Raw genomic sequence first — 58606 nt, 5'->3', positions numbered from 1 at the left:
CCCAGCGGGGTCGGAGGCGCCCGGGCGTCGCTCCGCTCGCGGCCTGCCGCGGTCGTCCGAGCGCGCCGCAGCTTCTTGGGCCCCCTGTGCCCTTCGGCGGTGGGGAGGCACCGGGGGGAACGGGCGCCGCCGCGGGCTGCGCGGGGGGCGCGCGGGCTGGCCGGCTGCCGCGCGCACGTGGGCAGCGCTCGGGAGGCGAAGCGCCCGCTTGATTTCGCGTCCAAAGCGGCGCAAGCAGCATGGCGATGAATTTGCACCCCACTGAACTAGTGGGAAGGAGTCCTGCGGGGAGAGGTGTGTTGGAAACCGCCAGGAGCACTTCACCTCTTGAGCAGTGTAAAAGGTAAAGGTTTCCCCTGGACGTTACGTCCAGGCATGCCTGACTCGAGCTGGCGGTGCTCACCTCCGTTTCCTGGCCGAGGGAGCCAGCGTTGGTCCGCAGACGGTCTCCGTGGTCATGTGGCCGGCATGACTAAACACCGAAGTGCACCTTCGCTGTTACCTGCCCACCGAAGTGGCACCTTTTTACCTACTTGCATTTGCAGGCTTTCGAACTGTAAGGTTGGCAGGAGCTGGGACGGAGCAATGGGAGCTCACCCCGCTGTGCAGATTCAAACCCGCGACCTTTCGATCTGCCAGCCCAGCAGTTTAAACCACTTCGCCACCTGCAGTCTTGAGCAGTATAGGCAATAGATAAATAATGGGGGGGGGCACAGCATGTGGACAGGTGACAATTAACACTTTGCTTCCCAGATGCAATTCCCCTTGAAATTTCACCCTGCAGCGCATTTAAGCCGAGGGGGGAAATGCATGCGCTGACAAGAATGGGCACCCAAGGCTCTGAAGAACAGGTCTGGGGCCCTGGAAGACAGCTTTCTCCCCCTCCCCCTGCGTGGGCCCACCTTAGCAATGCTGGAGAACACCCTGTCTATGTCTGGGGATAGCCAAGCTTTTATGCTTCTTTCGGGACTGAAGTGTGGGGTTCAAAGTAAGCTCTGCACCCTGCCCAGGGTTCCAGCCCAGCGGTGGGGCGGTGCAGAGAACGCCGCACCCGTCACATGCAGCCGCTGCTCTGAATCCTTGGAGTTCTGGAGCAACTCCTCCAGTGTTGCTCGCCATCCTGCTCTGCCCTCCTCTTGGGGGGGGGGGGGGGGAGGGATTGCGTTGGGGAAAGAGCAGGTGGGGAAGGGGGGAAGCTTGTGGTGGGGGGAGGGGAGCTGCAAGCCAGGTCTGCGCCTGGCCGCTCACTTGCAAAGGGGAAGGCGGCAGGGAGCCACCGGCATCGTGGCAGAACCTCTGCAGCCTTCCTGGCGTGCCTCTGGGCGCAGACAGAACGTTCTGGTCGCAGGAGACCTTTCCCAGTGTTGTGGCTCAAGGCACGTGCCTCAGTTTCTTCGCCTCTTGGCAGCTGTTTCTGCTCTCCGGCGAGTGAGGGTGCCTCGCTCGCCTGTCCTGCTGAGGCTCCGAGTGCACTCCAGCGCCCTCTGCCCACTGGCCACTTCCAGCCACGTTTCCTGTCTCCCGACATCACCCACCCCAGGGTCAGGAATTCACAGACACACAACTGGGAAAAATAATGCCTGTTTGCAAAACCAGATCGCAAACAAAAAGATGCCTTTCTTTCTCCTTTAAAAAAGTGAGATTTTACCCTAGAAGTAACTTGAAGTGACCAAGGGATTTGCACAAAACTTCACCTTCACACTCCTAATGTCATACAAATGACATCTTATTTGTTTATAGCTTTCCTATACTGTCCTTCACCTGGGTCTCAGGCAGTAATCATATCAACAACAGGTTTCCTGTTCGCATTCAAACAGCAAGAACAGTACCATTCTCAGCCAACAGAGCAGGTTAGGCAAATGGGGAGGTGACTTTCTTCAGTCCCCAGAACTCACAGGCTGGGCAGATCTTTCAGGCCTGCCAGAAACCCTGGCCCTCCCTCCTGCGGTGGCTCCTTCTCCCCAGCATCCTCAGCAGCTGTCCGACGAGGCGAGGCACCCTTCCGTCGCCCAGCAGTGAGGCGAGCAGGTGGGAGGGGCCGCCGCGTCTCACAGGCGCCAAGGCAGCAGACCCTGGGGCGCCTCCGAGGGTCCGGTGGTGGGGAGGCAAGCGCTTGAGGCCCTGCGGTCCGGAGAGGGAAGGGCGGCCTCTCAGGTCGGCCACGGTTGCCACGCAGCAGGCCAGAGCGGTCCACCTCAGGAGACAGCTGGGAGGCCAGCGGGAGCGATGAAGGCCGGGTGCGTGCCGGGATGGAGCGGCCAGATGTTCGGGAATCCTGGCCCTGTTGCGGTGGGGCAGGGCGTTTCCTGGGCTCCGCCGTGTCTTGCGCTGGCCCTGTGCTGCCTGTGCGTTGCCGCGTGTGGCTGGCTGGGGCCACAGGGCCTGTCATGATAAGCATGTGGAGCATGAGAACAAGGAGTTGCGAGGAGAGGGAAGGCACACGCGCACACCGCCTGGCATCTCATTCTCAGCAGAAGAGTGCCTGGTTTTGACGCTCTCCCAAACCTGCTTGCTGTTCTGGCCAGTTCCACGTCTTTCCGTTTTGGTTTCTGATGCGATAGTGCCAGCAGCATTCATAGTAAACTGGTCAGAAGCAGAGCTTGCTGCTGTCTGACAAAGCTGCATCAGAAGCGTGCGGGGACGTACCTGGAAGGTTCTCTGAACTGCTGGAACTTTGGGTTGCCTTTTGTGATTACGACCCTTTAAGCCTGGAAGGGTTAGGGCTCGATTGCGGCCTCAGCAGGGTCTCAGCTCATGCTCATGTGTGAAGCTGCGCTCTCCCAAAGAGCCTGCAGTGGCGCGTCCTGGCCCTGCAGGCTGGCCTTGCGGAACGCAGGTCGCGTCTCGCACTGAGCTTTGTGAAACCCCAGCCATGCGCTCCCCCTCCTAAATGTCCCAGAGCCGGCCAGTACAGAGCCATGTCCCAGGACCAGCGCCCCTCCTTGAGACAGGAACGGGCATTTCCTGCCATTGTTCCTGGGTTTTGTCGCCGTGGTGTCAGCACCAAGCACCTGCAGCAAAGCCTTAATGTTGCACACGAAAATGGCCAGGAGGGTCTGGCATTTTCCTGCTCTTCTCTCAAACCTGCAGCCGGAATGTTTTGTGTAACGAGCCAGTGAGAGAAGGAGAGGCAGGGAGAAAGTGCAGCCACTGGGGATGAGGGCTCGGCCCTCCCATGTGGCAGGACTGCCATAACCATCTGAACTGGGCTTTGCCAATCTGCTGGATTTTGGAAGACAAACCTGCTTGAGGGCTTGGGAGGAGCTGAACAGCATCACCACAGAGGCTCATTAGGAAAAAAAGATTTCATAGCATGGGGGTGTCTCTCTTCTTCTTCTTCTGCTTGATCCTAAAGGTCTATGGAAGCGTGGGCGGGGGGGGGGCAGAGGCATGCTGGGATGAAAGGGCTGGCAGCTTTGGGGAGGTGCGTGGCTGCTGTGGGGAGGTGCGCTCACTACAGTGCGGCTGTTGCCATAGGAGCTGCAGCACCAGCTGCTCGGTGGAAGGGGCCGGGCGAGGTGCGGGTGGCCCTCCCTTCTCCCCCCCAAATCGCGCCCTGCTCATACCTACCCCAGGAGGGAACTGGGTGACCCACGAGTCCTCCACGGGGAGCATGTCTTCACAGTCACATTAGTAGTGATTGATCTGGGCATCTGCCTTGGGACACTTGACTAACTCCAGCTTCCCAGGACTGACCCAGGCTCACTATGCCACTGGCAAGCAGTCCAGCTGCACCAAGTTCTTTCTGAAACGCAGGTCAAAGGGGCAGGAGAGGAGGAGTCATCCCGTCGAAATAGGTTTTTCTTCCTTTCATGCTTTTCTAAGTGGTTATCCTGAGAAGCAGCATGGTATACGTTACAGGTCCACCCTTGGCCCCCGAGCGCCCCTCAGAATCCTTTGAAATGCATTGCCCATTTTTGGCTGCACCACTCATAGGTAAAAATGACCCAGGACCTACAGTGGTCTAATACGGAATCCATGCCTTCAACACCAGGCTCCAGCCATATGGAGTACTAGTTATGCCATTATCTGTTTGATTTATACCTCACTTTTGTACCAAAAAAGATGACGTTCAGGCAGCTAATAAGAGGCCAGTGTCTCTGCGCATGTGCAGAGTGCATTTCATGTGCTGCTGAGCCAGATTAATCCATCAGCTAGACGTGCATCTTCTGCTCTCACTGCCAGTATCACTTCAGACTTTGGGGTCGAAGTGCTTATGACTGCTGCTCCTCGGGGGCTTTCGGCGTGCGACGCAGGTGCCCCCTTCGGTGCTTGGTGCAGCTTCGTGCTGGTGGAACGCCCTGCCAGCCTTGTGCAGATGGGCAGAGAACCTTTGGCGGGCCTGCCTCCTGCTGGAATTGGCTGCTGAGCAGCGCTTTCGCTGCAGCCGCGAACGTTAATGTGCAGATGGTCTTCGCACGGATGGGGCACCTGCATGCAGCCCGGGGGCTCGGTGCTGCCGTCCCCCGCTGTCGCAGGGAGCGTCGGCTGCCCTGCAGAAACACGGAGCCGTGCCTGAGCGGGACGGGCCGTCCGCGAGGCAGCGCCGGGGAGGCAGCAGCCGTGATCGAGGGACTGATGGCTTAATAACCGTTGCTAGGAGAAAGAAGGAAGAATTCTTCGTACCAGAACGGGAAGCTGGAGCGGGGAGGGGCAGCTCGACCCCGAACGGCAATGGCTAAAGTGGATGAGGAGGTTGTGGAGAAGCTGGCAGACGTCCTCGTCTGCCTTCCCGGCCCTTCTGCCGCACCCGGTAGTTGGCTTGGCTGCTGCAGGAGGCGGCCACGGGTCGCTTTGGAGGCAACTCGTCACGTTCGCGGCGGACGAGCCCGGCAAAGCGACGCCCTGCGCGGTGTCGCACGCGTCCTCCGGCACCGGGGACAGGGCGGCCGAGCCTGCCGGGGGCTGGGAGACACGAGCGGGGAGGGTGCGCGCGCTCCCCGGCTGGCCACTGGGCGGGGCGCCAGCCCAGGGAGGGCGCTCCTCCCCTGCTCAGCCGGCGACGCCGAGAGCGGCTGGACGCTGCCGCGCGCCCTCGCGAGCTGCGCGAGTGGGTAGCCAAGCGCACGCACGTGCAACGGCCTTGAGCCGTTGAGCCGACTCGCCGTGCCCGACGCAGCCAGGTGGCGGCTCCGCGCACTGTCGACTCGCCGCAGGTCCCCTTGAGCTGCCGCGCACTGGCCGACGGCGGGCGGGCCGAGTGGTCCCAGTGTGGCGGGGGAGCAGGGCCGGACCAGCCTGGGGAGCAGATGCAGCCGCCTGGCCCCGAGCACAGAGCCTGGTCCTGCCGCTTGGCGCCAGTGACGCCACGGGCTTCCCTGCGTCATGCCCCCATTCATTGGATGCGGCTCTGCACCGCAGCGGCCGGCTTGGTTGGAATGGCTTCGCTGCCTGTGTTTTCCCCAGAGCCGTGGCCTTGGAGCGTTGTAAGCTGCTGTCCTGAGAACTCCGGCATGTGGGGCAAGCGCTGCGGAAGGGGCACACCAGAGCATTCTGCCACCCGCCACTCCCAGAAATGCCCAGGCTGCAGGGTGGGCACTCTCAGTGACTGGCAGCGGAGAACGCCTCTCTTGCCTCAGCCAGTATCCGCAGGCAGCCCCCGCCAGGAGAGGGTGGCGAGAGGCCTCCGCTGCAGCGGCTCCTCTCCTCCGAGCTCTTTGCTATGCCAGTGTGGGTCGCTTGTGCCGTGCGCTGACCTTCATCGCGTAGGGTGAGCAGGTGCTGAGGAAGGAACGCATGCTTCGCCCTGCAGAGCAACACTTTCTGTGCATGTTACGGGGTTGGAAGGGAAAGGCCTGGCTCTGAGAAGGACGCAGAGGCGTGCTGAATGGGAAGCAGTGCTGCCCCCAGGCCCCTCGCCCACCCACTGCTGATGCCCATGAAAATCATGCATTGCTCTTGGAGCGTCCCGGTTTTCAGCGGGAGGCACGTGGAAGACCAGCGGCACCCCATGTGTGTCTGCCTGCCTGCAGAACTGCACAAGGGCTCATATGAAGGCGCCCGAGGAAACATCCGCGGCATCCTGATGGACAGCGCTGAGCGCCTCCAGACAAAACTGAAGGGAGGTGGTCACTGCTGCGGGAAAATTTAGGAGCAGGACATGAATTACCTCAGAATGGGACGGATAACTTCTGCTGAGCGAGCGAGCGAGCGCACCCTTGGCAACATGTCGAGATGCCGAGGCATGTGGTGACAGGATATAAAAGTTTTAAATAAACAGGTAGATTGAATAGATCCAGAGATCTGTAGGAGCCGATCGCTGAAGCCGGTTCAACTACAGCCTGAGTAGTTTCTTGAAAGCTCAGGCTGAAACCTGAAGTGAGTGTGTTCCCCACAGACATTGGAGCCCCAAGCCCTGCTGGCCTGCACTTGGTGCTTGCATGTTCCAGGGCTGACCTGCAGCATCCTACCGTGACAGCCTCCGCCACCTCTACTCCAGCCTTCTCCAACCCGGTTCCAGATATGCTCATGCCCTTTGGAGACTTACTACACCAAGCACACCTGGATGACAGATGTGGCGCTCAATGGGGCAGGTGGCTTTTCCCTACCTGTTCCAAAATCTGCCCCAGGCACCTGCCCATCCCTTTGCAGCCTCTCAGACTTCAGGGGCAGCTAACTGGGAAATGTTCCCAGCTGGGACGTGAGCTGTGGATCTGCAAAGCATTTTCTGGGTCAGCCCCAGAGGAGGCTCATTGCCACGGTTGGCTCTTTGGAGGCTCAGGTGGCCCTGGGACCCCTAGGGAGCCCACCGTGCCTCAGGCTGGGCAGAGAGAGCCTGCCAGTAAACCAAAGCCTGGTGATCTCTGGGGTAGATTACCGCAGTGCATGCCGTGTGGGGTTGCCTTTGGAGGCTGTCTGGAAGCTGAACCTTGCATACGATGTGGCAGCAGACCGAGCGGGGCAAGATGGCCTGCCTTGGGACCGCAGTGCTGGACAGACTGGCTCTCCCAGCTGCTGCCTGCCGGACTCTGTGATCCAGCCGGTCGTGGCACTGCGGCCTCGGCATTTGGAGCATGCGCCCTGACGAGGCCACTGCCTCTGCTTTTCAGTGCCATGGGGCATCTGCCGGCCTCCTCACTGCATGCCTCCCCCTCGCCCCCCAGCCGCGTGCCTGCATTCGCCAGGCAACATGGCAGTGCCCTTTTCGCTTCTGGAGAGGTGGGCCGAGGGACCCCTTGATCTCTGGCCAGGGAGGACAGTGGGAAGTGCAGGACTGGCACTCTGGGACAGAGAGTGGAGAAGAGAAGAGGGAGGCTGCGTGAGCCGCCCCGGGCTGCCTGCAAGAGGGGAAGGGCTGGACTTGCTAACCCTAACCCTAACTTGAACAGGGTTGACTTGTGCTTTCTGGTGAAAAAGTTTAAAATCTGTAATTCTGATGCAAAATCTCACAGGAGGGATTGTGGTGAGATGGCAGAAATTTAGGGACCAGGATTTCTTCCCCAGCTGCACCCTGGGCAGCCAGGGGTGCCGTCAAGGGCCAGTGATGCTTGGGCCACAGCCCGATGCCGCCATGTCTGGAACGGCAGCCACCTGCAGCCCTTAGGAGAGGGGAGCTTTCTGCCCGTGCTGCAGATGGGTTCGCCTGCTGGTTTCTGTAGCCCCGGATCTGGCAAGCCTCGTGCAGTGCGGGTTGGAAGATGCCTCTTGGCCCACTCCCTCCAGGAGCCTCCGCAAGGCCGGCCCTGCGGTGCTGTTCTGACTGCTTGCTTTTATGCCCTTCACCCACAGGGCACTTCATGGCGAATGAGGCCCTAACGGGCTTGCAGCCTGGCATTCTGCAGGGAAGTGGGGGGAGCGTAATGGGGAGAGAGAGGCAGTCGTTTCTGCCCTGCGCACTCCAGGGCCGTTGGGCACTGACTTGCTGCTCTTTGCAGAACCAGCCATGGGCAAACACAACAGCAAACTGGCCCCGGAGGTGCTGGATGACCTGGTGAGAAACACCGAATTTAATGAGCAAGAACTGAAGCAGTGGTACAAGGGCTTCTTGAAGGACTGCCCCACGGGCATCCTCAACCTGGAAGAATTCCAGCAGCTCTATATCAAGGTACGGCAGCCGGGCAGCATGGGGCCTGGGGGCGCGTGCAGGGCTCTCGTGAGCGCAGCTGGGCCGAGCCCTGGCCGTGGGTGCCCCGGCAACGCCTGCTCCGCAGAGACCAGCGGGTGGCTGGTATCTCCCAGCGCTAGGGATGTTCAGCAGCTGTGGGAGCCACCCGAGGATGCAGGATCCTTGTGGCATTCGGGGGCCTGTTTTGCAGCCGTTGCCTGGCGCAGGCACCGTCCCCGGTGTGACTGCTCTGGCAAAGCCTCTGCTGGAAGATACTGGACCAAGCAGCCACGGGTCTCCTGCAGCCGGCATCATGCCTTGTTACGGCTGCTCCTCCCCTTTTCTTCTGCAGTTTTTCCCCTACGGTGATGCTTCCAAGTTCGCCCAGCATGCTTTCCGCACGTTCGACAAGAATGGGGATGGGACGATCGACTTCCGGGAGTTCATTTGTGCTCTCTCCGTCACCTCCAGGGGAAGCTTTGAGCAGAAATTGAGCTGGGCCTTTGAGATGTATGACTTGGATGGAGATGGCAAGATAACACGTTTGGAGATGTTGGAGATCATTGAGGTATGGGAGTGTTCCCTGGGGATGTGCATCCTCCGGCTGCTGTGGGAGGCTGGGCTGATCAAGAGCCTGTGCGTGGGATGGGACGCACCCTGTGAAAGGGAAGGCAGGGAGGGCTTTTCCTGGCAAGCTGCCGATGCCAGTGGCCCCACGCATGGTGGGCCCCGGCTGTGCATGGCCTGAGGTGGCAGGCAGGCAGGCAGGCAGGCAGGCATGAAGGCCTCCATGCACAAGGCCCTCTGTCAGTCCTTCAATTTGTATGCTGCCCCACTAACCATAGGCTTTCTGGGCAACTGACGGTGTGTTGAAACCAACAGCGTAGAACGATACAAGCACAATATAATGTTCAACTACAAAGATGAATAACAAAAATGTCTGAAAATAAGTTAACAAAGATAGAACCAAAACAGGGAAAATAGAATTAATAAATTCTAAATTACACCTCCCAATGATAGGACATAAGCATTAAAATTAATAAATATTGTACGAAAAGCCCTGCTGGATCAGACATCCAGTCCAGAGCACCATACACACAGTGGCAACCCACCTGCCCACAGGACCCAGCAGGATGGGTGCAAGACCTCCTGCCCGCAGCACAGTGGCTTCTTCCCACAACTGAAGAATGGAAAAGTAGACTCCCTGAATATGCAGTGATGGCAAAGTTAACTAGTTCATTCATTCATTTATTTATTTAAAAATGTTCTATGCCGTCCATTACTAAAAACGTCTCTGGACAGCTTACAAGAAAGGGAACCAAGAACAAAACCATGGCACCGACACACAGCGCACTGCATCTGAAACATCCAGCTATGTAAACAGAAGACCATTAGAATAATTTAATGATAAATGGGAATGTTCAGCACGGCTAATGGTATTTGAGGGAAGTTTGGAAAAGAAAAAACAGTAGAGGAATTGAGATTGTTGGAATATTTGTTGTACAGATTAACAAATTCTTTTTTGATAAACTTTCAGAGTGTTGAAAGACAGAAAGATGAATAAATTTGGGGGTTTGAATATATAATGTGTATTTGTTTAGGATTCCCTTGGCAACTTTCTTCATTGTATTTTGCTTTGTCTATTTTAGTTTGCTTTGCTTCATATTCCTTCTTAAGTACTTGTTTATGTTAAGAAAATAAAATTTTCTGTAGTGGACGTGTGCAGGCAGGCCGCCCCGGCGAAGCAGGGAGCACGCGGCCAGCCAGGCCGGTAGCCACAGAGCCCCCCCCGCAGGAACTGTCCAGTCGCCTCTGGCCATCTCCGCTTCCCGTGCCAGCGAATTCCACCGTTTACCCATACACTGCATGAAGAACGACTTCCTTTCCCTGTCCCCCGTCTCCCACCAGTCAGCTTCATGGGATGGCCCCGGGTTCAAGTGGTATGGGAGAGGGAGAAGAAAGCCTCCCTCTCCACTTGCTCCACACCAGGCAGGATTTACACACCCCTCCCAAGTCTCCTGTCACTCGCCTGCCTGCCTTCCTTCCTTCCTTCCTTCCTTCCTTCCTTCCTTCCTTCCTTCCTTCCTTCCTAGCTGCACAGTCAGGCTGCAGGGGCCAGTCCTCACAGGGAGCTGCTGCAGCCCAATTCCCTGGTCATTTTTGTTGCCCCTCTACTTTTTCCAACTCGGTAATATCCTTGTTCAGGTCAGGTGTCCAGAACTGAATGAATTTTGTATGGGGGGCTGTACCGAGGATTTGTGTAAGGGAGTAAGGTCTTGGCGGTGACTCCATTCCGAGCTTTGCCTCCCACGCAGTTTGCCGCTTGCACGGCGGCTGTGCCCAGGGCCGCCATTTCTGCCGGACTGTCCCCTGATGCCGCGAGACCCCCTCCCTGCTCAGTCGCTGCCGGCTCAGGCCCCAGCAGCTGCCCTGGAAGCAGGGCTCGCGCGCCCCAACACGTGGCGCTCGGCACACGCGCGTGTGTCGCACGGCAGCCTCTGGCACGGGGGGGGCAGTGGGGAGCCAGAGAGAAACGCCCCGTCTCTCCTGCTGCTTTCAGGCAATCTACAAGATGGTGGGGACAGTCATCATGATGCGCATGAACCAGGATGGGTTGACGCCGCAGCAGCGCGTCGACAGGATCTTCACCAAGATGGACAAGGACAAGGACGACCAGATCACCCTGGAAGAGTTCAAGGAAGCCGCCAAGGGCGACCCCTCCATTGTCCTGCTACTGCAGTGCGAGTCGCAGAAGTAGAGGGGCCACATGTCCCCCCCGCTCCCCCAGCCCTGCATTCCTTGGCCCCTGCCCAGACCCACAGACCCCCATCCGGGGGTGGAGGTGCCGCTGGTGCATGGCCCACCTGAGTGCCCGGGTGGATGTCCCGGCTCCTGCGCACAGCTCAGGAGTCCCGCGCAGCTGGCACAGGCCTGCGTCCTTTGATCGCCCTCTGCCCCTCAGGCCTTCCCCTCCTCCTAGCTTCTCCCTCCCTCCCGGGATGCACAGCATTCCCAAGGCCACGCTTACCTTTTGATGGCCTGCCTAAACCACCATGCAGCCAGGGCAAGTTCTTGCAGTCCCCAAGGTGTGTGGCCCTGAAACTCAGCGGCAGCTTTTGGTCTGGGGGAAGAACATCTCTCCCCTTTGGTTCCCCCAACACAGTTTTCAGACACGTCCCTTTCGAGGACGGTTCCAGAGTGACCTCTTCCCTTCAACCTCTCAAAGTCTCCCCTTCCCTGGGGTTCCAAGGGGGTGTTGGGTAATTTCCACCCCTCCTTCTTGACTGCTCTCCACTGCCGTGAGCACCTGCGAGAGCAGGAAGACTGGCTGGGGCAGGGGGCGCGTGCCAGACCTGCCAGCTGTGAGCCCCTTTGCCCATGGGCAGGCAGGGAAGAAGTGCATGTTCCCCCCGTGCCTGGAGCCACTTTCTTCCACTCTCCCGTGGATGGGCTTTTGGCTACTGCAGTTCTGCTGCACTTGCGTCCATGGCAGGAGGAGCGCCTTTAAAATGGAGCGCTTGGGGCTCGCAAGAACCGTGCTTTTGTAGGGGCAGGCATGTGGAAGAGGCTTGATGCAATTCTTTCCTCCTCTCATTTTGTGCTCGCAAGAGTGGAAAGAGGCGCTACATTCACAAGCGGAACTTGCTGGATGCATTGGAGCATTCCCTGTTGAAACTGCGGAGGTCCTTGTGGCATAGATTTCCCCTGGCTCTGGCAGCTGCGTTGATCATATTGGGGTACCGCTGCCTCCCCCCCCCCATTTCACTTGGCCTATAGTAGGGTGACTGAGTGATGCTCTCAGCCTGAGTCACATTGATGGGTGAGGGCAGAGCTCACTTTGGAAGGATGCCATCATTAGGCAGGGAGAAGTCCAGCTTGGCGTGGCTGCCTGCAGATCCTGGGAGTGGCAAGACCTCGCTTAGCTGGCCATGCCCTGCATCTTGACGGACGGTTGTACAGTTTCACAGGCCTGCCCTGTCAGATGATGCTGCCAGGAGAAAATGCGCTAGGGCTGGCAAGGGGCTTGTGAGGAGTTGTCCCTGCAGAAAGTCCAAAGCCTTGCCGAAGAGGCAGAGCCTTCACACCAGGATTCAAAGAGCCAGACACAAGAGGTGGTTATGAGTTTGGTTGCTCTTGGTGGGGCTGCTGGTGGACAAGGAGAGGACTGGGAGGGTGCCCTGCCTCCCCTGCCCCGGCCTCCCAGCCACCAAGAGCATTGCGTAGGGAAAGGCCTCGGGCCCTCACTGGATAGCTTCAGCTCTAATGCTGAAGTGGTGCATTGCAAGCAAGAATCTCGGGCTCATGCTTCCCCACTACCCTGGCTTAGCACAGCCACCCAAAGGTTTCACATCTGTGTGTGATTCACCACAATTTGCCACGTAATCTGAACCACTATACCTCTGTGGTTAACTGGTTTCTGAAAACAAGGTAATTTCAAACCAGAGATAAATGAAGCTGGCTTGTTTTCACTAATCATGGTTAAGATTCACTAAAGTGTAGTGTGTTGCCCGGCCCTAGCCTGTGGTTGAGCTAAAATGGATGTGGCGTCTTCACCTCCCTTTGCAACAGTGCTGGTGGGCTAGCCAGGGGGCCCCAGCAAAGCAGTCCATCCCCGGGCCCCAGTACCTCGGTCCTTCCATCTCCAGGTCCTGGACTACAGATTGTTCCTGGAAATGTACCCTGTCTCCTTTTTGTGGTTTTGAATATTGTCATAGCTACTTAGAACTGTGGTGTGTGTGTGTGTGTGTGTACATACATACATACAATTTAAAAGGGGGGAATAAAATGTGTTCAACTAACTCCGAGTTTGCACCTTTGCTTGGTTAAAATCCCTGCAGGGGTCGAGATGCTGCCGAGGCGCCTGGGGGATGAAGCCCACCGCACGGGTGGTCCAGAGACGCTGTGCAACCACTGCCTCTTCTCCCTTGGTGGGTTCCTTTCTCTGGGGAGAAAAACGTCATCAGGAGTGGAGCAAAATACAGGATGATGACAAGCGGGAGACGTTGTTCTTCCCTGTGCACACAAGTGCCCAGTCTCTGAGTTACCTTCTTGAGAGTTGCCAGTTCAATTCCGGGGTCAAGGCCGTATGGTTAGTGCATGTCCAGTGCTCCAAGCAGGTGGGGGTGTCTGGAAGACACAGGTCGTGAACAGGCCAGGAATCTAGATACTGGTTAGTTTCAACAAAGTCTGAGGACACAGATAACAACGCTTCTTGCTGCAACCCAGAGCAGCTCTGCCTGAACTAATTGATGGCCAGCTGTAACTCAGACCAGCCGGGTAATTAAGCCAGGCATGTTCCATGGGGAACTCCCCTTTCAGACTGTTTGGATTTCTGTTGGAGCCAAGGCTGTGCCCTCTTCCCCTTCTCTGAGGGGTGCATTGCCTCTGGCTCCTGCTCTTGGGGAGCCAGGGAGAGGGTTCCCCAAGAAGGGTGCCTCTAAGGGTCGTGGCTGCTCCTCCCCTAATGGAGGGGGGTAACCTGCGTCTGACTGGCAGGGCTCACTGCGCTGGCCTCGCTGCCTGAGGAATCCTCCGGGTGGGGCATGACAGACATGAGCAAGGCTGCCAGGCAGTCGCCCTGAGTGGCGGGCAGTCCCGGGAGGCTGGGGGAAAGGCCCTCTCGCCAAGGCATGCCACAGCCCCTGAGCTCGGCGGGCGATGAGGAGCGCAGGCCCCATGCCCAATGCAGCCGTGACCGGAGCAGTTCCACCTTCTGAGCCCCAGCACCAGACACACGCACACAGCAGGAGTGTGGGAATGATGTGCTCTTCCAGCTCCAGGTAAGCACTGGAACCATTTGGAGGGGGCGAGGGCACAGCAATGCCCATTATCTGGGGGGAAAGGAACTGGGTGCATTGGCAGAAGACAGGCCCTCACCCCACAGGCCCCAGCTTGCGTCCCCAGATGTAGGTATCCATGGAGTTTCTTCTCTGGCAGTTGCAGAAGGCCGGTTGATGCCCAGGGCTTCCCCAGCTATGGCGTTGTGGCGCAGCCCTGTGATCTGTCATTTGGTGATTGAAAGGCCTTCTGGGCTGCTTTGCCTTCTTTTACAAAGAATAGCAAGTGCAAAGGTGTGCCTTTTAGCTTGTGGTGCCATGTTGTGTTTCATATTGAGGGTAAAAGGCTGGTTGCAAAGCCCTCTCCTAGTGCATGATGCCCTTGCTCAGGCCTGGGGTAGTGAAGAGCCAGGGACTGGCCCGTTGCGCCACCCAGCTCTCCTGGCCATGGCCTTTACGGTGCAATTCCCTGGGACACGACTCCGGATGTGCACTAGAGGGCATTGGAAGCCCTGGTCATGGCCAGCTGCAGAGCTGATGTTGGGGACTGGTGGCGCTTCTGTCCTCTGCATGGCCGGAAAAATATAGCTGTTGGTGGCCAGGATGCAGAGCTATCCGCTTGGCTGCCAGCTCGGGGTCGCAGCAGCACGCTGGCTCTGTGGATGCCGGTCCAGCTGCTTGGGGCTACCCCATGGATGCAGCTGGAGGGATTTCTGACTTCTCCCAGTGAGCCAACGGGCTGCGGTACCCACACTTTGCAGGTACTAGACTTTGAATCTTCATTTTGGAAAAGAACATGCGGAGGATCTTGGGGGCGCCAGATCCAAAAAATGCAGTGTTTGCATCCTTTCTGTATATCCTTCCTGCAGGTCTCATTTTGTGGACTCCAGCTCACCAGAATCCTTGCATCACTGGCTGAGAGGAGACCAACCACAGTGACAGCATCTTTTATGAAATACACCTTTGGGCTTCGGGAAGTCTGAGGCAGAAAGGTAGCCAGATGGAAGGTCGCTAACCCTGCAAGGGCCCCATCTGATTTTGAGCTCCTTCAGTCAGGATTCCAGAAGGTGCCCCAAAGACCCAAACCAGAGATTGCTTCCATTTGGAACCCTAGTTCCTTCCACTGTGTTTTTTTCTGCAAACACCAGGCTGTATTATTCAGATTTACCTTGAACTGACAGAGTGAACCTAAGAGGATGCAGTTACACCACCAACCTGCTCATTCTCCATTTGTCTGGTGCAGAGGTGGATTTTAGGGACTATTACATATTTTGTGTAAACTCCTTCATGGATCACTGCCTTGTCGTGGCGAAGGGGCTTGCTTAGCTCAATGAAGCTATGAGCTATGCCAGGCAGGGCCACCCAAGATGGACAGGTCATAACAGAGAGCTCTGACAAAACGTGATCCCCTGGAGAAGGAAATGGCAACCCACTTCAGTATCTTTGCCATAAAAACCCCATGGACAGCACCAAAAGGCAAAAAGATATGATGCCGGAAGATGAGCCCCTCAGGTCGGAAGGTGTCCAATATGCTACTGGGGAAGAGCAGAGGGCTAGTACTAGTAGCGCCAGAAAGAGTGAAGCGACTGGGTCAGTGCCGAAAGGACACTCAGTTGCAGATGTATCTGGTGGTGAAAGGAAAGTCCGATCCTGTAAAAATCTATACTCCATAGGAACCTGGAATGTAAGATCCATGAATCAAGGCAAGCTGGATGTGGTCAAACAAGAGATGACAAGACTGAACATCGATATTTTAGGAATCAGTGAACTAAAATGGACAGGAATGGGTGAATGTAATTCAGATGACCATCAGGTATACTACTGTGGGCAAGAATCCCTCAGAAGAAATGGAGTAGCCTTCATAGTCAATAAAAGAGTAGGAAAAGCAGTACTGGGATACAATCTCCAAAATGACAGAATGATCTCAGTTCGAATCCAAGGCAAACCATTCAACATCACAATAGTCCAAGTCTATGCCCCAACCACTGGTGCTGAAGAGGCTGAAGTTGACCGGTTCTATGAAGGCCTACAACACCTTCTCAAATTAACACCAAAAAAAGATGTCCTCATCATCATGGGGGATTGGAATGCTAAAGTACGAAGCCAAAAGATAACCGGAATAACAGGCAAGTTTTGCCTTGGAGTACAAAATGAAGCAGGGCACAGGCTGGTAGAACTTTGTCAAGAGAATACGATGCTCATAGCAAACACTCTTTTCCAACAACCCAAGAGACAACTCTACACATGGACATCACCAGACGGTCAACACAGAAATCAGATTGACTATGTGCTCTGCAGCCAAAGATGGAGAAGCTCTATACAGACCATAAAAACTAGACCAGGAGCTGACTGTGGCTCAGATCATGAGCTTCTCGTTGCAAAATTTAGGCTTAAATTGAAGAAAGTACGGAAAAGCACTAGGCCACTCGGGTATGACCTAAATCATATCCCTGATGAATATACAATAGAGGTGACAAATAGATTTAAGGAATTAGATCTGATAGACAGAGTGCCTGAAGAACTATGGACGGAGGTTCGCAACATTGTACAAGAGGCAGCTACTAAAACTATCCGAAAGAAAAAGAAATGCAAGAAAGCAAAATGGCTGTCTGAGGAAGCTTTACAAATAGCTGAGGAAAGAAGGGAAGTGAAAGGCAAGGGAGAAAGAGAAAGATACACCCAATTGAATGCAGAATTCCAGAGAATAGCTAGAAGAGCTAAAAATGCCTTCTTAAATGATCAGTGCAAAGAAATATATAGCCGCCCCGAGGTTTCAGCAAGGGGCGGCACAGAAATGTAATAATAATAATAATAATAATAATAATAATAATAATAATAATAATAATAATGAAATAGAAGAAAACAACAGAATAGGGAGGACAAGTGATCGCTTCAACAAAATTGGAGATATGAAGGGAACGTTTCATGTAAAGATGGGCATGATAAAGGACCAAAATGGCAGGGACCTAACAAAGGCAGAAGAGATTAAGAAGCGGTGGCAATATTACACAGAAGAACTATACAAGAAAGGGCTTAACGTCCCTGATAACCACGATGGGGTGGTCACTGACCTCGAGCCAGACATCCTGGCATGTGAAGTCAAATGGGCCTTAGGAAGTCTGAGCAACAACAAAGCTAGTGGAGGCGACAGTATTCCAGCTGAGCTATTCAAAACCCTAAAAGACAATGCAGTAAAAGTGCTACTCTCAATATGCCAGCAAATTCGGAAAACTCTAGAGTGGCCACAGGATTGGAAAAGTCAGTTTACATTCCGATCCCAAAGAAGGGCAATGCCAAGGAGTGTTCAAACTACCACACCATTGCACTCATTTCACATGCTAGCAAAGTTATGCTCAAAATCCTACAAGCTAGGCTCCAGCAGTATGTGGAACTACCAGAAGTACAGACAGGATAATGAAGAGGCAGAGGAACTAGAGATCTAATTGCCAACATATGCTGGATCATGGAGAAAGCTAGGGAGTTCCAGGTAAACATCTACTTCTGCTTCATTGACTATGCTAAAGCCTTTGATTGTGTGGATCTCAACAAATTGTGGCAAGTTCTTAAAGAGATGGGAGTACCTGACCATCTTATTTGTCTCTTGAGGAACCTATATGCGAGTCAAGAAGCAACAGTGAGAACTGGACATGGAACCACTGATCGGTTCAAAATTGTGAAAGGAGTTCGGCAAGGCTGTATACTGTCGCCCTGCCTATTTAACTTATAGGCAGAGCAGATCATGAGAAAGGCGGGCCTAGATGAATCACTAGCTGGAATTAAGATTGCTGGGAGAAATATCAACAACCTCAGATATGCAGATGATGCCACTCTCATGGCAGAAAATGAAGAGGAACTAAAGAGCCTCTTGATATGGGTGAAGGCGGAGAGCGCAAACGTTGGCTTGAAACTTAACATTAAGAAAACTAAGATCATGACATCCTGTCCTCTCACTTCCTGGCAAATAGATGGGGAAGAAATGGAGGTAGTGACAGATTTTATTTTCCTGGGCTCCAAGATCACCGCAGATGGGGACTGCAACCAAGAAATTAAAAGACACTTGCTCCTGCGGAGGAAAGCTATGGCAAATCTAGACAGCATATTAAAAAGCAGAGACATCATCCTGCCGACAAAAGTGCGTATAATCAAGGCTATGGTTTTCCCAGTTGCAATGTATGGCTGTGAAAGCTGGATCATAAGAAAGGCTGAGTGCTGAAGAATTGAGGCCTTTGAACTGTGGTATTGGCAGAGACTCCTGCGAGTCCCTTGGACCGCAAGGTGATCAAACCAATCAGTCCTGGAGGAGATCAACCCTGACTGCTCTTTAGAAGGCCAGATCCTGAAGATGAAACTGGCTCAGGCAGAATTTCCCAGGGAGACGGCATTCAGCCCATCCACAGCTGATAATGCTGGTACCCTGGGGCCCATCTGGTGAGGCAACAGAGCCGGGGAACCTCATCAGGTAATCCCATGCTATTTAAGGGGCTGAAAGGAAGGAGCCACTGTCCACCTCTCTGACAGGTGCAGCCCAGATCCTGCACCCCAGTAATGGATCCAGGCCATCTCAGCTGCTGGAGCTCAGCAAACCCAGTTCCTCTACCTTGGCTGCTGCTGCAGCCTTCCCCGTTGCCTTCAAGGTGCTGGGTTTGGTTCTCAGCCGATGGATTTGGGGACCAGGGCAGGAGCTGGTGCTTCTGCAGCATTCGCCATCCTCCAGGCGCAGATATGGGGCCACCTCTCTGGTCCACCATCCTGTCCCCACAGGGCCGAGCAGATGTCCATGGAGGGCCAGGAGCTGGACAGGAGCACACAAGGCTTCTCCTGATGTTGAAGCCGTCTAGCTGGCCTTGGCAGCCAGGTATCCTCCATTCCTGGAGGCCATCTACCGTCATCAAGACTACGGACCAACAAAAGGCCCACCTTCCATTACCTGCCAAAGCACCCTTCAAAGCTGTGCAAGTTGGTGGCTGTATTAGGAAGAATAGGCCCTAAATAACTCTGTGAAAAAGGGCTGCTTTGTGTCCTGAATCTCAGCCTCACTGGATGACCCCCACTGGGTTCTGCTATTGTGAGCGTGGAATCGCGTCCTCCACACTGGCTTTCAGGCACTGGTGTTCACTTCAGAACATGGGCTTGCCAAGGAGGCTTAGTCCAGCCCCTGGGCAGGCACCTCCAATCGCCCCTTTCCTATTATTATGCATTCAGTTCTGCATGCAGGAGAGAGCCTGTGCCCAGGAGGGCCAGGACAGCTCAGGAGCAGCAGCAGTTCCGGCCCCGAGGAGGTTAACCCAGCCGGCCACTTGATTTGGTAACGAGGGGTTCATGGGTTCCCTTATAAAGCACCTTGGCTGCGTGACAGACACGCTCTCGCCTGCACAGACGCGGGCAGACCTTGCTGCTGCTCATCCACTCTTGAGCGACATCCAAAGGATATTGTTATCACAGCCCCTCAGCTCCCCCCCCCCCCCCCCCGCCTACTGAACTGGAGCCTGGAGAGAGAGGAAGATAATCTGCTTGCCAGTTCCATCCCGTCCGCTCGCCTGGAAGGGCACGATGGAGCCTGCAGCAGCTGGCCGCCCAGAAGAGAGGGGGCCCCCCAGAGACGCCGGCGGCAAACTGACCAACGGCGGAAGGCAGCCGGAGCAGGAGGGGTGGCAGGATGCCAAGGCGTTTTATGACAACCTCTCCCCACAAAAGAAGCCCAAACTGGTAAGAGCGAACCCCCCTTTCCCTCTTCCTTGCGGTGGGAGACGAAGGCCAGTGAGGCAGCCTGCTTGCTGCTGTGTTTGCATGTAGAAAGTGGCCAACATTTGAGGCGGAGGCTAAGAGAAAATTATCCCGTACAGAAACGTCAATTTATGGGGGCCGTTGGGATGTCAGCAATGGATCCGCCTGTTGCCCCGGGGCAGAGGAGCCACTGGCGAAAGGAGCGAAACCGGCCTCGCGTGCGGACTTGCCTGGCGCCTGCCCACTCTGCCTGCCCGGCTCTCGGTCCTCCGAGGCTGCCTGGGAAGGAGCCCTGAGCCAGGGGAGCCGCTGCAGGAAAGGCCAGTCTCGGCTCAGGCCCACGGGCTCTTCACGGATCATAGAGGAGAGGTGCACGGGGCCCCCTCTGGGAACCGGCGCCCAGCCGAGCGCAGTGTCTTTCCCCGAAGGTGCTGCTCCCCCCCGCCCCCCGCAAGGAGACTCTCCGCGCCCTGGATAGAGCAGAAGAGGCGGGGAGGAAATTTGGCACAAAATAGGATGCCCTGGCTGCCCCTGCATGCCAGGGTCAAGGTCTCCCTTGTGGAGACCCTCCCCCTCCTCCCCCTCCTCCTCAGGCCCCGTTACTGGTTGTATCCTGCAGTTACATGCATTCTGGTAGCCTGGAAATGACACGGCCCCCGTCCCAGCCGAGGTGGGCTCCCTGCCCAGGCACTGCGATCTGGCACTCCTCTGCCCAGCCCCCCGCGGCTCTAAAATGTCATGTTGATCAGTAGCTGCGGCCGCGATCCTCCCACTCCCGGCCGAGGGGAAGGGGGCAGCTGCTCCTCGCAGCTGCCAGCACTTGCTTCCCTGCACAGCAAACTGGCCACCTGAAGTTCCAGGTAACTTTTTGGGATGGTGGCCTGAGCTTGGCCCTTCGTTAGCCCACGTGCAGGGTGACACGGAGCAGCTTTTGAAAACCACTGAAGAGCTGCTTCTTATGAATATTTTAATTTTGCTGGAGGACAGCATTTGGATTCCTCCTCCCCGAACCAAAAGGCCTCGGTGTTCACGTCAGTGTTTCATTCAAACATTGTAGCAGGAGGGAGCCGCTCCGTGCGTGCCTCTCTGCACACACACTGGGAACGCCGGGATGCAGACCGCCAAGGCCACGGGCACAAGCCTCGCCGAAACGAGCTGGAGTTGTATGGGGCCCTTCAACCTGCCCCTTTACCACGGTTCCTGTGTCAGGCTTTGCAGAATCAAGTCCAGCTCAGGCATGTGTTTTTATGCTTGCTTTTCTGGAGTGTTTCCTTTCTCTGTCTTCCTGTATTCCGCAACTGTTCAGTGGCACTGAATGGGAGAGGGCTTCACATCACTAATCACAGATCACTGAGTTTTCTTGGGTGAAAGACACATGGAAAAAGAGCAGAGATTCTCATGTTTATCTTCATGCAGTGGAAACCTCTGTCTGCTGAATTCTGGCAATTAATACCCTTTAATTTATTTACTGTATGTATTTGCTGTTGTTGTTGCTAGTTGCGAAGTCATGTCCAACCCATCACGCCCCCATGGAAAACATTCCTCCAGGCCTTCCTGTCTTCCACCATCCCCCGGAGTCCACTTAAGCTCACGCCGACTGCTTCAGTGACTCCATCCAGCCACCTCATCCTCTGCCGTCCCCTTCTTCTTTTGCCATCTATTGTTCCCAGCATCAGGCTCTTCTCCAGGGAATTCTTCCTTCTCATTAGGTGGCCAAAGTATTTGAGTTTGCTCCACATACAAGTTAAATAGGCAGGGCGACAGTACACAGCCTTGCCGAACTCCTTTCCCAGTGTTGAACCAATCAGTGGTTCCGTGTCCAGTTCTCACTGTTGCTTCTTGACCCACATATAGGTTTCTCAAGAGACAAATAAGATGGTGTGGTACTCCCATCTCTTTAAGAACATGCCACAATTTGTTGTAATCCACACAATCAAAGGCTTTAGCATAGTCAATGAAGCAGAAGTAGATGTTTTTCTGGAACTCCCTAGCTTTCTCCATGATCCAGCGTATGTTGGCAATTTGATTTCTAGTTCCTCTGCCTCTTTGAAATCCTGCCTGTACTTCTGGTAGGAGTACCAGAAGACCTTTTTATTTAAGCAGTATAAAATAAAAAGGCAGAAGACCTTTTTATTTAAGCAGTATTTTAAATGTTAATATTATTGAATTTTATTTGACCAGGGCGGCTTATTTTATTTTACTGTATATATTTTAATTGTTATTGTTTTAATTTATTGTGTATTTTATTCGATGTTGTGAGCCGCCCCGAGGCTTCAGCAAGGGGCGGCATAGAAATGTTTTCATAAATAAATAAATAAATATTTGGGATGGGAATGTAAACTGACTTTTCCAATCCTGTGGCCACTGTTGAGTTTTCTGAATTTGTTGGCATATTGAGTGTAGCACTTTAACTGCACCATCTTTTAGGATTTTGAATAGCTCAGCTGGAATACTGTCACCTCCATTAGCTTTGTTGTTGCTCAGACTTCCTAAGGCCCATTTGACTTCACATGCCAGGATGTCTGGTTCGAGGTCAGTGACCACCCCATCATGGTTATCAGGGAGGTTAAGCTCTTTCTTGTATAGTTCCTCTGTGTAATCTTGCCACCTCTTCTTAATCTCTTCTGCCTCTGTTAGGTCCGTGCCATTTTGGTCCTTTATCATGCCCATCCTTGCATGAAACGCTCCCTTCATCTCTCCAATTTTCTTGAAGAGATCTCTGGTCCTCCCTATGCTATTGTTTTCTATTTCTTTGCACTGTTCATTTAAGAAGGCATTCTAATCTCTTCTAGCTATTCTCTGGAATTCTGCATTCAGTTGGGTGTATCCTTCCTTTTCTCCCTTGCCTTTCACTTCCCTTCTTTCCTCAGCTATTTGTAAAGCTTCCTCAGACAGCCATTTTGCTTTCTTTCATTTCTTTTTCTTTGGGATGGTTTTAGTTGCTACCTCTTGTACAATGTTGCAAACCTCCATCCATTGTTCTTCAGGCACTCTGTCTATCAGATCTAATTCCTTACATCTATTTGCCACCTCTATTGTATATTCATCAGGGATATGATTTAGGTTATACCTGAGTGGCCTAGTGCTTTTCCCTGCTTTCTTCAATTTAAGCCTAAATTTTGCAACAAGAAGCTCATGATCTGAGCCACAGTCAGCTCCTGGTCTAGTTTTTACTGACTGTATAGAGCTTCTCCATCTTTGGCTGCAGAGCACATAGTCAATCTGATTTCTGTGTTGACCATCTGGTGATGTCCATGTGTAGAGTCGTCTCTTGGGTTGTTGGAAAAGAGTGTTTGCTATGAGCATCGTATTCTCTTGACAAAGTTCTACCAGCCTGTGCCCTGCTTCATTTTGCATTTCAAGGCCAAACTTGCCCGTTATTCCGGTTCTCTTTTGGCTTCGTACTTTAGCATCCCAATCCCCCATGATGATGAGGACATCATTTTTTTGGTGTTAATTCTAGAAGGTGTTGTAGGCCTTCACAGAACCAGTCAACTTCAGCCTCTTCAGCACCAGTGGTTGGGGCATAGACTTGGACTACTGTGATGTCCAGAGCTATTCACACCATTGCCCCTAAGCATCTCTTCTGCCAGGCAGAGCCCATTCATCTCCATCGTGTACATCTGAATCATGGGTAATGAAGCAGTTTGGGAGGTGACTAGAGCACAGATGGAGGAAATCTCCGGATGAATCTGACCGAACATGCTTGTGTGCTCACTATCAAGCCGATGCCTTGGCGGTGAGGGCAGCGAAGAAGCAATTCTTCTCCACTTCCATTGCCTCCTCACAGTACCAGAGCTTTTCTGAGTGGTGCATGGGCTAATACATACAGGTCCCAAAAAAGATCCTGTGCCACCATCGACTGCCCACTGTGACGACTTTGCCTGGTACTCCAAGAAGAAAATCCCTCAGATTCGTCACAAGCTGGACTCCACAGTTGATACGGTTCCATTAAGGGAGGTGCCAAGAACTCCGTTTGGTCCAGCAGTATTGGATGAATTTCAGTTAATGAGGCCTGATGATGTGGACAAGGTGCTTGGACAAGTATGTCCTACCACCTGCTTACTCGACCCTTGCCCTTCGTGGCTACTTACCAAAGCCAAACACGGGATTGGTGCCTGGATCCTGGAGGTTATTAAGACCTCACTGAGGGAGGGCTGGGTGCCCACTTCTTTAAAAGAGGCGGTGATCAGGCCTGCCCTAAAGAAGGCGTCCCTGGATCCAGAGATGGCTGCCAATTATAGACCGGTGGCCAACATCCCGTTCTTGGGCAAGGTGTTGGAACGGGTGGTGGCGGGACAACTCCAAGCACTCTTGGATGAGACTGATTATCTGGACCCATTTCAGTCCAGCTTCAGACCCGGGTACGGTACTGAATCTGCCTTGGTCGCCCTGTATGATGACCTGGGCAAGGAGAGAGATGGGGGAGTGCATCCCTGTTGGTCCTCCTGGACCTCACAGCGGCTTTCGATACCATCGACCATGGTATCTTTCTGGATAGCTGGCTGGGCTGGGAGTTGGGGGCACTGCTTGGCAGTGGTTCCGCTCCTACCTCGACGGCCGATTCCAGAAGGTGGTGCTGGGGGACTTTGGCTCTGCGCCATGGCAGCTATGCCATGGTGTACTGCAGGGCTCTATTTTCTCCCCCTTGCTATTCAACATCTACATGAAACTGCAGGGAGAGGTCATCAGGCAGTTTGGGCTGCAGAATCATCAGTATGCTGATAACACCCACCTCTACCTCTCTTTTTCAACTCATCCAGTGGCCGTCCTGGCCGAGGTAATGGGCTGGATGAGGGCCAATAAACTGAGCCTCAATCCAGAAAAGATGGAGGTCCTGTTGGTAGATGATTCTCTGCAGGCCTTCTCTGCAATGGCACCCTGACTGTGGAATGTGCTCCCCAGAGAGGTCCGCCTGGCACCATCATTATATGCTTTTCAGCACCAGATTAAGACCTTTTTATTTGACCAATATTTTAACATATAGTAATTTGAATTGTGTTAGATTCATTTTATTTATTTTAAATTGATTAGTTTTATGTTCAGTGTGGAACAGGTAACTTATTTTATTGAGGATTGAAATAATGTTGTAAGCCGTCCAGAGACGACAGTGATGGACGGCCTCCAAATTTTATAAATAAATAAATAACTGTTGAATGGTTTGCCCTGAATTTGAACTGAGATCATTCTGTCATTTTGGAGGTTGTATCCCAGTACTGCTTTTCCTACTCTTGTATTGACTTTGAAGGCTACTCCATTTCTTCTGAGGGATTCTTGCCTGCAGTAGTATACCTGATGGTCATCTGAATTACATTCACCCATTCCTGTCCATTTTAGTTCGCTGATGCCTAAGATGTCGATGTTCAGTCTTGTCATCTCTTGTTTGACCACGTCCAGCTTGCCTTGATTCATGGATCTTACATTCCAAGTTCCTATGGAGTATAGATCTTTGGACTCTCCTTTCACCACCAGATACATCAGCAACTGAGTATCCTTTCGGCTTTGACCCAGTTGCTTCACTCTTTCTGGCGCTACTAGTACTAGCCCTCTGCTCTTCCCCAATAGCATATTGGACACCTTCTGACCTGAGGGGCTCATCTTCCGGCGTCATATCTTTTTGCCTTTTGGTACTGTCCATGGGGTTTTCATGGCAAAGATACTGGAGAGGGTTGCCATTTCCTTCTCCAGTGGATCAGCTTTTGTCAGAGCTCTCTGCTATGACCTGTCTGTCTTGGGTGGCCCTGCACGGCAGAGCTCACAGCTTCATCGAGCTATGCAAGCCCCTTTGCCTCGACAAGGCAGTGATCCATGAAAGGGATTGTATGTATATGCCACCTTTTTCCTTTCAAGGAACTCAAGTCATCCTCCATAATTCTCCCCCTCCTCCTCTCAGTCTTATCCTCACAACAGCATCCCTGTGAGGTAGACCTGGCTGAAAATCTGTGACTGGACCAAAGTCACCCGGTGAGCTTCACGGCTCATGGCTGAGGGAGGACTAGATCCCGCATCCCCTGGGTCTTCAGCCCGGCACTCTTAGCCACTACACCAGAGTGGCTAGTTGGCCTCCCCAAAGTGAAGAAGTCCCTGATTTTTCCCAGGAGCTCAGAATCTTTAGTCTGAAACCAGCCAACTCCTTGCAGGCTCTGGCAACAGAATGCTGTGGAGTGAACCTGGTAGAGCTGGATTTGCTCCCCACTCCACTGCCTTTCAGTCCAAACTAAGAGGCAGGAGGCAGCCTTTGTCTCGTGCATCACAGTTTGATGTTTGTGGTCCTTTGTGGGAGAAAATCTCCCACTGGACAGCATTGCCAAGGGGGCCTAAACAGCAGCCAGAGGGTTGTCCCTTTGGCTCCATCACTGGCCACCTTTTGGGGTTGCCGGGGTACTGCCATGCATCTCCCCTTCCTCCGCAACGGCAGCATCGCCTGCACCATCAGCAGATGCTCATGCTCTTTCTCCACGAAGTGCAGGAGCAGCTGGACTGGATTGTGGCCCAGCTGGCAACTCTGTCCCTGGCCACCTTCCCCCAGTGTGGAGCAGGGAGGACAGGGCCACTTCTGGCACCTGCCCCACTTTTCCAGCTTTCTTTTTAAAACATGCCCTAATGTTCTAGGTGCTTTTCTAGTGAGGCAAACCGGAGACAAAGTGTGAAGGCGGCATTCTAAGCAGCTGCCCCACCTTCTGCCCTTCTGGCTGCTGTTCTCCTGCGCGCCATCCCTTTTCTCTGGCTCAGAGCCTCCTCCTCTCTGGACTCCCTTTCCCTTCTGCGAGTTCCTTTGCTGTCCACAGGGCTACACATTTACTGCTGCAAATCCTGGATGGATGAGTGGGCAGATGCACACATGGGGGTCCCTCCTGGTTTAAGGGGTGCCTCACAGGATGCACTGACGAGGGATTCTCCATCCTGATGACTCTGCTTTCTGCAGACAAGCCATGCAGGTCCTTCAATTGCCAAACTAAGCTCATTTACTCAACATCTTTATTAATGATTTAGATGAGGAAGCACAAGGAAAGAGAATCAAATTTGCAGATGATACAAAACTGGGTGGAATAGCAAACACCTCAGAAGACAGAATGAAGATCCAGGGTGATCTTGATACATTTGAATACTGGGTTGAAAGCAACAGAACGAGATTCAAGAAGGACAAGTGCCAAGTCCTCCGCCTAGAAAAAGAACCCAAAGGCATCGATACACAATGGGGCCAGCCCAGAGGAAGCCACCAAATTGCCCTCCCCCATGTTCCCATAATTTGCCTACTAAACTTAATTCCTCATTCCAGTTGAGGAAGAGAGGAAGAGATTTTCTAGCATGGAAAGAGCTGACATTTTCCAGCACCATCCATATCCGAACCATCCATATTGCATGAATTGGGCCGGACCCTTCCCTCCCCTCCCCTCCCTGCCCACCATGGGCTGCTTTCCTGAGCAGGGCATCCCTTTGGTGTTCTCCTGACCCCGGCCAGCCTTGACTGCCGCCAGGAGGATCAACAGAGGCACACCGTGGCCGGTGTCCTTGCAACAGCTGAAGGTTGCCTGCATGCCAGGTCACAGCTCAGGTCCTGAGAAAGTTTCCCTGTCTTAATGGGGGGAACCGCCACCAAGAGAATGATGCGGAAGGGAACATTGCTTCCTGCATTAATGCAGGGAGTCCCTTGCGTTCTAGCAAAGCATGGTTATTATTTAGCCAGCAAATGCCCATAACTTCAGCAGATGATGTGCGCGCGCAAGGGGAGAGCTTGCATGTAGCAGGGCCTTGGGTGGCACACGCGTCACATTGCTGCAATGAACCAAGGACTCCCCCTGCTTCCGGGGTGCCTCCTTCCCTCAGGGCTCCAACAGAGGAAGGACAGAACCAGCACTTCAGCAGCAGCAAGCGAGACTGCACGTGAGCGCATCACCTCATGAGTGGATTAATTCAGTGACCCGTGATTTGCCAGACTGCCTGTGGCACATGGGCCACTGTCCCTTTGATTAAGCATCCCCTGCTTGGCCCATGCATAGGTTGCTGCAGGTGGCCAGATCTGGACAGTCTGGGCTGCACAGGATGGGCCAACCCACAGCTAATTTGGGCCTCGTTGTTTGGTTGAGTTTGGTTATTTGCCAGTCGTGCATCAACCTGTGATCAGGGAGCCGGGAAATCGCTTTTCTAAGGCCAGCAGCAAAGTGTATTGCATAACAGCCGGCCAGGGATGAGTTAATTGACCCTGGATTAGCCCAGTATTTGCTCACTGAGCCAGCAAAGCACAGGAGGGGATTGTTCCCAGCAGCAACACGCCACACACAGTGGTTCGCACATTCGCACTCCTGCTTGCCAACCAAATCATTTGCCAGCCAGAGGCAGAGAAAGCTATTTTCCTTTTTCAAAATGTATCCTCTTTCAGCTACGAGAACTGCCAAGGTAGCTTGCGACAACCAAAGAACCGGTATTAGGGCAGACGCAGGTGCACACAGGAAGCGCAGGCAAAATCGGTCAGAAAAAAGAGCTACAAACCAGAATGATGTTTTTGCACTTCAATTGGTGCAAAATAGAGCTGCCAGGTTGCTGACGGGGACGGGGCGTTATGCTCACATGACTCCAGTCCTCCGTCAGCTTCACTGGCTTCCCATTGAAGCCCGGGCCCAAGTCAAGGTGTTGATTATGACCTATAAAGCCCTAAACGGCTTGGGTCCTGGCTACCTGAACGAGCGCTTACGTCCGTATATGCCCGACTGCCCTTTGAGATCTGTGGGAGAGTCCCTTCTCCGGGAACCCTCCATGAAAGAAATTAGGAGAGTAAGTACCCGGAGGAGGGCTTTCTCTGCGGTGGCGCCCAACCTATGGAATTCACTCCCCAAAGAGGTCCGCCTGGCACCGTCGTTACTGGTTTTTCGGCGCCAGGTAAAGACCTTTTTATTTAAACATCATTTCAATTGTTAAAACATATGATCTGGCCAGGGCAACTTCTTCCTTCTCTTTCTCCTCCTATATTTTTATTTTATACTGATAATTTTAATTTTATTTTTGTAAATCAATGTATTCTTTGTATTTTTATATTTAATGGTAATTTATTATGTACTATTGTATTTCAATGTATTTTATCATGTTGTAAGCCGCCCCGAGGTTTCGGCAAGGGGCGGCATAGAAATGCTATAATAATAATAATGATGATGATGATGATGATGATGATGATGATGATGATGATGTGAAAAGCGTCCATGCAGCAGCCAGGAGGGAGAACATTAAGTATGAACACATGTCAAAAAGGGGGGACGCTGCCTGACGCACAAAGGAGAGGGCGCCTCCCTAGTCCCCCCCAGCTCGGCGCCGCTCCCAAGAAGAGCCTGCCGGGGCCAGGCTGAGACCTTGGCTTGCGGAACCGAGGAACAAGACCCGCTGCTGCGGGGCCAAAAGCCGCCCGCACAGACAGCTCAGGCTTGCTTGAGCATTGCGGATGGACTGCATCCGCTGCTGCACCTGCAAGCGGCACACAGCCCTCTCCTCTGGTCCTGGCGGCTGCTACCTGAGGCCCCGAAAGAAAAGGGGACAGGGAGGAACACTTCACATGAGGGCCATAAAAGAAGCGGGTACACAGCTCCGTCTCAAGAGTGTCTGAAATAATATTTTAGCTAATTAGTAACTCACAAAACAACTACAGTTAAGTATCCAGATTTTCATTTGGAAAGGAGTCCCCAAACTGGTTAATAACTGACCACCATGAATGATCCGGTAATGTCTCATAGCATACCTTTTTGAAATTATGGGAAATGATACTGCACTGGTTTGTAACTTCTGATCCAGTCTAGTAACTCCCATCCTGGAAGAAGTGCTTGCTCATTTCTTGGTGTGTTGCAGAACTCTCTTTGATCTCGCAGCTGAGGTTCCTCTGGGCTTCTTCATTCCTTTATTCTGCCGAAGAAGCTGACTTTTCGTACTCCTCCTACGTCAAAAGCCTCACATGGCCTGGGACCAGAAGGTCTGGGACCAATGCTTTGTGTCTGAGGGAGGTAGAAGCAGCCATGACATGGCTAGATTTTATTGTTTCATTGCATGCCACTTTAGACACTTTCCTGGGCAAAAGATTGGGTGACAACCAAAGAAAGAAATGCGACTCATAAAATTGCACACTGAGATATGGGAATTTTGCTGGTGCAGCTCATCATGAAGAGGGAAGCAGAGCTTCAGCCGCTGATACGAGGCCCAGAAGTCACAATCTGCTTCCGCAGCCAGTCTCCCTATAAATATAATTCCTGATATTTGGCTTTCTGGACAGTGCTGTTAGGATGCCCACAGCTGCACAGTCAAGCAAACAGGGTTCAGCCCAGCCCAGGGGCCGGCAGCCCTTGACACTCAAGGACCCGTTTGGGCCCGTTTCCCACAGAAAAGAAAACACTGGGAGCCGCAAAACATCGTTTTCTTTAGCTGTTCTGATTTTTTGTGTCAATAACGTCAAGATACTGCATATGTTTAGGGGTTTGTGCTTATCCCTAATTAGCACACACTGAGGCCATATGAAGGCCTCACGTGTCCAGCAGGGGCAGCCCAGGGATGCTCCATGCGGCCCGAGAGGCTGAGGGCCAGTGCTCTACGCCATTCAGCTAGAGGCACCAGCCGTTCGGAGGTTCGAGGAGGCTCCCTTTAGCTGCCTTGGGCCCTTCACAGTCACAGATAACAGCCGCTTCTTTCTCTCCTGTGCTTCCTCTTGTGCAGCCCAAACCGCAAAACGCCATCACCATCGCTGTCTCATCCCGTGCCCTGTTCCGCATGGAAGAGGAGGAGAAGATTTACAGCGAGCAGGGAGTGGAGGCCTACGTGAAGTACCAGCTCGACCACGAGAACGAGCCCTTCCTGCCTGGAGCCGCCTTCCCCTTCGTCAAGGTCCCGTCCTGTCACTGTTCTTTCTCCACCTTCAGACGCCAGCCTCAGGCCTTTCCCTCCTGGGAAAACGCAGCCACTGGTTGCCACTTGCCAGTAAAGCAGCGCTTGTGGCGGTTCTCTGACCCACTCAAACTGTCCGGGGGCGGGGGGTTCCAGTCTGGGGCTGTGCAGCCCCTCCTAGTTCTACCAGTTAGAAGGTGTTTGGCAGTTCTTCCTCCTTAAAGGATTGCCTAAGGTAAGACAAAAAACCAAGAGGAGGTGTGAAAACACAGAGGGCTGACCAGAAGAGGCCGGCGTTTGGGCCCCATTAAATTCAGCACATGAGTGGGGAAGGTGCACTCCAAGCCTCTCCCGGAAACACGCTGAGCTGCGGCACATGCCTCGCAAATTGTACAAGGACAGAGGTAGGCTCTTGGGGGAGGATGCGTGTCTGTGCCCAGCCAGCCATTTCTCCCTCCCGGGCAGTCGCCCTGTGCTGAGCTTGGCAGCGGCACCGCAGGCGCCAGTGCCCCGGCAACGCCCTTGCCAGACCTTCTCAGAAACGGGAGCGCACCAAGTGGGGGGCCGCCACTGGGGGACGGCGCCTCCCCTGGTGCTTCCCTGCCGCTCGCCTCGCCCAGGGCCAGGTCGGAGGCCAGCAGCAGGGGCCGGGAAGCTTTCCCGGAGGCTGCGGGTGTGGCAGGAGGGCAGCTGCTGGCCCTCCGCGCTGGGCCCCGTGCCAACAGAGCCGCGCTGCGTGTCGGCTGCGGGCCTCAGGAGAACAGAGTGGCTGCGGCCGTGGCCAGCAGCCCCAGGGCCTCCCTGCCCGGCCACCCCAGCGCGGCGCAGCCAAGCAGGCAGAGCGAGGCCGGCCCCGCCGGGCAGCTCCTTGTCGCCCCTTGTGTCCGAGACTGATGTTGCCCGGCATGTTACTCTCCCTGTTCTGAAAAGGTGGCTGATCATTCTGAAATAAATGAAATGCACTGCGTTAATAAGCCAATGAAAAGCTGTGGGAAGGTCCCTTTGGACACTGAAGAGCCTGGGAAGGGCCCACGGCTCAACGGGGCTTGCGCTTGACACGGCAGGCTCCCCGCAGGGCCAATCCTGGGGGTCCTGCTGAGAGGATCCAGGGGCCAGCTGGTGGGGGAAAGGCCCCAGGCCCCGTGAATCAATCAAAGGAGGCCGTCCTGAGGCAGATGGGCCCCCAGCCCCCAGGGGCAGTCTCAGTCAGGACTGTTCTTGCCCTTTTCCATGCCTTCCATAGCAAGAACCTGGAAGCGACTGGCCCGGCTGTGGGCTCTCGGCGCCTGCAGGGAGGAGTGTCTCGCATTCGCGGACAGACTGCTCTGCCGCCTTTGACCCTTTAGGCCCTGGAAGCTGTCAACGCCCAGCTGCGGGAGCTCTACCCAGACAGCGAGGAGCTCTTCGACATCGTCCTCATGACCAACAACCACGCCCAAGTGGGAGTTCGCCTGATCAACACCATCAACCACTACAGTGAGTTGCGGGCAGCGGCTGAAGTCTTGCCGGGAGCTCTCCAGGAACGGACGGGCCAGCAGCACCTGCCCTGGCCTCCCCTCCCCAAGAGCGCTTAGCCCAGCAATGGTGCTGGGGCCGGTGGGGCTTCCTCCCACGCCCTGTCAGCCCCCCGTGGCCTGCGTTCTGCGTACCCAGGGCCCTCGGGGGCTCTCCCAGTGCGGACAGCCAGCACGCGGGGCAAGCGAACAGGGAGCCGCTTCTGCCTCCCCAGGGAACACACTGGCACCGAAGTCTCTCTTCCCACCTGCCTTGCCCAGGGTGCTTCGGCCAGGTCGGGGATGCTGCCCATTGCACTCTCTTCCAGCCAAGCAGCATAAAACTGGCAGGCTGCCCTTTCAAGTGGCCTGTTTCTTGCCCCTTTCAACCACCTCAGAAACCACCAAGGGCTTCGGGTTCACAATGCAGGTTTGCTGCTGGGTTGGTGCCCAGTTAGGCCAGAACTCTGGTGCAGGTGCTTCTTATTCTCTGCTATTGAGCATTTTTAAGGACTTGACTTAGTTGGGCACTTGTCCAGGGTTCCTTCCTGTTTACATCTTCAAGGGCCAATCGGTCTCCTGCCCCCACATGCCTGGAACTTGGGAAGGGGAGGGGAAGCAAGCTAGAAACTTGGCCGGCCATGGCCAGAGCTTGGCTAACTGCCTTCCTAGGAGCACTGGCAGTAGGGAGGAGAGGGGGGCTCGAGCAGGACGCTTGCTGCTCGTGCTAGGGCAGACCTCTGCCTTCAGTGACAAGCAGGGCCTGCCATTTTGCAGGAGCCTAACGGCATTTCGTGCACTCTCGTGGAAGTGTGTTTTCCAAGACACAAAACAAGGCCGTTTGTGTGCTCCCTTTAAGAGCAGCCAGCTTGATTCCCTGGGAATAACAATGCAAGAACTGTGGGGACATCCAAGTGACGCTTTTATCCTGCAGCTGCTCTGCCTCAGGCACAGAATGAGGGTGAGGAACGGGGGTCCCAACATTTCCTTCCATTTGTAGCACTTGCCACATCATCTTTCTTCCAAAAGCCTCTGTTGCAGAGAAAATGGTGGAGCCATCGCACACAGACTTCCATCAGGAAGCTCCCAAGAAAGCTGGCCATGTGCAGGCCAGGGGTGGCATTCCCCCGGCCAGCTGTTCCTCCCGAGGGCTGCCTCCCCTGCACTCCGACAAGTGGCTCTTCTCTCTTCCAGATCTGTTCATCGAAAGGTTTTGCATGACAGGTGGGAACAGCCCCATCGGCTACCTGAAGGCCTACCACACCAATCTGTACCTGTCATCTGACTGCGAGAAAGTGAGTGAGGCTATAGAAGCGGGTGAGTGCAGCTGGTGGTTGTCCTCTGGGTGGCACTGGCAGGGTATCCTTTCACCAGGAAGGGAGCGGGAACTTCTGGCCGTGAGTACAGCCATGTGTGCGATTGTCTCTCTGGCGGGGGAAACAGACATGCTAAAATCTGTCAAGTCTTATTTCACCAGGGTACCTGGATATTGTAATCTTGGAGACCCAGCACTGCTGCTGTAGTTTGTGAAGGCAAAGTGGACTGGTTTTCATAGACCATTTCATAGCATTTAGAAACATATAAACATGGAAACAGAGCAAGTCCAAAGGGGCCTCCCAGGCCATTTAGCCTGACCCCCGGCTCCAGCCGGCTCTGCTCAGGACATGCCCCCCATGTGCACGTCCAGCCTGTCCTTGAACACCCTCACCGATGGGGCCTCAACCACCTCCCGTGGAAGCCCATTCCACACCCTCGGGGTCCTGACTGTCAGGAAGTGCTTCCTGGCATCCAAATTGAACCTTGGCTCCCTGAGCTTTGCTCCGTTGGAGCGCATCCTGCCTTCCTCTGCAGGGGAGAACAGGTCATGACCCACCTCCGTGTGACACCCCCTCACATACCTGCATTTCGCCAACAGATCCCCTCTGAGTCTCCTCCTCTCCAGGCTGAAGAGACCCAGTTCCCTCAGTCTCGCCTCATACGGCTTCCCCTGCAAACCGGCCACTATCATTTCATAGCACGGTAGAGCCAGAAGGGGCCAAGAAAGCCTTTAGGTCCAGCTCCTGCTGAGTGCAGGGCTCCCAGTTAACCCATCTCTCTCAGATGGCTGTCCAGGTACATCTTGAATGTCTCCAGCATGGGAGAGCCCTGCACCTGCCCAGGTCACTGCTTTCATTGTCGGACTGCCCTAACAGTCAGGAAGTTCTTCCTGATGTCCACTCAGAACCTGGCTTCCTGGAGCTTGTTCCATGTCCTGCACCTTGGGATGATCGAGAAGCGATCCTGGCCTTCCGCAGTGCGAGAACCTTGCAAGAGATCGACGAGTGCTGTCCTGCTCCCTCAGTCTTCTCTTGAACGTATTGCAGACTGATACGTGTACCAGGCTTGCCAAAAATGGCAGGACTGGCAACGGAGGGTGGGGTGCCCCTGCCACTGGTTGCCACGAGGAGGAGAGAGCCGTGTGGGGGCGCTGCCCGGAAGGCACGTTTTGACAGTGGGGGGCAGGGGTGCCGGTCACAGAATCAAGTTGCCTAGGACAGCCAGTCCGAGTCAGGGCTACCGTGAGGACGGTGTTGGGTAGCATTCTCCAGTGACAAAAGTGTGACGCGGGCGCTGCCTCTCCATAAACACTTTAGGAGGCACCTAGCCCTTCCCCTTACAAAAGCCTGCCAGGCTGATGTCCTCCCTCTTTACCAGGAATCGCTGCGGCCACCATCTTCAGCCCCAACAAGGACGTGCAAGTCTCAGACAGCCAGCTGCGCGTGGCCTTTGATGGTGATGCAGTGCTCTTTTCAGATGAGTCTGAGCAGATTGTAAAGGCTCATGGCCTGGACAAGTTCTTCGAACACGAGAAGACATATGAGAACAAGCCGCTGGCTCAGGTATGGTGCAGGTGCTCTGGAAAGGCATTGCAAGGAAGCTCGCAGCGGCTGCTGCTTGGCTGAGCTCAGGGATGGACCAAGTCGTTTGTCGCTGCTCTCTTGCACATTTTTTGCTCCAGGGACTTACTGGCTCCTTTTCAGTGAACAAAAAAATTAGCAGCAAAACCCAGTTGAAAAGCAAATGCCATAGAATTCCCTGGAAATGGGCCACAGCAGCACCTCCAAAAGGCCAGGCAAACACAAAGATTTGCCCCAGAGCTGAACAGAGAGACAGGGTGATGCCCAACTGGCCCCAGGAGGCACGCCAAAGGCAGGGGCGCCATAGCTGAGATAAAGCCGTGAGGCCCGGCAAGCACGTTCCCGGCGGCAGGGTGGTGGCTGGCGCCACTTGCCTGAGCTGCATGACGCCATGGAAAGCTGCATGGCAGGAGGTGCAGGAGGTACCCACCAGCCACACAGGCAGCCGGGGCCACAGAGAGGCGCTTTCCTACCCCACGGGAATGGGGATGGGCGTTTGGGCTGATGTGTCTGTCTACCCATCCAGGGGCCACTGAAGGGCTTCTTGGAAGCTCTTGGAAAGCTTCAGAAGAAGTTCTACTCCAAAGGCCTGCGCCTGGAGTGCCCGATCCGCACCTACCTCGTCACAGCTCGCAGTGCAGCCAGTTCTGGGGCCCGTGCCCTAAAGACTCTCCGGAGCTGGGGACTGGAGACAGATGAAGCCCTCTTTTTAGCCGGGGCTCCCAAGGGCCCCTTGCTGGAGAAGATCCGCCCACACATCTTCTTTGACGATCAGATGTTCCATGTGGAGGGAGCCACAGAGCTGGGCACAATCGCAGCCCACGTCCCATACGGGGTGGCCCAGAGGTACAAGCGTGTGGCACAAGGAAAGCAGGCGCAGCGCGGCAAGTAGAGCCAAGCGGCAGGATTGGGCTGAACCAGCTGCTGCGACACGGTGATCAGCATCGCAGTGGCTGGGTGAAAAGCTGAGCGCATTTCCCCTGGTGACCAGAATCAAAGGTGCTGGAACGGCAGGTGCCCCGTTGGCTCCATCGTCTGGGAGAGGCTTTCCTTCTGCTGGGAGTCACCGCACTTCATGAAGCACTCTTCTCCAGCGGGCCAGTGTGATGCTTTGGGGCCCACCCCACCTCCGCCAGGCCCATGCCTAGCCTTCTCCTGAGCCAGCCTCTGCTGCTGGCCGCGCTTGCCATCCTGCTGCCCGTTTCTGCTGCTCCACGGCGGCCCCTGCCTCCTCCGTTTGCTCCTGAATGTCCGCGACATGCAAAGCCTCCCTCAGGGCTTCCCTCAAATGTCCTTCCTGCTTCGAAATTGCATTATGCACAACCGGCTAATGAAGATGCATCACTGGGGAAGCCCCCATTTAGCATTTGCTTTTGAACAGAGAGCCACTTCTAGTGGCCCCCATCACGGGGCTGTGCTAGCAATGCGTGCTCGTGTGTGCTGTTTGGCCCATGGGGTGTGGCTCGTCTTGGCAAGCAGCTCCAGCATGGCCTTCCACGCGTGCCGGCTTCACCTGCAGGGAACTGCAGACGAGCCAGGAACGCCCGGGGGGCTCGGGCTGGCCTGCGCTGCCGTCTTGGCTGCAGGACAAAGCCCTGCGACTCGCTCCCTGTCGCGCCTCCTGTCGTCAAGCACCAAGAAGAAGGCAGCAGGGCCCCGTTTCTGTGAGGCGGAAGAGGAGGATGCTCTCGCGTGTGAACCCGCGCATGGCAAGCTATTTTATCTTTGGGGAAAGGCATAGGAGCCCGCCTGTGTCTGTGAAAGGGGGTTCAAATCCCCGCTCCACCATTGCTATCCTGGGACCTGATGGATGGCTCCTGTCTCATGCTGTCAGCCTCTCCTACCCTACCTAGCAGGGTTGCTGTGCAGATATTTCCCCTGCACACCCCCCACGCACCATACTGAGTTGCAAGATGCGCATGCAGTGGGTCTGGGACTGCCCGGAGCACGTCCGCAGTCGCCCACTGTTTTATCAGCTTTGCCTCAGGAGGCTGTCTTGAATGAGTGCAGTTTTCACTGTTGCAGCCACTTCTCCTTTGTGCTCATGGGCCGAGACAGTCATGGCAAAAAACGAGTCCTCCGTGGAACCCAGCCGTCTCAGGCTGCACCATCTCCACTCGCCACAACCGAAGCCGGCCAGGGGCTTCGTTGCCACGTCTGCTGACCTCCTCCTGCGTGAGCAGGAATGTGACTGCTTGGCCCTGTGGGCGTTTCACCAGGAATAAACTCTCTCTGTTACCACTTGTCCTCGCTTCTGTTTATGAACTGCCGGTGTATTGGAAACAAGCTGGTGCCCTTTAGCATGAGGACTAGGAACTTGATGAGTGGCCGGAACTGGTGCACTAGGAATTGGGATGGAATAGCCATAAGCACTCTGGTCCCACACCCGCCTCCTCTCTCCTGGGCATCCTGAGGTCGAATATCCTGCAGATGCCAACCCTTGTGGATAGGGTTATTCCAGACTTCTCCCTTGGGGCCTCGGAAGCTGACACTGGAGGCCATCGAGCACCATCGATGAGGTGGGAGGCGCGCAGGTCACGGGCTCCGATGCAGGTGCTGCCTGCTCCTGCCACGCCACTGCATTTCCTTCCGAAAAAAGGAGAAAGGGGCCATGCTTTGCCAGTGAAAGAGAGCGCGTGGCAGTAGCCCGTGCCCGTCTTTGCCCCTTTGGCACCGCAGATGTCTGCGTGGGAGGGAAATTGGCCCTCAGGACACCTGAGGTGGCTCACCGGCCACAGGATATGCTGTTTCCGTAGTTATGTCCCACCTTTGTGCCCAAACGTATCGCCCAGGAGAGGCCGTGTCAGCTCTGCATGGCTCCAGGCCCACCAGCTCGACCCCCGCTCGGAAAGCAGAGAGGCGAGAGAAACCTTAGTGGAAGAGGAGCCCCTGCGGGGGTGTCTGGGCCGTCCGCTGCTGCTTCCCCTGGCAGTCAGCGGCATGTAACTGCAGGTAAGGCGAGGACAGCTGCCTCGGCCGCCCCGCGGCCTGCTGCACCTCGTGCCCCAGCAGGCAAGCGGTCCTGCCGCCCGGCCCGCCGCGCCCACTGGGCTCGCTTCTGCCGCCTCGCATGTGCGTTTGGATCCCACCCAAGCACGGCCTGCTCTCCGGCCTGCTAAATTTAGGTGCCCGGCTCAGATTGCAGCCCGTGGCTTTGGAGAGAAGCCACAGCTGCTGAGCCCTGGGAAGGGGGCCGCTCCCAGGGCAGGCGGGTTCCAGGGCCCCGGCCTTTTCTGTGCACCAACTCTGAGCTGTTGTCTCAGGGACTCTTGCAGCGGAGTCCCCTGCTCCCGAAGGCAGCCAGGCACTGGGAGGGCACGTTGCCCCACCCCCACCGAGCGCCCTGCCCACTGGGGCAATGCAAGCTGTCATTCTGTTTGCCCCCCGTCTCTCTCCCAGGAAGGGCTCCCGAGACCCACTGCAGGGGCTGCCACTGGTCTCCTCGGAAGGCGCCCAGAGCAGAGCTCCGGCCCAGCCGTGGCCTCTGAACCCTCCCCTTTCAGTACGGTACGGTGCTCCACTAGAAGTCCGCGCTCAGGAGCCGCGTTCTGCAGAAGCTGGCCGACCCAGGAAGCCCCGCCACTGATTTCGGTTCTCTGGCTCTCCCGCGCAGCAAGTCGTTTCCTTTCTTTTCGACCTCTTCTGACAGCCTGTAGCCAAGATAAATTGGGCAGGCCAGACGGAGCCGGGCCTTCTGTGCCCCTTAGTGCTTAAATGGTTCCGAAGAGAGACATTTCCTTGTGGCGGCGGAAACAAGCAAGCTGTCCACACGCTGCGTATGGGCGCTTGCTCAGATCTTGGGCCGGTTCAGGGGCAAAAAAGGAGGGGCTTTCAGCGTAGCCCTGAATCTGCTCTTCAGTCTGGGGATCCTCCCCTTCAAAGGCAAAATAAATTTGGCTTTCTGGCTTTAAAGGAATGAAAAGAATACGTGCTTCAAATCGAATGCAGAATGCCAGTGATGGCTTGAAGGGGCATGCTCAAATAACGTGGGGATTTGGCACAACTGGGAACCACGGAACGACAGTAGAATCAATGCTTCGCAGATCCTGTACGAAGTGGCGTTGGGGTTCATGCCCGGCTTGCAGACTGGGAGCATCGGCAAGTTGTACAGGGACTGGCGGGGTTCTAACAGCCCATGCACCAGAAACTTCTTCAGACATCGCCAAGCCCTGCCAGGCTTCCAAGGGCATCAGGTATTGGCAGATCTGGGGGATGGGGGCCCTTTTCCAGGTGGTAACTGCAGCACCTTCAGAGCACGCCTCTCCCCCTCCCTGGATGCCCACACTGGGGGTTCACTCGTGCTTCCACCGAGCCGGGATCCCTGGAGTCTCGGGTTCTCCCACTAGAATCACCTGGGCTCCCCGAGCACTTTCGGGTGGGAAATTAACTTCTACGGTCTCTGGGCTCAGACTCACTTCAGTTCTCATTTTACAGAGCGAGTCCCATCCCAAGGGAGGTGGGACAATTGGGCAGGCACAGGCACTGGTGATTCTCTGGTACGTCCCTGATTTCCAAGGTTAATTCAGGTAAAATGGGCTCTTTGTGGAGTGTGCCCAGCTCCCACAAGGGTAGTTCAGTTAGTTGGAGGCGGAGGGGCAGAATTCAGCAGAGTGAGTGGCACTGGGGTCTAGGACAAAATAGCGCGCCCTCCTCCCACCATGAGTCGCCTTCACCGCTGCCCCCAGGCCCTGCCAGCCCAGTTCTCCCCGCCCGAGGGGCCCATCGCCGCTCTTGGCCGCTTTCCCGACCGGACAGCCGCCGCCAGCCTTTCCTCACAATCCCTCCTGCAGTGTCCCCCCACTCGCAGCGGGCACAGCGGCCCCTGCCCGGATCCCCTCCTCACTCAAGGCCTTTCCCACACAGGGTCCCAGCCACGCCCCACTTTTGGCCGGGCGCCCGTGGTCCCTCGCAGGGCCGTCGCTCGTGCGCTGTGCCCCCTCCCAGCTTTCCCTTCCTCTTCCTGGCCTCTGTCTGCGTGGACCCAGTGGGCGGCCTCAGCCGGCTGAGAGTCTGGCCCAGCTGGCCCACCTCCAGCCGCCCGCAGTGCCGTTCTTGTATCCCCCGCACCCTGGCCCACGAGCAGTGCATCCAGCGGCCTGCCGTCCTCCTCAGCCTCAGGATCCAGGTCAGGGACCTGGCACGTCGCGTTCCTCAAAGGGCGTAAAAACTCAGGTGGTGACTCACTTGCCTTTTGAAACACCTGGCACGGTTCGGCCGTATTTTCTGCCTGGGGACCCCACATCCGGTTGCGTCTGCTGGGTGTCTGCGAGACTGGACCGGCTTCTGGAGCTCAGCCCGGCTAGCAGGTACGCTGGTGGGGAAAAGTGGCCGCTTGGCCGGCCCTGCCCAGCCCTCGCAGCCTCTCCAGCCGCTCGGAGACCTCCCTGCTTCACAAGGCCCCTCTCCTCCGAGGTGAGAAAAACGTTCCGCCTCTTGTGGCACCCAGCCCACAGGGGATCATGGGTCAGGCCCAGGGAGCTGCTGGCGTCTGCCCGCTCAGGTTCATCTTCTCTCCGCTTGGGGAAGCGGCGCTTCCAATTATGCCAATCAGAGGAGGTGAACGGGACATGCATTTGTTGGCACGCACCTTTCTCACCCAGGACCTAGCAGAAGGGTGCCAGTACTGCTCCCCACAGCCCTTCCAATCCAAAGGTCGCATCACTAGTGTAGGTCCAATTAGGGGCATACCCACGGGGTGAGATGAGGTGGACCATAGACCAGGGGGCCTTGGCTGACAGCATTAGTAGCGGATTGGTGAGGGTTTCACGCCTTCTTGGAAAGGGGAGATGACGGAGAGGCACATGGTCAGGGGTGCTAGGGTAAAGCCGTGGGAGACTCTGCATGGGGAGGTGCATGATTTTCGTCCCGAGAAGGCGGCAGAGGGGGCTTACACTCCACCATCATCACTTCCTCACACTCATTGGCATCCTCTTTCACACACCCTGATCTCTCACACCAAGCCAGAAGAATGAGATGTAGTCATTTTCCAACCATTTTCCTTCTCTAGTATAAAATGATTAAGCAACAAGATTATTCCCAGTCACAGCTCCGATCTAGGTGTCAGGATTTCCCTGTTTCCAAATTACAGAACGGACAGAAGAGAATTAGCTTCTACAGAAGAGAATTCGCTTCTTCGGGGTGAGATAGCCACTTCCTCCTCCCAGGTCCTTGAATCCCTGGTGCACTGGAGCCAGAGGTGTCCCTCCTTTCAGCTGACTGAGACCCTGACCCATCCTGCCAACAGTTTAGCTTCTTGCCAGGCTCGGACTTATGGAGGGTCCGTCCCGCTCCTCCGGGCACAGCTTTCCCCAGCTGCACCAAACTGCTCCAGCAGCTCTACCAACTGCCCTCCAGTTACTCTCAGAGCTCTCCCGACCCTCTGTGGGCAGAGTGCACAATTACTCACCAGCCAGTCGTTGAACAGCTAGGATCCTCAGTCTCCTTGCACGGCTTAGAGTCGGTTCTGATTGCTTCCCCTCCTCCCAGGAGGGTCCCAACGAAAAGGAGCCCAATGCTGGCGGAGTCGATCCTGTGGGGGAGGCTTTTGTGCTCCCCGAAGCCCACAGTCTTAGTCCCTTCCTTGCAGCCAGTTGAGGGTGAGGGACTTGACGGGTCTGGACCGGGAGCGCTTTGCCCAATTAAGCATGACAAGAACGAGAGGCACAAAACTACATTTCATTCTCAAGAATAAAGTCTGAGCGCAGCAAAAATCAACCATGAGGGCATGGTAAAGTCCCCTTGTACACACCTGCTGTGACCAGCTTCTCACCGGGTGAAACTCCTGCTGTGACTGCTGATTAGTATATTTGAATACAGGTGATTCCTGTACTCACCTGGAGGCTGGGCTGGAAGTGTTTGGCAGGAGGCTGCTCCATCCCTGACCATGTTCCAGTGTATGCTGGCAATGCTTGGGATGGGACCAGCCTGCCCAGGCTTAATGCTGGCCAGCCAGGAGTGTCCCACAAAGGGCCACATGTTCCCCTGCCTGCTCCAGCTGTGGCATTCCAAAGCGACGAGTCCGTCACCAACCCTCTCCCTCAACAATCCCCCAGCAGTTGGGTTGCTGCAGAGCCAATGAACTCTGCTAGACACGAGGTGGAGTGGTGGAGCCCTTGGTGGTGGGGGGCGGGGCATGGAGGCAGGAGTGGGCCTTGTTCTGAGGTGGGGGCTGCTGTGTTTTTGCTTAGGCAGCATCTCTGGAGCCGTGTGTGGCGGGCCAGGACTGCCAGCGGCTCAGGGACGCTGCCCTGTGGCTGGGCTCCTTCGGCTCAAAGGGAGGCACTCGGAGAACCCCCTTGGGGGCGGCATGCCAGGACGGGGGCACAGGCCTGGCCAGCCACTCCTGCCACGTCGCTGGCAGGCTCCCGCGAGCTCATGCCTTCGACGGTGCTACTATTTATAGCTTAACTGTGCCTCTGCCACTGAGCATCAGGAGCACTTTTACGATCTGCAGCGGCAGGGAAAGCAGCTGCTCTCGCAATGCGGGAAACTGATCTTTTCCCTCCCTTGCCACAGGGATTCCTTGCATCTCTCCCACAAAACTGCTGAGCTGCTATTTGTTGCCGTGTACTAACTTTAACTCTGTTCACATTTTAGGACCCCCAGGGGACTTGAAGACCCCCTGTTGTCTTGCATGCCACCTGCCCACCTGTAGAAGGGGGCTTCGGAAGGTTGCTGCACTTCAAGAGCTGTGCTGGCTGAAGGGGGGGGGGGCTACTTGGTGGTGGTACCACAAGTGGGGAGGAGCACACTCTCCTTTGGCTCGGGAAAGGACTTCTTTATTTTCCCAAGTGTTTAAGGTGCAAATTTTCCTGTTGACTGTTTTATGCAGATTCTCAGATTTGTTGCAGATGTGTTCACATGCACACATGCATGCAAGCTTGTGTACTTGCATAGTATTGTTATTGTTTTTTGTAAACTTCCCTGCGAATGAGTTTGAAAGGCAAAAAACACTTATCGTTAATGAACACTAAATAAGCAATTTTCCATATACCCCTTAAACTAACTGGTAATTTTAATATAGATAACAATGAGATGCTCTTGCATCCTGGGCACATTCTGCTCCCATACAGGCCTCAGCTGGCTGCTCGCCACACGTCCCCTTCAGCAGCCGGTCTTGCACTGCCTTCAGAAGCAAGCGAAGCTGCCATAGCCACGTCCTTTCCAGAAAATGTGAGGAAGTTCAGCAGAACGTTTCCCCTCATCATGGATCGCGATCGATCCTGGGGCACCACCTGCCTGTGATCCTGCCTCTGTGGAAAGAAAACCGGAAGGTGCCACCCCTTGCTAGCCTCCACTCAGCTTTGCCGTCCGGCACTTCTGTGCCGCCCACCTGAGCTCCTCCTCTGTCAACTGACCTTCTTTCCTCCTCCTATACGTGTCCATTTTTGTTATTAGATCTTTGGGGTGGGGGGGGGTTATGGAGTCACATTGGTTTCTTCTGTTGCCTTCTATCATTTTTGTTTTTCTTGGAATTGTTTGTAATTGTGCCTTTAAAACTTCCTTTTTAAGAAACATCCACCCACATCCAACATCCTGTTTTCCTTAGGGTCATTTACCACAAGACCCTTATCACTGGCCTGAGTTCATTAAAATCAGCTTTCCTAAATTCCTGATTATGTGTAGGGCTATGCCCCATTTTTGCTTCCTTTAAAATCAGGAACTCAAGTATGTTGTGATTACTTTCCCCCAGAGTTCCTGTAACTTCCACCTTAATCTACTAAATAATCCTTATTATTCAGTACTAAGACTAGGATCACCAATCCTCCAGTTCCTCCACTTTCGGTAGAAGAAAGCTACCTGCCATGCGTATCAAGAACTTTGGCAGAATGTCTCTCCCAGCAAGAAACTGGGGTAATTGGAGTCCCCCGTTACTACCACAACACACTTCCTTGAAATACTGGCTTGTCAAAAGCCTCATGCTCATCTTCTCCTTGTTGGGTAGCCAGTAGTAGATTGACCACCATGCTCCTCCTTTGCTTGACACGGGTGTTTTGGGAGAAGTTGTCCAATGCAGCTGGAGGTGTCCAGTGATGGAGATTGCCCTCAGAAGCCCTGGTAGCTGGCTGCCCCCCGAGAACTAGCTTGGGAGGCATGAAGGACTGGGTACTTCAGCAGTGGCACTGACCCTTTGGAGCTGCTTTGCAAGGGAAATACACGTGACTCCTCATTTTCAATTGTTAAGGATGCAATCCTGTGTCCTTCCACAACTGCCTGGGGAACCACAGGATTACTTTGAGTCCCAGGTCCAAGTTCCTGGGATGTTGGAGCTAGAATGCCAGAGGCTGGCCCCTCAAACCCGTGCGCACGCACATGCACACACACACACACAGAGCCGATGTGCAGCTGGAATTCAGAGCAGAGGAAGGAGCAGAGTTGCTTTGGATGCAGAGCAGAGCAGAGTTGCTTTGGATGCTTGGTGTGTATCTGCGGGTGGAGCACCGGACAGCACCCCTTTCGGCTTTGCGCCGTCCTGCCGACTCACGGCTCTGCCACAGCGCCACCTTGCGGTTTTGTTGTGGAAGATATGGAAAGGTGGTAAATCAGAAATCTCAAGTTAGGTGTAAGAGACCGGCTCTTAGTTCCTCAAAGAAAACAGGAAGCAGAAGCCTTCTCCGGGAGCCCTCCGTGAAAGAAGTTAGGAGGGTGGGGACTCGGAGGAGGGCTTTCTCAGCGGTGGCGCCTAAGTTATGGAACGCGCTCCCCAGAGAGGTCCGCCTGGCGCCGTCGTTATTTGTTTTTCTGCGCCAGGTGAAGACCTTATTATTTAAGCAGCATTGTAAATGTTAATATTATTGAATTTTATCGGGCCAGGGTGGCTTATTTTATATTGTATATTTGTATTTTATTTTAACGTATATATTTTAAAATGTTATTTATGATGTTTTAATTTATTGTTGTAAGCCACCCCGAGGCGTCGGCGAACGGGGCGGCATAAAAATGTTTTAATAAATAAATAAATAAAGTGACAGTTGAAAGCTTCATCCTGAAAGGTCTCAGTCTCAGGGCTGGTTGGTTGCAACATATTTTCTTTCATGGGAAGACTTTTAGTATGGGGCTGCTGGAGGAAAACATGGAGAAAATGTTGCCAACAAATTTGCAACCCATGCAACTCTTTTAGGAAAGACCAGGAGCAGCAGGTCACACAATTTTGGCCAGTTCCTTTCAAAGAGCAATCCATAAAATTTACCAATCCACATACAAACTTCTCTAGGTGTGTGAGATGACTCCAGAACTAGAAATCATTGCAAAAGTGAATGAAAATGTTAGCATTAGATGGAACCTTTGCGACAAGTCTAGGTCAATGACTCACTAGGCAGGTGGGATAATTCTTCTTGGCCATCACCTTCACACTCTGCCAAAGGGAGAAGCTGAATATCTGGTACGATACGAACATAGATTGTTTCAGAGAATGGCACATGGTACATTTGCCCTTAATGTTATTGTGTTTAAGCACACACCTTTCTTTTTTTTTAACAAATTTTATTATTTTATCTATAAATCCAAAACTAAAACAACAATTATTCAGGACATCAGACACACTGGGTCAACATCTCACTCTTTTTTACATTCAACAACCATATTCAATTCTACGCATAGGCCCGTTTCTCTAACCAATGATAAAAATGTTCCAAGTTTGATAGGAATCTGTATCTTCCTTTTCCTTCAAAGACAAAGTAAATCTGTCCATCTCTGCACAATCCAAAATCTTTTTTAAAATCAGCTCTTCAGTAGGTGGCTCTTCGCTTCTCCAATGTTGGGCAAATGCAATCCTTGCCGCGGTATTTACATGTAAAATCAGATATATAGCTTGTTTATTGAAGTCATCAGAGATAACACCTAATAGAAAAACTTCAGGTTTAGATGTTAAAAGTTTTTGCAGCATTTCCTCAAGACATTTGGGTATTTTAACCCAATATTTTTTTGCCTTAACACAAGTCCATCACAAATGATAAAAAGTACCAGGTTTGTTAAGCACACACCTTTCTTTTCCTCATCTTTCAAATACAAGGCTTGAAAATATTTGGCTGCAAAATCTGATTTTTGATTTGTGTATTATCAAAGACCAGCTCCTTCATGGATCACTGCGTTGTTGTGGCGAAGGGGCTGGCATAGCTCAATGAAGCTATAAGCGATGCCATGCAGGGCCAGCCAAGACGGACAGGTCATAGCAGAGAGCTCTGACAAAATGTGATCCACTGGAGAAGGAAATGGCAACCCACACCAGTATCTTTGCCATGAAAACCCCATGGACAGTACCAAAGGGCAAAAAGATATGACGCCAGGAGATGAGCCCCTCAGGTCGGAGGATGTCCAATATGCTACTGGGGAAGAGCAGAGGGCTAGTATTAGTAGCACCAGAAAGAATGAAGCGACTGGGTCAAAGCCGAAAGGACACTCAGTTGCAGATGTATCTGGTGGTGAAAGGAAAGTCCGATGCTGCAAAGACCTATACTCCATAGGAACCTGGAATGTAAGATCCTTGAATCAAGGCAAGCTGGACGTGATCAAACAAGAGATGACAAGACTGAACATCGACATCTTAGGCATCAGTGAACTCAAATGGACAGGAATGGGTGAATGTAATTCAGATGACCATCAGGTATACTACTGCGGGCAAGAATCCCTCAGAAGAAATGGAGAAGCCTTCATGGTCAACAAAAGAGTAGGGAAAGCAGTACTGGGATACAATCTCCAAAATGACAGAATGATCACAGTTCTAATTCAAGGCAAACCTTTCAACACCACAATAGTCCAAGTCTGTGCCCCAACCACTGGTACTGAAGAGGCTGAAGTTGACTGGTTCTATGAAGGCCAACAACACATTCTAGAATTAACACCAAAAATTATGTCCTTACAATCATGGGCGATTGGAATGCTAAAGTAGGAAGGCAAAAGATAACTAGAATAACAGGCAAGTTTGGCCTTGGAGTACACAATGAAGCAGGGCACAGGCTGGCAGAATTTTGTCAAGAGAATACGATGCTCATAGCAAACACTCTTTTCCAACAACCCAAGAGACGACTCTACACATGGACATCACCAGATGGTCAACACAGAAATCAGATTGACTATGTGCTCTGCAACCAAAGATGGAGAAGCTCTATACAGTCAGTAAAAACTAGACCAGGAGCCGACTGTGGCTCAGACCATGAGCTTCTTGTTGCAAAATTTAGGCTTATATTGAAGAAAGTAGGGAGAAGCACTAGGTCACTCAGGTATGACCTAAATCATATCCCTGATGAATATACAGCAGAGGAGACAAAATAGATTTAAGGAATTAGATCTGATAGACAGAGTGCCTGAAGAACAATGGATGGAGGTTTGCAACATTGTACAAGAAGTAGCAACTAAAACCATCCAAATGAAAAAGAAATGCAAGAAAGCAAAATGGCTGTCTGAGGAAGCTTTACAAATAGCTGAGGAAAGAAGGGAAGTGAAAGGCAAGGGAGAAAGAGAAAGATACACCCAATTGAATGCAGAATTCCAGAGAATAGCTAGAAGAGCTAAGAATGCCTTCTTAAATGAACAGTGCAAAGAAATAGAAAACAATAGAAAAGGGAGGACCAGAGAACTCTTCAAGAAAATTGGAGATATGAAGGGAACATTTCATGCAAAGATGGGCATGATAAAGGACCAAAATGGCAGGGACCTAACAGAGGCAGAAGAGATTAAGAAGAGGTGGCAAGATTACACAGAAGAACTATACAAGAAAGAGCTTAACATCCCTGATAACCACGATGGGGTGGTCACTGACCTCGAGCCAGACATCCGGGCATGTGAAGTCAAATGGGCCTTAGGAAGTCTGAGCAACCACAAAGCTAGTGGAGGTGACAGTATTCCAGCTGAGCTATTCAAAACCCTAAAAGACGATGCAGTAAAAGTGCTACACTCAATATGCCAGCAAATTTGGAAAACTCTAGAGTGGCCACAGGATTGGAAAAGGTCAGTTTACATTCCCCTCCCAAAGAAGGGCAATGCCAAAGAATGCTCAAACTACAGCACCATTGCACTCATTTCACATGCTAGCAAAGTTCTGCTCAAAACCCCACAAGCTAGGCTCCAGCAGTACGTGGACCGAGAACTACCAGGAGTACAGGCAGGATTTCGAAGAGGCAGAGGAACTAGAGATCAAATTGCCAACATACGCTGGATCATGGAGAAAGCTGGGGAGTTCCAGAAAAACATCTCCTTCTGCTTCATTGGCTATGCTAAAGCCTGAGTGGATCACAACAAATTGTGGCAAGTTCTTAAAGAGATGGGAGTACCAGACCATTTTATTTGTCTCTTGAGAAACCTATATGTGGGTCAAGAAGCAACAGTAAGAACTGGGCACAGAACCACTGATTGGTTCAAAATGGAGAAAGGAGTTTGGGAAGGCTGTATACTGTCGCCCTGCCTATTTAACATATATGCAGAGCACATCATGAGAAAAGCGGGCCTAGATGAATCACAAGTTGGAATCAGGAGAAATATCAACCTCAGATATGCACATGATACCACAGAAAGTGAAGAGGAACTAAAGAGCCTCTTGATGCCGGTGAAGGAGGAGAGCGCAAAAGTTGGCTTGAAACTGAACATTAAGAAAATTAAGATCATGGCATCCGGTCCTCTCATTTCCTGGCAAATAGATGGGGAAGAAATGGAGGTAGTGACAGATTTCATTTTCCTGGGCTCCAAGATCACTGCAGTTGGGGACTGCAGCCAAGAAATTAAAAGATGCTTGCTCCTGGGGAGGACAGCTATGGCAAATCTAGACAGCATACTAAAAAGCAGAGAAATCACCCTGCCAACAAAAGTGCATACAGTCAAGGCTATGGTTTTCCCAGTTACAATGTTTGGCTGTGAAAGCTGGACCATAAGGAAGGCTGAGTGCCGAAGAATTGAGGCCTTTGAATTGTGGTGCTGGCGGAGACTCCTGCGAGTCCCTTGGACCCCAAGGCGATCAAACAGGTCAGTCCTAGAGGAGATCAGCCCTGACTGCTCTTTAGAAGGCCAGATACTGAAGATGAAACACTTTGGCCACCTAATGAGAAGGAAGAATTCCCTGGAGAAGAGCCTAATGCCGGGAACAATAGATGGCAAAAGAAGGAGGGGACGGCAGAGGATGAGGCGGCTGGATGGAGTCACTGAAGCAGCCGGCGTGAGCTTGAGTGGACTCCGGGGATGTTGGAGGACAGGAAGGCCTGGAGGAATGTTGTCCATGGGGTTGCGATGGGTCAGACACGACTTTGTGACTAACAACAGCAACAACAAAGACCAGCAGAAAAGAACCCTAACCAATAGGGAAGATGCAGTCTGACTGTCTTGAGGTGGCAGCCAAGGCATTTTGCAGTCCATCTTCTTGCTGTGGGGCGGGGGGGGGGGCGCATCTGCCCCCATATGATGCTATGGATGCTTCCAAGGGGCTGCTCACATGCGGGACGGCCATGGATTAGGTCTGCAGCCAGAGCCATTGCACGTCCTGGAAGTTGTCCTTGCGCCCTTGTCTTGCCCCAGTGTGGCTCCTTCCAAAGTCGCCGGTGACCCGGGATGCGTCTGCCTGTGGCCAGTTTCTCCGTGCCGCTCCGCACCCTCCAGTGCCTCCTGGCCGCCTGCACCACGGCTAGCTCAGCCCCAGCCACTGGGCCCTGAGGTGCTCCGGCGTTTGCTCCCTGAGCGCTGCCCAGGGCGGCCGCGGCCAGGGAATGCTCTGCCCCCGGCCGCAGCAGCGACTGCCGCAGGGCCTCGTGGGCCGCCCGGAGCGCAGCACAGCAGCCTGGTCAAGAGGTTCTGAAGACCTGACTGAGAGAAGGGGTCCCCGGGGTGGAACCGCTGCAAGTGCCTCCAGCTGCTTTGCCCTGTGGACGCGGAAACAAGCAGGCCTGGAGGATCTGTGTGCCCCGAGTCCAGCAGGAGAGGCCGTTCTCCACCAGGCGGTGGATTCCTGCGTCTGCTTCCAGAGGAAGCGTCGTCGTAGAATGGAGATCAGCGTTCCCCCAGGCTGAACGCCGTCCCTGTGTCTCCATGCCATGAACTCCAGGTGGTGCTGTGCTAAAGCCGACTCATGCCACTGTGCCACTAGAAACAGTGATTTCTGAAATAAGACCCTATTTTCCCTCTTCTTTAAAAAAAATCCTGGGAAAACGCTCGGACGGAAGGAGGCGAAGGAGAACTGGAAGGTCATGGTATCGTCTGACGTTTGCAGGCTGAAAGGATCACAGGCACACAGCAAATCTCTCTGGTGGAAAAGCTCGGAGCCTTCTGCAGCACTGCTGCCCTGTGCTTCTCTGGGCCTGCCTTGCTGTATTCTGTGTCCAGGCACGAGGCAGCACAGAGCCCCCTAACCTGGGGGGCTGAACCAAGTCTGGGAAACCCTTCCTCACCATTCCAGCCAAGGCTCAGCAAAGTTCCCCCTCCTTCGTGTCCTTCCCTATGGAATCCCCCTTGATTCTGAGGTGTGTGTGGGGGGAGTTTCCTCCCACCACAGGAGATGGGACTGCTGCACCTGGCTGGCTTATCCGCAAAAGCAAGCAGCAGAGTCACGGCGCAGGAGTGTGTGGAAGGCCCCTCTGCCCCCCTGGGGTGGGTGTGTGGTTTCTTTTCAAAATCCATTTTAAATTTGATTCTTGAGATTTTTCACAGAACCCCTACGAGGCTTTTGCGGAACCCTGGGGATCTGCAGAACACAGTGGGAAAGGCCGCCCCGAAGGATGCAGATGCTCCGTGGAGGAGAGAAGTGTTATGTCCCACGGTTTTACAGATGAGATTAGAGACCAGTTGGTATTTTCAAGAGAAGGTTTATTTCCTATAGGGACGACACTCTCTCAGAAGGATGGGATGAGTGCTGTGCGTTTTAGAGGGACCACGGAGTATTTATACCTTGTTACACAAAAAAAAGGAAAATCGTTTCTTGGCAGCATAAAGCAAGCTAGCATGATTTACAGAAGCGAGACGATTTGTAGCTCTGATACAAAAAAGTGGCGCGGCCTTGCAGTTTGTCTATGTTTTGATAACAGTGGAGACGCTCTGCAGCTGGTCTATCCTTTTAAGTTATTACCCCTTTGATGAAACTTGTCTATTTGATAAAGTAACACTCTGTATGCATGAAGTAACTGATAACCCTTCCATTAGGCTATTTTTATTGAGACCCCAACTGGTCCCAGGCACCAAGGGTTCTCCCCACTTGCCCTCTTGGACATCCAGTTGGTCTGTCAGAGGAGTTCACACAGGGTTCACAACTTTCCGTTCCCCCCTCCTCCCTGCTGGACAGGATATACAACATGACTGCGGCTCTCTGGCTAAGTGGTCTTCCTTGGTTTAGCCTAAGTGGAGTGAAAGGGGGCATTCTTGGTAACGCTATCATATGAATGTGCCCACAAACATGTCTACTGCATTGTATGTGTTATTTTGTTCTCAAGCCAGTTGGGTCAAGTCCAACAAGAAGGGCCAGCCCCATCCGCATCCTGGTTTCTTGCGCTTCCTGGCACTTCATCCAGACAGCAGAAAATGGCTGGCCGGCCAGACCAAAATCAGCCAGGAGGTGCATCGGGGTGGAGGCAACTGCCGCTGCACCTCCTTCTGGGCAGCGGATGTGGTTCGGCTCCAGGTTGGAGGGCGCAGCGCCTCAAGGGGGGGGAAGCAGCCCGCATTCGCCCAGCCCGGCTGGGCGTGGAGACTCGCTGACTGCTTGGAGGCTCCTCGTATCCACTGAAGGCTGTGCTGGGTGGCCAGGACACCCCTTGCGCTGGGCCAGGAAGCAGCGGGCTGTATCTATGGAATGGCTGGTTTGAAGAACGAACAGATGTAGGGTGGCCACCGGAGTGTCGGACCCAGACTCCGAAGATTTGGGGGTTTGCCCAGCATGAAGCGGCTGGATGCCTCTGAGCCTGTCTCTGACTCCAGCTTCACCAGGGCTGTTGTGAGGATAAAGGGGGAGGCAGAGGGGGAGGAGAAAAACATCCAGTCTTTCTTTCCTTTAAAAGAATCCAAGGCAGCCCACATCCTCACCCTGAAATAAACGAGGGAGCAGTGCCACACTGGCATCGCGTAACATAAAGTGAGGATCTTCTTGCTTGTGCATTTTTGCTGCAAGTATTTACAGTGAATTCCAGGAACGGCTAGGCGGATGTATATATGGAATAGTGCAAATACATGAGGGGAAAAGTCATTTCTCTTGCTTTCACAATTTTTTTTGCTTAGCACTGATCTAAATGCTACACTTTAACTCTAAACGAACTCAAGGAAAATGCTGATTAGGCACAAAAATGAAAGTGGAGGGCCGCATCATCATCTAAAAGGATTCCAGAAGGAGTCTCTGTGTGGATTCTTCCCTGGCTATCTGCAGGACTGTTTACACCCATATATACCTACCCGGCCCTTGCCATCAATGCAGGGGCCCTTTTGTGGGAGCCCAGGGAAGCAAGAGGGGTGGCTAACAGGAAGAGAGCCTTTTCTGCCGCTGCTCCCCATATCCGGAATGCTTCTCCCTAAGGAGGTTCTCCTGGTGCCCTCTCTGTGTTACTTTCGGCCCCAGGCAAAGACTTAACTGTTTAAAAGATACTTTAATACTTGATTCTTCCCATGGGTGCCACTATGACCTGCTGGGTTTATTTGGTGGGATTGTATACTTGTATTAGGGATGCAGGTGGTGCACTGGTTTAAACCGCTGCGCTGCTGGGCCAGTTGATCGAAAGTTCGCCGGTTCGAATTTGCACAACGGGGTGAGTTCCTGTTGCTCCGTCTCAGCTCCTGCCAGCCTTGCAGTTCGAAAGCCTGCAAATGCAAGTAGGTAAAAAGGTGTGCTCTGTGTTTAGTCATGCCGGCCCCATGACCACGGAGACTGTCTGCGGACAAACGCTGGCTCCCTCGGCCAGGAAACGGAGGTGAGCACCGCCAGCTCGAGTCAGGCATGCCTGGACGTAACGTCCAGGGGAAACCTTTACCTTTATACTTGTATTAGATTTATTCAGTGCTTTTTTTGTAAAAAAAAAGGTGCCGGAACTCATATCGCCGCCGCCACACACACCAGTCCCAAGCCGAGAGCCCCGCCCTCACTATCTCACTAGCAGACAGCAGACACAAAAGCAGCCCGCAGGCACCATGTTAATGATGTTTGCTGCTGATCTGCTACGATTCAAAATCACTTCGTAAAATCCATTGGAAAAAAGGGTGCCGAAACACTGTTCCAGTGCATTCTATGACAAAAAAGCCCTGGATTTATTAGATTTTTATTGTTTACAGTTTGATTGTTGGGTTTTAATATTGTGAATTTTTAGAATCTGTTATTTTAGTGGTGTGAGCTGCCTAGGGATGCTGCAGGTGGAGTCGGCAGCATTTAAATATCTTAAATAAATAAACAAACAATTGGAGGAGAATGATGGCAGTGATGCAGCTGCTACCTTCTGTTGCGTTATTGCAGATCACTGAGAAAGGGCTCAGGGAGTGCATCAGTCGCAGCCTGCCTGAGCTACAGCATTTGGCTCCCACCGCCTTAAAGGAGCGGGCAGGTGCCCAGCCTTCTGGTAAGGTGCATGCATGCACATGTGCACACGTGCGTTCTAACAGGGCCTGCTCGGTTTCTTGACTTTGGAAACAGGAGTGGGGAGGGAACAACAGAGGAGCAGAGTGCTGACAGGTCAAGAGGGGCATTCCTCCTGCAAGCATCCTCCCCGGGGCTGGATTGCGCAACCAGCCAGATCCATTTCGTCTGGTGCCTGGATGAACAGCCCCTCCACTAAGAACGATGGTCAGCTGATGTGGAATGAAGCGTCGCTTCCAAGGGAATAACAAAATGGCACGCTTCTTTGTGAGATGCAGAAGTGAGATGCCACAGATGCTTTCAGGCATTCAATTCAGTGTGCAGTTGTTGCAGTTTGAGCTTTTCTGCACATCAGCTGTTAATCCCCTACTTTTGATTCCCTTGCAGAATTGAGCAGATCAAATCACCACACAAAGAGTGTTTCCTTTCTTGTATAACCTCTAGGTGGCACTGTGATGGAGCATATGAGCACAAATACATACGTGCAAAAGTTATTTCTTTTGTTTTCACAATTAGACGTCGCATTTAATTCCTCTGGGAAAACCCAGGGAAAATACTGGTTAGGTGCATAAATGAAAGTGGAGAGCACACTGTCATCTAAATCCTGTAAGCAATTGGGAGTAGAGAATGATGAAAAATCCTGTAAGCAATTGGGAGTAGAGAATGATGAATGCATGATAAATATCTTGCATAGAAAACCTTTTGTTTGTGCCCCTTTTCAGGGCAGAGGCTTAATGATGGTACAGTAGAATCAAAAAGCCTCCCATGTTTTCTTGATTCTGATGCTGCTTTTTTTGCTGGCAGATAAAAGTCTGACTGCAAAATCTTTTAAAATAGGAGGAAGGGGAAAGGTTGGTGAGGTTGTGGAAAAACACAAAAAGTGTGTAGGTTATGGCATACCACAACATCATGAATTAATTTTAATTCAGAGTGAAACAGGTGTGTGTGCATGCGGAAGAAGGAAGACTGCCATGCATTACTGGGCACATTCAATACGCCTACTTTTCCCTGTACATGTACCGGCCTTCACCCTTTTAAAGCCCTGTGCTCCCACGACAGGGCTCATCCAGACTGGAGAAAGCAGAGATACTGCAGATGACAGTGGACCACCTAAAAAGCCTTCATGCCATGGGGAGCACAGGTAAGACATCCACGGTGCGAGCTGGCGTCCCCCACTGCTCCCCACACATCAGATGCTACTCTAGAAGTGCGCAGGTGGAGACCGCTTTGTGCAGAAGCTTCTCCAGCATTTCTCTTGTCCCACTCTGGCCTGAGGGCTGATATTGACATGATGATGTTCAAACAAATAACAATTATGTGGGCGACTTTTTTATTGGAGGATTTGGAGGGGGCAGCCTAGACTAGGACTACAACTGGGACAAAGGCATATTCTTCCCCTGCCCAGCCCTCACCCAGCTTCCCAGGTCATTCAGCTGTAAAATGCGACCGGCAGTTAATGGCATCTCATTTAGTTTGCTGCCACGTCCCTTCAGTCCCAGTGGCAGCCCATGGGAAGTATCTGATGATGGCCACTGGTATGCCTGAAAGCCCGCTGCGCAATGTGGACGCAGGTTTGGGCATACGTCATACGGTGCAGTTGTGTGCTCGTCTGCTCAGACGTGAGCGCCAGTGCGTTGCGCACGGCCTGCTCCCAGGCGAAGGGGGACAGGGCCGCAGCCTTGCCGGGTGCGCTGTGACTGGACGTGAGACTCTTAAGAACATGCATGCTCTGTTTTGCAAAACGGGGCTGGGAGATGCACACCCTGGATTATGCGAGGGGTGTTCAATGTATTCTCGGCATCGGCTTGAAGAAAAAGGAATAATAAATTGAAACCATTTTTATTTTTCAATGTAATCCCCAATAACTTCAATACACTTATTACATCTAGAAATTAACTTTTCAGTTCCCTGAAAAAAATACCCTTCCTCCTTGTCTAAAAAATGTGCGTTGCTGCCTTTAGCTCTTCATCATCAGAAAATCGCTTTCCATGCAGATCTTTTTTTAAATTCGGGAATAGGTAGTAATCACTGGGGGCCAGGGTCAGGCTATAGGGTGGGTGGTTTATTTCTTCGAAACCACAGTCTCGCACAGCAGCCTTTGAAACACACGCCGTGTGAACGGGCACATTGTCATGCAGAAGCAACACACCTGCGGTCAGTTTTCCCCGCCTTTTTTCTTTAATTGCGTCTCTTAAATTATGCAGAGTGGTTGCGTAAGATGCTGCGTTTATGGTTTCACCTTTTTTTGTGTACTTGATCAATAAAATTCCCTTGGAGTCCCAAAACACTGTGGCCATGATTTTTCCAGCCGATGGAGTGACTCTGAATTTCTTTGGAGGGTCAGCACCCTTTTTATGCCACTGCATGGACACCTGCTTACTTTTAGGGTCATAGTGATGAACCCAAGTTTCATCTCCAGTAACAATCCGGTCGAAAATACTCAATGGATCTTCACCACAGAGCTCTAAAAACTCTCCACAGCACTCGACTCGCACTTGTTTCTGAGGCGCCATGAGCCTTCGCGGCACCCATCTTGCACAGACCTTTGAAAGGTTAAGATGGTCATGAAAAATAGTAAATACGGTACCAACGGATAGGTTTGTCATCTCTGCTAACATTTTGATTTTTATTCGGGCATCTTCCAACACAAGTTTCTCAATTTTTTTCACATTTTCTTTCGCATTGGCAGTAACCGGCCCGCCCGAGCGAGGGTCGTCTTCATTGCTTTCTCTGCCCCTTTTGAACAATAGATAATGAAGGTGCAGAGTCCTGGTAAACGGCCACCATCTCTTTGTGAATGTTTTTTTTGACTTTTTCCTTGTTTTGTAAGGAACTTAATCACAGCGCGGTGCTCGATTTTCTTCAACATTGTCGCATCAGTCATTATGGTCATCTTTCACTGAGGGAAACTAATGATCACACTTACTTGAAATTTTGCATGCTTGGGAATCCTTGGAGGTCAGAGCAGCACAGACCCCATCCGGCTCCGGCTCCGGCTCCTTTCCCACCTGAGCCACGATGCCATGGAGATGAAGCCTCTTCCTACACAGAGTCTCCCCAGCTGTTGCAGCCCTGCCCTCCACAGCCCCTTCTGCCTGGGCACATCCACCTGGGGGCGGGTGTCCCCCAGGCTTAGCAGTCCTGGCCCTACACCAGGCCCTTGCCCAGAGCAGCACCCATGAGCCAGACCCCAGAAGCCGTCCAGGCGCTCAGGATGGCATCAGCCCAAAGATCTGCTGGTAGCAACAAGCACTCCGTGCTCTGCATCCAGTGAGAGTTTTGGGGAGGCCACAGGGCGCAGCACGCTTGCCCTCTGTCTCGGCTCCTTCCGCTTGAGGTCCAGCAGCAGCAGCTTGCTTGCCTCCCTGGTCTGAACCCTCCTATGCAAGGGTCAGGAATCAAACCAGGGACTGCAGGACGCTGCCACTCCCAGGGGACAGATATTGGGGCTCTCTGACCCTTCCCCACAAACAAGACCAGTCATTCAAGCACCAGACTATAGCAAAGCCAAAAGCAACCGTCTGCTTGCTGGAACAGCCTTTGTGGCCAGCAGCTTCCCGCGAGGGAGTGTGCGAGGCAGCACTGCTAAGGAAGCAACAGCATTCTCCCCAGCTCCCCACTTGCACCCCGGCTCATGTCTGTAGTGGTCTTGTTTTGCTTTCAGCTTTGCATCAGATCTGAGTTGCATTATGCCAGAGTTATGCTACCGCCGGCCACGCACCTTGGCGCTGCTACCCTGTCTCAGGAGGAGTATGCGACCTCAGCTTGCCCCCTGCTGGCAAAGCCGCGAGTAGCATGTCACCTGTCTGGAAACGTTGGAAGCCAAAATGAAAAGGCAACTATAAGGCAGGTTTGGGTCACATGATAAGCGACCCACACCTGGTGTACCCAGCAGACTCTCATGCACCTTGTGGGTAGCAGCCCTCATCTCCCCCCCCGCACACCCCGAGTCCTCCTGTGGGTATCCCAGGGAACATTGCAGGAGTACTGAGGTGCTCACCCCTTCCCCATTGTATCTCTTTCCCTTTAATCTTGGCTTTGGGGGGAGATTCCAAAAACTGACCATCCAGGCTGGCTTTTGTAATCCCCTTTGGACAACTGTGAGCTGTCCCTTCTCAGTGCCACAATGGCAGCTTGGAGGAGCTGCCTGTGTCTTCCCTGCATTTTTCAGCTGTGCACAAACCTGTGCACAAAAAATCCATTTTAAAAATAAATTTCCAGCCTCAGTTGCACAACTGTGATTGATCACAGTTGGGCCACTGTAGCAATCAGGAGGCTCAGGTCTAGGGGATCCAAATCCATCTCTCTGGTTCCATCGCAGCAGCTCGCTGAAAGCAAGCTGCCAAGGTAAACCTGAGGTGTGAAGCATCACACATTGGGCCTCATTCCCTCTTCGATGAGTTTGGCACATGATGCAGTAGCAAGCTAGGGATGGCTCTCAAGGAAATGGGTGTGCCTCCACGCTTGATTGTGGATTCACTTTGTGAACTCCCTGGGCTGGCAGAAAGCTGAACAAGGGGATCCTGGATGGGATGAGGCCAGAGACTTCCCTGCACACAAAAATGGCAAAACTGGAGTGGTTGGAGGTTGACCACATCACGGCAAGACTCCCTGGAGGAGTGGGAATGCGGAAGGCAGAAGAGGAAAGGGAGATCCGCGGTGGACTCGCTCCATCAAGGGAGCCACAGCCTTGGGTTGCTAGGCTGAGCAGGGCTGTCGAGGGCGGGACATGGGGGCTTCCATCCGTGGGTGGCCACAAGTCAAGGGCGACTGGGCAGCGCGTCTGGCAACAGCCCCAGTCCACGACTGGATCTCGGTTGCGCTAGTCGGGGCGCAATCCTGTGCCCGCGCAGACAGGTGGGGGAAGCCGCCAGCTCCCGCAGGGCCGGCTGGGCGCGCTGCAAGTGGCGGGGCTCCTCCCGCCCCGTCCCGCCCTGCCTGCCCAAGGCAGAGCGCTGCGAGGCCTGGGCCGAGCCCGGGCGGCGGGTCTCGCTCCTCCGGCCGAGGGGCGCCGCTGCAGGCGGCGGGCGGCAGAGCGTGGAGCCTCGCCCTTCGCCCCGTCCTTCTCCCTCCCTCCGTCCCTCTTCCTTCCTTCCTTCCGGGCCGGGCAGCGGCGCCCTCGGCCGGCGGCCCTCGCGGCGCGGCCTATAAAGGGGCGCGGGCGCGACGGCCGCTCTCTGTCGCAGCCTCGCGGAGGGAAGGCGGGAGGCCGGCGCGTGGCCGCCACGGGAAGCGCCCGAAGCCGCGCACGAGGGGAGGCCCCGGAAAGGGCGCGCGCCGGCGCCGAGTAGGAGCAG

The 58606-nt window shown here is 53.5% G+C and overlaps 2 protein-coding genes across 3 annotated transcripts; both read left to right on the top strand.

Annotated features, from left to right (window-relative positions):
• Positions 1-7882: 7882 nt before the first annotated feature.
• On the top strand, positions 7883-10802 carry HPCAL4 (hippocalcin like 4). 2 transcript variants are annotated; one of them, XM_044419445.1, is made up of 3 exons: positions 7883-8044; positions 8397-8612; positions 10605-10802. In XM_044419445.1, the coding sequence occupies exons 1-3, from the start codon at positions 7883-7885 to the stop codon at positions 10800-10802; spliced, it is 576 nt and encodes a 191-aa protein (XP_044275380.1). The 2 variants fall into 2 exon arrangements, with proteins under 2 accessions (XP_044275380.1, XP_044275381.1); XM_044419446.1 differs by lacking the exon at positions 8397-8612.
• Positions 10803-19355: 8553 nt separating this feature from the next.
• NT5C1A (5'-nucleotidase, cytosolic IA) lies at positions 19356-37032 on the top strand. The gene is made up of 6 exons (XM_044419444.1): positions 19356-19527; positions 30232-30399; positions 31746-31875; positions 33087-33209; positions 34587-34771; positions 35316-37032. Exons 1-6 carry the CDS (start codon positions 19372-19374, stop codon positions 35679-35681), a joined length of 1128 nt encoding a protein of 375 aa, XP_044275379.1. The 5' UTR covers positions 19356-19371; the 3' UTR covers positions 35682-37032.
• The last annotated feature ends 21574 nt before the right edge of the window (positions 37033-58606 follow it).

This window comes from Varanus komodoensis, unplaced genomic scaffold (genome assembly GCF_004798865.1).
Source record: "Varanus komodoensis strain SLA01 unplaced genomic scaffold, ASM479886v1 scaffold103, whole genome shotgun sequence".
Taxonomy (NCBI): domain Eukaryota; kingdom Metazoa; phylum Chordata; class Lepidosauria; order Squamata; family Varanidae; genus Varanus; species Varanus komodoensis.
The sequence above is the reverse complement of the archived record's forward strand: the minus strand, read 5'-3'. Positions and strand labels throughout refer to the sequence as shown.

Bases quoted from the DNA above. Each gene is read 5' to 3' on its own strand.
- NT5C1A (XM_044419444.1), top strand. From the start codon at position 19,372: ATGGAGCCTGCAGCAGCTGGCCGCCCAGAAGAGAGGGGGCCCCCCAGA. The intron at 30,400-31,745 runs GTCCCGTCCTGT...TTGACCCTTTAG, and splicing joins CCGCCTTCCCCTTCGTCAAG to GCCCTGGAAGCTGTCAACGC. The intron at 34,772-35,315 runs GTATGGTGCAGG...CTACCCATCCAG, and splicing joins AGAACAAGCCGCTGGCTCAG to GGGCCACTGAAGGGCTTCTT.
- HPCAL4 (XM_044419445.1), top strand. From the start codon at position 7,883: ATGGGCAAACACAACAGCAAACTGGCCCCGGAGGTGCTGGATGACCTG. The intron at 8,045-8,396 runs GTACGGCAGCCG...TTTCTTCTGCAG, and splicing joins TCCAGCAGCTCTATATCAAG to TTTTTCCCCTACGGTGATGC. The intron at 8,613-10,604 runs GTATGGGAGTGT...TGCTGCTTTCAG, and splicing joins AGATGTTGGAGATCATTGAG to GCAATCTACAAGATGGTGGG.